This window comes from Schistocerca serialis, chromosome 1 (assembly GCF_023864345.2).
Source record: "Schistocerca serialis cubense isolate TAMUIC-IGC-003099 chromosome 1, iqSchSeri2.2, whole genome shotgun sequence".
Lineage (NCBI taxonomy): Eukaryota > Metazoa > Arthropoda > Insecta > Orthoptera > Acrididae > Schistocerca > Schistocerca serialis.
In genome coordinates this window covers 216641593-216713681 of record NC_064638.1, presented here as the reverse complement: position 1 = coordinate 216713681, position 72089 = coordinate 216641593, and positions in this window count along the sequence as shown.

Below are 72089 nucleotides of genomic sequence, written 5' to 3'. Positions count from 1 at the left end.
TATAGCAATAGCATTTTCTTAAAAATTTGACCATATGCTTCTTTATTCGGATTAAAATACCTTGTTGTCCCGCCAGGCGACGAAATCCTCTCCTGGTGCACCTGATGCAGTTAATTCCCAGTTAGAGAATCACTTCTATGACAAGAAATTAATTATGTAGTGGTACTGTCCGTAGTGACCTTAAAGCTGTATTGACAAGTAATAACTACACTTGATATTTCAGTTTATTATGTGAAATTGTAAGTACCACTACCTTATCTGTCTGATAGTGATTCAATTTTAATCACGATTAGCACGTATTATTTTGGCTGGGGTTGAAAGGGAAAGGAGATTGTCATTTCTGGCAATAGATCGCCATTTTCACATCTAGTTGGAGCTGTGTATTGGAACCGATAGCCTTATCCCTGAAATGTCACGATGACTACTACACAGTTATTGTAATTTGCACAAACAGTTTGTGAGGGCGTTAGAGGCCGTGTGAAACACGCTGAACTCTCCACCAGTTTCAATGTGTAATTTAATGGAAACCATCTACTCCCTGTCATTATACACTACTGACCATTAAATTGCTACACCAAGAAGAAATGCAGGTGATAAACTGGTATTCATTGTACAAATATATTATACTAGAACTTACATGTGATTATATTTTCGCGCCATGTGTGTGCATAGATCCTGAGAAATCAGTACCCAGAACAACTAACTCTGGCCGTAATAACGGCCTTGATACGCCTGGGCATCGAGTCAAACAGAGCTTGGACGGCGTGTACAGGTACAGCTGCCCATGCAGCTTCAACACGATACCACAGTTCATTAAGAGTAGTGACTGGCGTATTTTGACGAGCCAGTTACTCGGCCCCCATTGACCAGACGTTTTCAATTGGTGAGAGATCTGGAGAATGTGCTGGCCAGGGCAGCAGTCGAACATTTTCTGTATCCAGAAAGGTCCGTACAGGACCTGGAACATGCGGTCGTGCATTATCCTGCTGAAATGTAGGGTTTCACAGGGATCAAATGAAGGGTAGAGCCACGGGTCGCAACACATCTGAAATGTAACGTCCATTGTTCAAAGTGCCGTCAATGCAAACAAGACGTGACTGAGACGTGTAACTAATGGCACCTCATACCACCACGCCGGGTGATACGCCAGTATGGCGATGATGAATACACCCTTCCAATGCGCGTTTACCGAGATGTCGCGAAACATGGATGCGACTATCATGAGGCTGTAAACAGAACCTGGAATCATCCGAAAAAATGACGTTTTGCCATTTGTGCACCCAGGTTCGTCGTTGAGTACACCATCGCCGGCGCTCCTGTCTGTGTTGCAGCGTCAAGAGTAACCGCAGCCATGGTCTCCGAGCTGATAGTCCACGCTGCTGCAAACTTCGTCGAACTGTTCGTGAAGATGTTTGTTGTCTTGCAAACGTCCCCATCTGTTGACTCAGGGATCGAGACGTGGCTGCACAATCTGTTACAGCTATGCGGATAAGATGCCTGTCATCTCGACTGCTAGCGATACGAGGTGTTGGGATCCAGCACCCTCCTGAACCGACCGCTTCCATATTCTGCTAACAGTCATTGGATCTCGACCAACGCGAGCAGCTATGTCGCGATAGGACAATCGCAATCGCGTTGGGCTTCAATCCGACCTTTATCAAAGTCGGAAACTTTATGGTATTCATTTCTCCTCCTTACACGAGGCATCACAACAACGTTTCACCAGACAACGCCGGTCAACTGCTGTTTGCGTATGAGAAATCGGTTGGAAACTTTCCTCATGTCAGCTAATCAACTGCATATCACAGCATCTTTTTCCTGTCGGTTAAATTTCGCGTCTGCAGCGCGTCATCTTTGTGATGTAGCGATTTTAATGGCCAGTAGTGCAGTTCCGTCCACTTCTCAAGTGATTCCAAGTGCTCTTTTATTGTTTAAATAAATCTGTATGATAACAACACGCTCATAACCGTCAAATTTTTACCTAGGATCTATACGTACCAAGAGTTTTGTGTTTGGTTCCTTTAAGGCGACAGCGCTAGTCTCGGATTAGGTGACACTGGCCCGAACTTCGCAGACGAACATTGAAATGCAGATTAGATTCTAGAGCAGAAGGTGAAGTTCGTCCCGCAGGTACAGCCAGCCCTGAGGGCCGGAGTCACGGGACGGAGGGGGAGTTGCGTAAAAGCGGAAGTGGCGGTCTCGTGTGCAGCTAGCAATGTGCGCAGGCCGCTCCCGCATATCTGAATAAATATGCCCGGAGTTTATGTCCCTTCTGTTCTTGCTCAGCTCCGTCGCGAAATGACTTCACGTGTGCTTGTGAAATATTCAGAGTTTGGCCGTATAGCGTATGCGAAACACAGATCTCGCTGTCGGATCTCCAATTCAGATAATAGTTACATCACGTGATTTGAATGTTATGTCCATCAGAGGATCTGTCGCTTCTGCGTCTAGATAAAGTATCTACACTGGCGGCAGAGAATTTAGTACACCCTTTTAGAGGTTCCTAATTCACTCAAGATTTATTGTTGCAGCAGTGCCTATGAAATATATGAAAATGTTACATTTAAAGATCAGCAGCACACGAGGTCCTGAGGCACGGGGCGTAGACCCATGCTGAAACACCCTCAAACACCATACGTGGCGTAGCCCCCATGGGCGACGATGCAGGCACTGAACCTGAGATCCAGTCGATTCTACGGATGGCGGAAACTGTCCTGGGTTACGTTATGCCACACCCGCTCGACCTGCTCACATAAGTGCTGTTGGTTGAGGAGTTGCTCGAGTCACATCTCGTCCACACACGTGATGGAAGACGAGTCCGGGGATTGTCCTGCCGAGGGAGGCTGCTGCGCGTCTTGCAGAACACATTGAGCTTCACGGGCAGTGTGTGGGTGAGCACTATCCTGTTGATATAACACGTCACCTTCCTCTCGCAAGAACTGCAAAAGAACGGGTCTAACAACAGTCTGCGCTCACCGAGCGCTGGTAAGCGTGCCGTCCAGAAACACTAAAGGGGAGTGACAGTTGTAGGTTATCGCGCTCAAGACCGTGAGGTCTCGGATAGAGCCATTGTGTCCCAGATGTATACGCACTCTGCGAGACGGCACTTACTAGATCTACCTCGTGTGTGTCCATCACTTGCGTGCAGACAGAATCAGCTTGCATCGTTGAAGACAATGGTGTGCCATTCCATCTTGAAAGTGATCATCTGATGGCGCCAATCGAGCCGGGCACGTCGATGCTGTGACGTCACTGGAAGACAGACTAGATGTGTGTGTGTCCACAGGCCCACTGCTGCTAGTAGCCGGTTCGCTCAAGTTCGTGCTGACACGTGTGAGCTCACAAAACGCTCTTATCTGTGCTGTTGTAGCTGTACAGCACGACGCAGCATCAAGTTCCCTGCCTGTACTATAGGCTGAGCTTGTGCCAAATGATCTGAAAATGGTTTCAGTGAACTCTGTATGTTCCAGAAACTGCGTTCTAGCGTTCTGTGTGGCGACTAAACTTGTTTGCTGCGTGACACTGGCGCATTTCTGCCAGTTAGTAGGAATTAGTTACGAACACTGTTGGTGAAATTTCGAACTTACCTGAAGGTGTTCGTTTCGGCCGAAACTTTTTGAGGCGTAATAATTTTAACCGAAATATATCTGTCGTGGTTTTGTTAACGTTTACATAATTGTGGAGGCACAGAATGATCAAGCTCAGTATCATGTCTCATCCACGATGATTGGATAAGAGGTGAGGTATGTCTTCAGCTGAACAAGGATGTAGAGGGGACTAGGGTATCGTGTTGCCGAAACATATTCAAGAAAGATGACTGATGACCACAGATGTTAAGTCCCATAGTGCTCAGAGCCATATTCAAGAAAGATGACACATGGAAAACTCTTGAAAATCGAAATCTTGGTAGCTAAACGAAAATTTGAATCCAGAACATCTGAGTTCGAAGGCATCACCGGTACTACTACGCCACATCTTCAAGAAATGGCAAACATTTATTTTATAGGGGATTATTACCGAGAAATATGTTGATTACTGATTCACAGATTGCTTCTCTCAGTGGTTAAATGTCTGATTACTAAATGAAGCACTTGGCGTTACACCTTCAGTCTGTGTTACGACTATTCCTGTCACTTATCGACTGCTTCACCATTGGCAGTGATTTGCCGAATTGTACCCTGGCACAGATTCCTCCTACAGCTGACTGAATATATCGGTTTAATAGCTTTGTTTCTGTCTTCTATGGGTTCATATAACTGACAGTTACACTAGTGCACAATTTCTACCTAAGTCCGTTTCGAGATAAAAAGATCCAGTAGGAAATCAGAGCATCAAAAATCAGTTACAGATGAAACGCATTTGTGAACCAGATCTCGAAATAGCGTAACTTTAATAACGACTTACTGGCGATTTCAGGATACCGCATGTGTCAAGAAACAGTTTGCACATTACTCCAGTCTAGGCTCTTCCGAATGCTTTAATTTCAGAGTGCCCCAGCCAGTATACATGAGCGGAAAAATGTCATATCTGTAAGCTGTACCACTATCGGTACAAATATGAGTGCTGACAGAAATTTTAAATTACTTGTTTTACCAGTCAGCACCAAACTCGACTTACACGTTGTGATATGACAATTGGTTAATGAGAGTTCGGAATTGCTAAAAATACTGTTGCAAAGAGGTCATGCTAAGGTTACAAACTGTGGCTACACAGCCGGATTACTGAAATCATGGAACCTATGTACAGATATGTCGTACACTGGTCTAATATGTAATCTGCGTCTATCAAGTCCTCTCATACAGGGTTAGAAGTGATGTGATACGTTTAATAAAATAGCCATGGTTTATACTCTAACAGTCAAAATAATAATACAGTAGGTGCCTATCTTGTTTCTTCAGAATGATGGTGAACAAAATATGCCACACTGGCCGTTAAAAAACTTTTATAAAAATTTACTAGCGATTTCGCTTCAGCAGAGATAGATGTTCAGGTGATAGTTTCTTTCAAACGGTCGTGATGAGATAAAATGATTTCTTAGAGCCAAGTCCCATCGCTCGTTGTCAGATAGCATGCCATCTGTCTCCGTCACAAGAGGATGAGTCTTTATTAGTATGAAACAGATAGCGAATTTTTAATAAAAGTATTTAAACAGACAGTGTGGAAGATTTTATTCGTCATGTGAAAGTCTGAGCTGCAGTCAATTGATTTCTATAATAGTATGTTCTACATAACAAAGCCACAACAAATAACGATATATGAGTAAACTCCCCTCGTACTGTATCTGCGTATGTGGCGTCTCATTGACTTTAAGTTTGACTGATTTATGGGGCACTGAATCCGTACTGGTTATTTTTATGACACCTGAAAGTGGCTTCTAGCTAATACGGTGTAATATTACAAAGAAGAAAATGAGCAAGACAAACAGCTGGAGGCGGGATGTAATCATTTCAACAATATTCCGATCTGTGGAGAAGCTGCTTTAACAGTTGCGCTATGCCGAAATAAACGTCTGCGTGGAAACAAAAATTTATGTTTTTTGTGCTCAATATTGATGAGAGCTTGAGATTCCTCTAAGCAACAATTTTCCTCTTAGTTCACAATTGGAACTATTTCCAACAGTGTAACACGAAATTTAGTGGTTAACACAATGTTTGCGCTTTGAAAATTCGCTAACCCTTGACAAGAAGTTTTGGCATATGCCCTAAGCAAGAAAAACCAGATAACGGAGGAACGAAATTATTTTACGTGACATAAAATTTAAAAGCCAAAATAACTGGACAGTTATTTCACCATATGGGCTTCCTAAAGAGCGTCTGTGAGGTAAGCCTTACATACAAACTGTCAATCTGAAGATCCAGCTCATGACTGCTGCAAAGTCTGAACAGTGTAATCAACTATACCTAACAACTACAAACGAGTGACGAAATCAGAAGTAAACATAGAGGAAAAGACGCATAATAATGCTCTACCTTTGGAAGGAGGGGATGTATGAGAGGATCACACACCTTAATACATCTTTGTATATCTATTTCATCAAGAAACATAATTTCTCGCTTATTCTCTGGTGAAATGATGTACTCATTGGTATTTGAACTCGGTTTTATACATAGTGGAGAATTTAATCGCTGTGATGATGGTTATATAATTTTCTAAAATAACGCGCTGATTTTCCATCGATAAGCTAGAAGGTTCTCTGTCAAGAAAGTTATTAAATGGATCTTCCGTGTGTCGTAGTAGTATATATCGTATGCATTTGGAATTGACTTCTTCCATTCTCGACTTCTATGTAAATTATTGTACATATATATCGTTTTGTACCAACAGCTGTGTATTAAAAATATTGCGGCTGTTCATCTTGGAATATGAATGGAATATACAGAATCTTCTTCTCTACTGTATATCTAAATTGTGTACTGTGACGCTGTTCTCGTTTGAGGAATCAATCCTGACATAAAGGTGATAAAACAAAATGCTTCTATCATGGTAACAGATAACTGGCTATCATTCTGATACTGCTTTGTTGCGACCGGAATTATAAATCAAATATGAATTGATTTTAGCGGTGTACAGGATCAACGAGTAACAACAACATGCTACCTTACTTTTGCGTATGATGTCCAGCTTATTATGTCGGAGAGGAATACTCGTATACCACGAGAACGGAAGCAGTGTTCCCACTTGTTTGTCGTATCTGCAGAGGACCAGTTCTAGAAGATACATCTTGTTGCCACTACGCAGTCTTCAAGAAATAAGCGATCACCCAAAGTGTCGTGTGGGGGAAATTATTTTCCGGTTTACTGCCGGTGAGGGTCGTCGGGCTTCCTCTTGCTATTCGGAGGTCATAACTCAGAATATCAGCAACACAAGTCAGCAGGCGGCGCCATAAAGCGAGGCCCCTAACTGCCAAAGTTTTCGTCCTGGACGGAACTTTTCCTCGTCAAGGAAGAACTTGAGTGTACTTAGGGGCCAAAGCCAACGTAAAGGAAGACGACGGTCCTCTCTCAAGAGGAAACCACAAGAAATTTTTCTGCAACCAGCATCTCTTGGCTGCACTAAATGTGCATTGTTTACAAGCAGTCAAATGTCTAATATTTCGCGTGTTTCAAATTAGAAATATTTCAGGATGACGCGAATGAATTTTGCTACCTGCATCTGAGTTTTTCAATAACAGAAATACTCACAAAGTCTTAAAAGAAAAATGATCTGCATTTACACTCTAAAGAATGTAACTTCAGCAAATGTACGGATTCGACGAGCGGACATAACAGTCTATTCACAGAAACAAAGGCCTAATTGATGTTTCGTATTAGGTTTAAAACTGTTCCTCCTAATGAACCCCTCATCTGCTGTATGTACATTATGGAACAGAAACGAGCAGTCAACTACAAATTTCTCAGTGGCTCTAGCCATGTTGCCAACATACAGTTCCTTAATGGAAGTCTACAATTTTTGTCCAGCTGAAATTTCCAACATCATCTTACTTACTGTGGTCTGTGATTGCTGCACTAACGATATCGGAGATGGAACTACATGATACATTAAAGCGTCTCTTCTGGTGCCACCACATCTCCTGGGAGATAGGCACCTCCATGATGCACTCACTTGTCAAACAGATCCTTAACGAAATAGGTTTATTTCGCTGAGTCGTGATGTGTGAAGTAGCTAATTGGTAAAACACTGGTATCTTATTGTGGACTTGAATTTTTCAAATCTCATCCAAATTTATAAAAAAGAAAAGAGCCGCCACAGCCGTATATTCAAAGAAATTTATTTCAAAACAATAATTTCGGCGCTACACTTAAGCCATCTTCAGGTTATGTTTACCGAAGTACAATTCATGTTTCTACAGTGCCTGATAGTGAATTAATATAAAAATGCACCACAAAAAGACTACAGTCATAAATGGAATAACAAGAATTACACTTTGAGCGTGTATGTCAAATAGACATATTTTTTAAATGTAACCGACACTAGAATCACAAAATGGGTGAAGGTATACGAAAGCAAAAGCATACAATGAAAACTATATCATAGTCACCGTACATGTAGCTATTGCCACATGCGAAAGAAAGGTGGAACTTACAAAAGATAACATTTGGTTCACTTACAAATTGTACCAGTATAATACAACTAAGTCTAAAGCAACGTTAGATTTAACGAAGGGACAAAATATCAGATAGGATCCAGTTGGAAAAATGTGCGTTAATGTATAGAAAACTTATGAAGAAGGAAATAAAAGTGGTGTAAGGAATGAAAGGTAACAGTAAAGAACCGAAATGGTACAGGCTAATCGCAAGATAAATATAAATACACAACAGCATATCTGAATACTGTGTTTGGGACAGAGGACCTCAAAGGAAAAAAAATTAACAACCTAGTCAGAAACTCTTGGGAAATATAAAATCTCATAGATAATGGTGAATGCTGGAATCACGAGTCTCATATGCACTGTTTTGTCAATAGATAATAAACACAAACTCGTAATGGTAAGGAAACTAACGATAAATTTGCAAAGATCACCTTCATGTACGTCATCCACATATAATACCACATCTTAGACAAAATTAATCAAGACAGTGTTACGGGCAACACACCTACAACAGCACGTAGACAGTGTGGTACAAATATAAGTAGCTGTCCGTGACTACATCGTACCAGTGTTGTGAGACCAGAGCACAGAGCACTCAGCTCTTAACATACACGGCATATAAATGATCGGCCATATGTACAACAACTACAACAACACGCTCTCGAAAAATGGTGCATATAACATTAAAATGTAAAACAGTTTGGGAAGTTCCAGTCAAAATTACACATTAGGTACAATTTGAAAACGGTACAACGAGAATACAACTCTAAAATACGCCACTTACATCATATATGATGGCATAATGTATAGGGAACCGTAACGGAAAAGAGACGCAATTTGGACCTGGAATTCAATGATATCAATATTGAAAGTATCATGGCGTGTTTGAAGAAAAAAAAAAGTGTAACAAAAGAGTGGTCGGAAGTAAATAGACGAGAATTCTTGTCTCTCATTCTAGCAAATGGACAAACCTGTCCCGAAACGCAGGAGAAGCTAATGTTGAGGGAATTCTCATGCAGACCATAGAATGTAGAGTGTGGTAAAATTTCACAGTCTGTGATAAACATATGTGTTTGACATTTACACTCACAGCGTAATTGTTGTTATTCCATTTATAGTTTCAGTTAATTTTCGATGCTTTTTTGAGTTTATTCAGCTATCACACTTAGGCGCTGTAACTGTACCAATAGTTCTTTGGTAAATGAGACCTTAATGACAGCTTTAGTGTTGCAACGAAAGTAGCCATGTGAAATAAATTTGTTTGCCAATACGGTTGTGGTGATTCGATTTTTTATTTACCTGTGTACGTCCGTGAGAACGATGGACTTCTGCAACTACCCATATTTACATTTTCCGAGTTTACCCTATATCGCTTAACGGCAATTACGAAATCGTTCCCTTGAAAGGGCGATGTTGTGCTCCGTCTGTAGCACCACTGTCGTCGACGAAACAATAAACTCAAATCTTCCTTAGTTCTTTGAATCTCCTCTAGGTCCTAGATAAATCCACCTGATAAGGTCTACGAATGAGGAACGATACTCAAGAATCAGTTGAACAATGGTTACCACCGACATGAATGAGTTACAGTTTTTTAGTATCCTTTCAATGAATCTCTTTTCGAGCAACTGTTTTTCTACACTTATATTTATATCATCATTCTACTTTACGCTGTACATAACGCTAGAAATTTTCAGGTGAGACTACAATGACAGTCTGCTAATAACGCAGTCGAACCGCAATTGGTCTTTCGGCCAATTTGTGCGCAATACGTTACAGTTATTTATGTTGACCGTAAACTGACATTTCTTGCAATTAGCGTCAATTCTCTGCAACTGTTGGAGCATTTAACTACAATTTTCTATTCTTGCGACATCTGCATGTATAAAAACATCCCATGGAAACGGACTTGATAGGAGGTTTCATGTTTTCAGTGTGTTAAAACTAAAAAAAAAAAAAGTAATCGATTTCTAACGAATAGGTCTAGGAAGTTCCAAAATAGTACCTATGTGCTCGACCAAGAATCAGACATCAAACAAAGGAACTGAAGATTGATAACTTCAGTCAAAAAGACGGATAAATATAAAATGTTCCGAAGTGTTAGAAAACAAACGGTAAATTGCTACAAAATAAAATCAATGGCATTCATGTCACTTTGAAGACGAAAGCGTCACATTTACGAAAAGATCAACAGAAAATGTAGTCCACTGAAATCAGATGTTACGGGATGTTTCGGAACATTTCACATAATAAAAGATAATGAATATAAAAATACAGAAAGATTTAACAATGTGTAGGGCAGTCGATATTATTTAGAGCACAAAAAACGCTGGTGTGTTAACTAACACATTTGGCGCTATTCCGGTTAACGGGTAACACGGGAGATGTCAACCACCCTGGACGAAAGATCCAGAGTGAAAAGTTACAATAATGTGATCAGGATATTCGACTTATTGCAGTAACGGAAATCATAATCAAAATTGTGTCTTAGATTCCCAGTACCATGAGTCATAAATAAATGTCGCAAGAACAGAATCTGCAGCTGAGTACAGGACATTATGTTTCGTATATCACCGTAGGCAGCAGCACTCACCATAAGCAGAAGTGGGCAACTGGGGGTGGAACAATTGAATTTTACTAGTCTACGTCGTATTAAAACGGATAAAGTTCTACGTTTACAGTTTTACATTTTACAATGTGGGAGTTTTTAGGTCAGTGGAACTACTTAGCAGTCCCACATAACGAATTACAATATACATTAGAAGAATAACTGTGACGATAATCGAAGTGGAATTTCGTGGATGGGATGTGTTGTGGTTCTACAGTAAGCTAACGTATCACTGTTGCAGTGAATTAAAGATTCAAAATAATAACACAGTGTACTCATACTTCTTTAGCCATGGCTCCTAATGCTCGATAAATCCAGTTGTCCTAATGCAGCAGTTATAGTTGAGACGGCGTAAGTAGATCCTTGGCAGATCACAACGCTGAGGGAAGCTTTCAGCTATCGCGGAGCTCTAACGGATGCGAGCGGAAACAGTAACCGTGTACAGAGCTGTGTCAACACTGAGGCATTATCATGCAGACGTTTACAAAATCGCCTAACGTTGTTGGTTGAGGTATGTCCGTGCAGCTACCACGCCCAGGCCACTGCAACTATCAGGGACCAGCTTACGCCGATTCGACTATAGAGGGCGACTAATCAATCATGTTGTTGTTGTGGTAAGTTCCTATGGGACCAAACTGCGGAGATCATCGGTCCCTAGGCTTACACACTACTTAATCTAACTCACACTAATTTACGCTAAGGACAACGTACACACCCATACCTGAGGGAGAACTCGAACCACTGACGGCGGGAAGCTGCACGAACCGTGGAATGGCGCCGTAGAACGCGCGGCAACCCCGCGCGGCTGTAAATCATATGATTTCATTTACTTTATGCTGCTCCATTTGGTTTATGGGAATAAAGTGACCTTCAAAATAAAGAACCTGGTTTGTAGAATCCCTCAAATATTTAGGACATTTGGTGACTACTTTCTTCTTTTTTACTTTGTATTGAATGTTACACTGTTTTTATTTATTTCATTTCAAATGACTTCAGGCACTGGCCTATAGAACCAACTGTATCATTCAGAAAGACGAGGAAAAATAAAACTGCGACTACTTCATACATATATTAGTACAGCAAAATTATTAATTAATTAACGTTTTCTTATTTATAATACATGTGTTTTGTTTCTGCGAATATAAAGAAACTGCACATTGTGACATGAATAATAAAGAATCGTGAACGTGATTCGATGACCCCTCTGCCAAGCACTTAAATGTGATTTACAGAGTATTCATGTAGATATAGATGTAGATGTAGAAAAGTGGTGTTCTTCATGAACTAAGAAATGAAGGAATCAGTCACGTGGTAAGCGCTAATTTAAATGTCATAAGATTTTCGTTTTACTGTGTGTAATGAATTTATAAATACGTTTACTTCTTTTCAAGTTCAAAGCACTTAGAGCTAATTTGAGTGAGAAATGATTTTGAGTGTTTTATAAGAGTATTCCCTTTTGGTTTATATACATTACCCACTCCAGTCAATAGTTGAGGGTATCATATTTACTGTATTTTATTGGAAATATCATATTTATGATATTTTATTGGACGTTATTGTCAAATACAATGCACAAAACTATTTTCATTATATTGTTTTTGATGCAAATGGGGAGATCAGGCCTCGTGAAGATAAGTACTCCATCAAATGGCGTGATGATATGTGAAACTGAGTCGCCTGTTATGCCTTTCAAGCATTTGCTTGACAGCAGCATATATGTTTCTAACAACCTCTAAATTCGAATAAAACTGAATGGTAGCAAAACTAGAGAGCAACCATTATACTATTTCGAGAGATCTCCAGTACCACGCTTGTCAATGTGGAAATACTATGACATGAAATGATGAAAAACCAGAAAAACCTATTAGCCTACTCGTCAGAATGTGTTATAATTAACGAGTTGTTGTTTACAAAACTTTCTTAATTAGCAGAAGTGAGAGATTTCTCTCTTTTAATCCCTGAAAAAAAGGATAATTCCCATGCGATGCCAAATTCCACTAAATATTCTCAAATTACCATCCTAATTTAAGTTAGCAGAGATTTCAAAGGCTCGAAGTAGTGCTGCATGAGCAATACGCGTTGCTATACGATGCTACCCGCAGGTAGGGATATTGGCAATTATAAATGATTACATTCGCAAGGTGTACATAAATAATTCTTTTTCTTATATCTTTAGTGGAAGGAAAATTGTGCAGTAAAAAGAAATTTGATATTTCTATTAAACGAGACATGTAGCCATTTGTCTCCAACGCTTTATAGCCACCATACCGATTACTCCAAGAAGGCAATAGAAACAGTAGATGTCCAGTGAAGGCACGATGCAGAGTATGTGACTGTTTGTAGGTAACATCTCTGATGGTTTATCAACAATACCAAAGAAAATTCAGTGTGGAGATAACTGCGGATTAACTGCTGAGTCTTTCACTGAAAAAAATTCCAGGACACTGTCAGCTGAAAAATGAAAGAGATGTACCGCTTCTATGATCTGCAACAGTAGCCTCTACTCACAGATTTGTACGAGTACATACGCTCAAAATCAAACGTTAAAAAATAGTGACATTGCAGATCTTGACCTTCTTTTTTATTCTCTCATAGCTTGGCTGCATTTATCTGGTATACGAACTCCCAGAGAAACTGTCGCTGGATTTCAGGGAACTCTCATCAGTTACGACAAGAGCTCTTGCGTGCTATGAAAACAGTAGTATGATGTGCAATTAGAGAAACACGAGTAACAGACCTCTCTCTTTCACTAAGCCATAACTTTTGATACGTGTGTGAACCATGTGCTGCTACCGACTAACGAAAAGCCCTACGGGTACTTCATGTAGTACACCAAAACGTTACACTTCACCGATGCATCAAATGCAGAATTTTGTGGCGACTTTGGTGGTAGGATGTTCTACTTGCAGTAGTTATTTAGAGCAAGTGTAGCCGGCCGCGATGGCCGAGCGGTTCTAGGCGCTACGGTCTGGAACCACGAGACCGCTACGGTCGCAGGTTCGATTCCTGCCTCGGGCATGGATATGTGTGATGTCTTTAGGTTAGTTAGGTTTAAGTAGTTCTAAGTTCTAGGGGACTGATAACCTCAGATGTTAAGTTCCATAGTGCTCAGAGCAATTTGAACCATTCTCAAATGGCCCTGAGCACTATGGGACTTAACAGCTGAGGCCATTGATGGTAGGTGTCAACCATGGCAGCGGGAGTATGTATGGGCAAACAGACGTGCCACTGTTGAGCAGCGAACCGCCCCAATGAAGCAAGGGACTATGAACAGTATCTCGTCAGCGACGGTTGCTACTTATGGGCTTCCACAACAGATGCTTGGTTCGTGGACCCACACTGACTGCTGCTCATAGGCAACGAAGTTTGGAGTTTGCACGCCAGCACCGCAACAGGACGTCTATTTAATGGCGATAGGTGCTCTTTTTATATGAATGACTTTTATACCCCACTGGACATATGGTAGTTGCCGAGGGTGGCCCTGCAACAACCGTCGGCCAGGTCGAGGCCGGAGGAGGTAGCGTTATAGTCTGAGGAACGTTTTCGCGAATTCTCTGGTTGATCTCGTCATTCTGAAAGGCACAACAGGTAAGCAAAATCATGCATCTAGCGATGGTGACCATATCCACACCTAAATGCAGTTTCTTTTGCCTAGACATGATTGCATCTACCAGCAGGACAGTGCTGTGTGTCACACACGTTGCAGCGTACATGCATGGCTCGAAGAGCACCAGGATCAGATTTTTGTACTCCGCTGGCCACCAAACTCCCCGGTTTTAAGCCCAAGCCGGCGCGGTGGCCGTGCGGTTCTAGGCGCTTAAGTCCGGAACCGCGGGACTGCTATGGTCGCAGGTTCGAATCCTGCCTCGGGCATGGATGTGTGTGATGTCCTTAGGTTAGTTAGGTTTAAGTAGTTCTAAGTTCTAGGGGACTGATGACCTAAGATGTTAAGTCCCATAGTGCTCAGAGCCATTTGAACCATTTTTTTAACCCCGTCCGAGAATCTGAGGGACGACCTCGATCGGGGCGTTAGCGCTATGGATACTCAACTGCGAAACCTAGAGCACCTGGCCACTCACTGCATTCGGCATGGCTCCATATCCGTGTCGACACCTCCTACAAGCTTATTCACTTTCTTGCTGCACGTTTCACAGGGATCCGCGCTGCGAAAGGTGGTTATTCAGGCATTTGAGAGGTCGTCATGTTAATGTGAGAGGACAGTGTGTTTCCACTATTCATTACATCGGGTACGGCGAAGTTAAGATACTGGCAACGGCCTCATCTTATTTCGATTCAGTGGCCAAGGATGCTGTTTAAATACAATTAGCAGGCAACCTTCTGAACAGAGACCATGGTTTCCAGCTCTACAAATCATGTAATCAACTTATTTCATATCAGTGCTAACATATACCAAATATTGTCCTAGGTCTTTACTGCTTGACATTATAACATATGACATCAGTAACAATCAACCAAATATTTCCTAAGCACTGTGGATCCGCTGACTTTGCGTTTGGTTTGCTTTACTCTCAGAGGGATAAAGTTTTATCTTTGACTAACTCTCCTGTTACGAACAGTATTATCTTAGACATATGAGCGTTTACTTCACACTGTAATGTGAGTTAAGAATTTTGCAAACAACTTGTCTTCAGAATGGATGAAAGGTTGTCTTAGAAAATATAGGTGTAACATATACATGGGGCACTGCCGAAAAATGATCCGATCGGAAGAAATTCAAGAAGCACAACACTAAGGTTGTGAATGAACGTTCGTTTTTCAGTCATCCTTAGAACCATTTTGGGGAACGAAAATCTCTTCTGTAAAACTAACGCGTTTTCCTTGAAAAGAGATTCTGGACATTGCGGCTCGCTCTATTCGTTCATAAAATATTAGAAAGTATGTATTTCCATACCAACGTCCACTGGAAACGTTTTTATTGATTCTTCTTTGGTCTTGGCACGCAAAGTACCGATTGTGCCAAAAAGGAAGCCACACCTGAACCAATAGTGTCTCTGTACACAGCAGACAGCATACCCTAACACTTGTTACCACCAACACCGCCGTTGAAGTTGAAGTTCAAACGACCGCACAGAAACATAAAAAGGGCGACACAAGTGCAAAGCTGCCAAAACATACAACACTCGAGTTGTCTGATGAGTCCGAAGAGGACCCATCCACACACGTAACGGATTATGAAGTGTGTGGGAGAGTGCCAATGTGCGTTTCTGTGTACTTTCAACTACAAAAGGCCAACAATCTCGACACCAATTAATAAACGGCAGAGAGAGAAAAACCCTCACAGATAATATGGCTCGTGTGTTGCAGTGGAATATGAAAGGATGTATGTATAATGTGGAAGGCCAAAGACTCTTGCATCAAGGCACACACATGTGCCAATGTCTTCAACAGATCCGTTTTTAAAAGTATGGCCTGGTATTAGGGCGTTACAGCCACTACAGGAAGGATGACATATGTAACATTCAGGGTGATTCAAAATTCCTACAACAGACTTCTTGAGGTATCAGAGAGGCTTAGTAGATGGAGTCTGTATCAGGTACCCACGTCTAGAAATGTACTATTTGGGTGTAAAGCCAGTTTGGAAATCGGACCACTTTCAAAGTTCCCCCTTCACTGAACGCATTCACATTCAGAGTAGAGGGCATCGTCTTCATTCTCTGTTGTTAACTGAATCTTCCTTCGGTTCTTGGTAGAACAACATTATAATAAATGAAAAGCGCCTGTCTGCTTGTTTTCTATACTACTACTTTTATTTAGTTAACAGGTTTTCGGCTTACACGGCCGTCTTCAGATGTTTACTGACTATTGTCGTCAAAGAAGTTACAGTTGTTGTAAACAACGTTGGAAAAGATGCTACACATCTTGATTGAAGCAGAAACGTACAGCAAATAACCATCTTTGACAGTTTGGTGGTAAAGCAATTTAAAAAGTAAAAAGTCGAACAGTAAATATATATATATATATATAAATGGGGTAAACTGGAGAAAACTGGAACACCAAGACTGTATAAAAGATTATATTAATAAAGAAAACCATTAAATAAAATAAAATTGTACTTGACTACAGGAGGTATAAATCATGGAGAGTGATGCACAAACCAATTAAAAAAAAGAAAGATTTATCAATGTAACTACAGAACATATTAGCAACTTAACCAATACCAATAAGATAAACCTGAACGAATAAATCCAGGAAAATGGAAGAGTGTGAGGGACCATACAGTAATGCCGCCAACAGGTTTCAACCCGACGTAGGGGTCATCTTCTGGGCGTTCACACCATTGGTCGACTGCTGGTGGTGTCACTCCGGTCTACATAATGGCAGGAAACTATGTAGACAGGAGTGACACCACCAGCAGTCGACCAACAATGTAAACGCCCAGAAGATGACCCCTACGTCTGGTTGAAACCGGTTGGCGGCATTATAACAATAATAAATGCGATTAAGACTGTTCTTGAATTATTGATTAATCATACTAATTGCTGCTTCTCTACACAATCATGTTGTCCAGAAACCATACAGTAAATGTCGTGTTTGAGAGTGTGGTAGTACTGCATTTTAAAAGGAAAATGTTGAACAGTATACAAATATAATAGGAGCAAACAGGACGCACATAAACACTATGCCTATGTAACAGTTTAAATTAAATAAATGATGCAAGTAAAATTGAAACTATAGTTGATAACGCAACTACAAGAGGTGTTAGACATAGAAATTAATACAAGTACCAGTTAAAAGAAAGTCTTAACAACTGTAACTAAAGCCTACATGGTTTACATACACAATTTCCGTAAAATAAAAGAACTCAATGGATGCAGAAAACTGGGGGAATGTGTAGGAACAGACAGTATGGGAAGTAATGAAATAAAGAGAGTATTAAGTGAAACTTAGGAGAAGTGTTAAGCTGTGTCTTGTCACTTAAAATTAGATCTGGGCTATGGCCTACGCGTTTGTTAATTTACAGGGCTTCAACAGGTTGAGGTTTTGCGCTTTGTTTGCTAAGTGAAGGAAATGGGACTCTCGCTGGTAGCTGTGACCCTCATTCAGTTTATGTTCAGCTAATATGGAGCTAGAATTCTGCAACCTCCAGTTGCAATCATGTTCAGCCAGCCAGGTTGCTATGTCCCTGCATGACTCACCACTGTAAAACTTGGCACAATGAGAACAGGTATTTCTGTATACCCCTCTGTTGGCTAGTAACTGGATCTTATCTTTGCTATTGAAAATACACTGGGCTGTGTTGTTCTTAACATAGTAGGAAAGCCTATACTTGCAAGATTTCAGTATCTTTGCTACAATCTGTGATGCCTCCCATACATATGGTAATGTACACCTCTTGATGGAGACAGTATAAGAGGCAGAAGATGGGGCATAGAAGAGGAGTATAGTTTGCAGTTTTTGTTTCCTATGTAAGATGCGGTCTATCAGAAGCGGATTGTAGCCATTGGTTGAGGCAATAAATTTTATTGCGCCTGACTCTGCCTTAAAATCATTTGTGGGCATGGGGACAGACAGGAGATAGTGTACTTCTGAGTGGAAAGCTGCATATTTGTGAGCTCTGGAGTGTTGTGAGCGAGAAGGCATTAATGTGTCTGTAGTTAAAGTTTTTCTGTGAATTTGGAAACAACGAGTCCGTGTACTGATGTCAGTGGTGAGATCTAAGAAGTTTGTGCATTTGTTGCCAATCTCCATTGTGAACTGAGTATTTTTATGCTGACTGTCCAGGTTTTACAAAAATGTATTGAGCTGTCTTGTAGTGCCAGTGTATGTACACAACACATCTACATATCTAAACCACTATTTTATATCTGCACTCAAAGATTCTTTTTTCAGAAAATGTTTTTCAAAATTGAACATGAATATTTCAGTAAGCACTGGACTAAGAGGGGAACCCACAGCTAAGTCATCTAATTGTTTATACAGAGTCACTTAGAATTGGAAGTAGATTTTTGCTAAATGAGTCTGAGTGGTCAGGCTCCAGCCATTCGATTCCACAGGATTGACATTGGACCTGAACATTAATTCTGACAGAATATCGATGTATCCACTACTGGTATATTGGAAAACTAACTGCAACCATCAAAGGATATTAATTCACCACTATGTGAGACAGATATATCTTTTATCCTATTTACAAGGTCAACAGAGTTTGAAATACCATGCATTGGTTTGAATTTGGTCTTGCCCTTAATTAAGGTGGCCAGTTTACTAAGTAGTCTGCAAGATGGAGCAGTGAATGACGATCCAACTGGATGAACTGTAACACCTTGTTTATGTAGTTTAGAAAGCCCATACAATCTAGGAGGCACAGAGTTAGTTCATATTAGCTAACAGTTTTGGTTCAAAATCAGAGAATATGCTTTTGCATAAACTGAATGCCTATTTAACATACTCTTTGGACAATGTACTGGGGTCTTTAGGAAGGACTTGGAAGCAAGTATACTGAGGAAATAGTTAACTTTATACAGATAATCAAGTTTGTTCAAAAATACAATACTGTTGCCTTTATCAGATTTTGTGGCAAAGATATCTTTTTGATGTAATTTTTGTGTCAGGGTCTTGAGAGTGTGTAAATTAGTAGCCTGTGGGATGTCACACTCAAATATGGTTTGTTTTTTAGTGCACTGGCAACTAAATCTTTTGCAATTGTGTATTTCATTAGAGCATGTCTACTTTCATAACATTCAGTTGTTTTTCTATCGGAGAACGGGAAGGAACGCATTTAAAACATTTCTTATGCACTTTTTGTCCATTTGGCGACAGGACTAAGTTCGATAGGTTAATTACACGTTGGGAAAACTTTTGTTTTCAATTTGTGGTTAGAGGTTGAAATCTTCCTGTCGAATAAATAAAAGAAATAATTTAACTTACTTTCCGTCTAATGAAAGAAAGAAAGAGAATTGAACTTTTTGTGCCTTGCAGATTTCCTGTCTGGACTTGCTTTTGACAACGTGTCTGATCTGATAGTCTTCAGCGTAGATAATGTTGCACGCCTTGTGCCTTTATTGTTAACAATATTAATGTGACTGATCAAAAGAAGATTATTTCGACGTGAACAAATAAGCTTACGTCGAGGCCCTTAGTACTGGTTGTCTATGCAGTGAACCTGAAAACATGCAAGTATATTTTCGTTACCTTTTATTTTACTGGGTCGCCTCTGGATAACGTCATCTGACTCTATGTCTGAATATACTCACTCTGACCTATTGTTGATAATTATTTGGGTTGGCATTCATTTACTGGAATTGCAAATATGTGGGCTAAAACTGTACTTATTATTCATTTGCTTTTTTGATTGAAGTTACTGGTGAAAAATTCAATGTCATTATTCAATAAAAAATGAGAAAACTCAAATAAACTTAAATCTTGTGGTTACTGGGTTCAATGAAAAATAATATTGACTGAGATCTATTCTGAAAATGATTGAACGTAAATTTTTAACTCTTTATAATGATTCAATTTATAAAACTTTAGTTTGGAGATCGTTTACATAAAACAGATTAAAAATTTAACAATAAATTTACGATATTCAGTTAGCGGTTAAATACCTTTGATGTCTTCATGACGTCGATCTTTAATAATTCATGAATATTTACCCATTATATAATTATAGTATTCTTCAAGTAATACATAGCTGGTGACGAACAGGCACACCGCTCTGTCTCTACACACAACTTCACTGCACGAAGGTTGACTCAAGAGTGTTCTGTCGACAATGCTGCTCGCTTCTCGCCACGTTCCCTACGTATCAATGCGCGGGCTCTCCCGCCAACAAAGAGCTTGGTGCGGATACTTTACTGTAACCATCGATATGCAAAAACATAAATAAATTTTACAAAACATTTTCCTTAACATTTTTCTTAAACACCATAATTGTTATATACATATTTCTTAGCTTATAAATATTTGTCATGGCCTGTTTGGTTTTCTATTGACATATTTCAAGGCGCACTCACGTTACTAATCATAGATAATGTCTTGTTCTGTCGCAAAAATATGTCAAAAACAAAAGCGGTTACCCTTTGATGAACTTCACGTCCAAAAACATGAAACCCAGATGGGTGTACTTCGATGTGATAGACATATTCACTACTTTTAGATGAGTACACACGTTGTCACGAACATTTCCTCCTTTACCTACGTATATCTCGCGACATCTATGGCTTTATTTTCAGCGGCAGATGTTCCTCATGACTTTATGGAGACGTAATTTGGCGTAATTTTGCGTTACAAACACTGTTTGTTAAATCAAATGTGTTGTGTTGACTTTGCTTTTTGTCTCAGTAATCTTGTGACTTCTTAGGCGACAATAGTCAGTAGATGTCTGAAGATGGCCTTGTAAGCCGAAAGCAGATTAACGCAATAAAGGTAATACTGTAGAACTAGTGCTTTTCCTTTATTCCCTGCTGTGATTATGCCACATAACACCTGCACCCGAGTACAACAAAGGCTGCGAGAAATTAATACGTTCGAATCTAGGACGAATCGGTTGTGGTGCTGCACCGAGGCGCTACATTCCAGATTTAGAAGCAGACGCTCATAGTCGCGTAGAAGAGCACCCGGGAACACGTACTCGAAACATCGCTGATGTCGTTTGCTCCTTCTGCACACAGGTGAGAGCTGATTCGCTCCACTGTGTGTGTACCTTGAATTGGGGGAGATACAAACGTGATCCGAAACTCATTGTTTACATCCAAACAGTACGTTTCTGGACATGATTACGTTGTCAAAATTTCATCTGCTAATTGCCCTCTACAAGTCCTAGAAGCCTGTAATAGGAACTCTGAATCATGCTGTGTGCTGTTTACATTCCCTTGGGGTAGACCCTTAGGTATATTTACATCTACAGGGTGTTATAAAAAGGTACGGCCAAACTTTCAGGAAACATTCCTCACACACAAATAAAGAAAATACGTTATGTGGACATGTGTCCGGAAACGCTTAATTTCTATGTTAGAGCTCATTTTAGTTTGTTCTTCCACCTACGCTCAATGGAGCACGTTATCGTGATTTCATACGGGATACTCTACCTGTGCTGCTAGAACATGTGCCTCTACAAGTACGGCACAACATGTGGTTCATGCACGATGGAGCTCTTGCACATTTCAGTCGAAGTGTTCGTACGCTTAGCCGGCCGGAGTGGCCGTGCCGTTCTAGGCGCTACAGTCTGGAGCCGAGCGACCGCTACGGTTGCAGGTTCGAATCCTGCCTCGGGCATGGATGTGTGTGATGTCCTTAGGTCAGTTAGGTTTAATTAGTTCTAAGTTCTAGGCGACTGATGACCTCAGAAGTTAAGTCGCATAGTGCTCAGAGCCATTTGAGTCATTTGTTCGTACGCTTCTCAACAACAGATTGGGTGACCGATGAATTGGTAGAGGCAGACCAATTACATGGCCTTCATGCTCTCCTGACCTCAACCCTCTAGACTTTCATTTATGGGGGCATTTGAAAGCTCTTTTCTACGCAACCCCGGTACCAAATGTAGAGACTCTTCGTGCTCGTATTGTGGACGGCTGTGATACAATACGCCATTCTCCAGGGCTGCATCAGCGCATCAGGGATTCCATGCGACGAAGGGTGGATGCATGTATCCTCGCTAACGGAGGACATTTTGAACATTTCCTGTAGCAAAGTGTTTGAAATCACGCTGGTACGTTCTGATGCTGTGTATTTCCATTCCATGATCAATGTGATTAGAAGAGAAGTAATAAAATGAGCTCAACGTGGAAAGTAAGCGTTTCCGGACACATGTCCACATAACATATTTTCTTTCTTTGTGTGTGAGGAATGTTTCCTGAAAGTTTGGCCGTACCTTTTTGTAACACCCTGTACTGACTCCTCTCCGTCAAGAGTGACAAGATGCGTTTTCTTTCGTACAAACTCTTCAATCCAGTTACAATTCTGGCCTGATGTTACGAATGCCCTTATTTTGTTCACTAGGTGACCGTGCGGGACTGCATGAAACGCTTTCCTGAAGCCAAGAGCTGTTCCTCTTAGCTAATAGACTACCTGTCCAACTGTTAGCGACGTAAAGAAGTGCAGGGACCAGCGTCATTTCCCCGGCTTATAGTAAAACTAGCGACTACCCAAGGGGTGCGCCTATACATGCAGGTACTCGCCGTCTGGAGGAGCGCAGTAATTAAGCCACTGCAGGCGGCTCGAGGGCGCCACTTGCGCAACTGGGCCGGAACGGGCGTCTCATTAAACTGCGCGGCCTTTGTGCCGGCCCTGTTCTGCTTTGCTTTATAAGGCCGCGGCAGCTCCCTTTCTGGCGGAGCCGTCGGCTGGCTGTGACGTGATCGCGGCGCACAGAGCGCTCACCCAATTCACGAGTCACTTGCAGCCGTGCGTCTCTAACCAAATTTCCAATAACGAACCGCGTTTGGCCGTGACGGCACTTTTCTGAAATCGAGCAGCAGGCAGTCACTGCTCGGCATTGTACGCGGGTAGGATCCAAGACATCACGGGACGCAATACGGGGGATATGACGACCTCCGTCCGCCAACAGAGCACATGTCCGACGATATAAAAAAGTACTGGACTGGGGTACTGTATTTGTCAACAATATTCGTCCTCTGTAACAGCGAGAGAGCCACGTTTCCTGTTTTTCGACAAAGCAGTCCACATCTGCGTACCTCATAACTTGAACGGTCTACATTTGTGACGGGAGAGAAGCCCAAGTAAAGGGAAGAATTAAAATTAAAAAAAAAAACAATTCTTTCACATTAGCTGTCTTTCGACTCGTTTTATGCTGCCGTTCGTCTTTTCCTGTTTTTGTAGTGGTCTGCTGTTCGAAGCCAGTTCTTATCCAGTTTTCGATTATAGTCTATCCTACGCAGGCCTCTTCACCTCTGAGTAACTACTGTACAGGCCACATCCATTTGTACTACGTTAGTCTCCCTGTACAAGTCATACAGCCCGCACTTTCCTCCAGTACCAAATGATGGTTCCTTGTTGCCTCAGGAAGTGTCCTATCATCACCCTACTTTTGGTCAGATCTTTAAAAGAAATTTCATTTATTGTCAGTCCGATTGAGTATCTCCTCACTACTTACTCAATCAAACCAGTCATTATAGGCTGCACCTGTTGCCAGGAAGGCGAGTGAAGCCTGTCTTTCAAACGGAATTGCGAGGTGGGATGGGCCTTTTCCAGTGGGGATGGGCCTTTTCCAAAATAACCCACAAAAATATTATACAGCAAGATCAAGAATTACGTAACGATTCTTCCTGCGTGGGGGACCACAGCCATGTAAAATATTTTTAAAAGAAATTTCCACTATTTGACTGTAAAACGTTTATTTACTGTACACAGTCTTGATTTCAGTTTTGTAGCCTGCATGTTGAACTAGAAATCAATAAAAGCGTACGTATCACAAAGTGCTGTATCTGTTATCCCTTGCCTTCTTGCCTCCCCTGTAACGCCCATCCCTTCCATATGTTCATAGCCAATTAGTTTTTTAGTCACTGCTGTAGCTTAAGGTCCATACTACCTAAATAACAGCACCAGTGATTTTGTGACTGTGTGCTGAAATCTGGCAGGGCCATGTAGATAAGTTTAAGCTAATCTATGTCCATAACGTCGGTATGTTGAGCCATAGGACCTTCTAACAGTGTCATTAATTTTCATGAATTTAGAGTCTTAACCACTTCTGATAATTTTATTTACCTGTTGCGGGATGTATGTATTTGTATGGAATTTTTAAAATTTAAAACGTTAATATGACAGATTATGTGGGCTTCAGATAACATCAAGGCATATTATATTTCCATCACTATCATACTGTCATCTGTAAGACTCGCTCAGTTGGCTGTTTTTTTTTTTTTTTTTTTTTTTTTTTTTTTTGTCATCAGTCTACTGCCTGGTTTGATGCGGCCCGCCACGAATTCCTTTCCTGTGCTAATCTCTTCATCTCAGAGTAGCACTTGCAACCTACGTCCTCAATTATTTGCTTGACGTATTCCAATCTCTGTCTTCCTCTACAGTTTTTGCCCTCAACAGCTCCCTCTAGTACCATGGAAGTCATTCCCTCATGTCTTAGCAGATGTCCTATCATCCTGTCCCTTCTCCTTATCAGTGTTTTCCACATATTCCTTTCCTCTCCGATTCTGCGTAGAACCTCCTCATTCCTTACCTTATCAGACCACCTAATTTTCAACATTCGTCTATAGCACCACATCTCAAATGCTCCGATTCTCTTCTGTTCCGGTTTTCCCACAGTCCATGTCTCACTACCATACAATGCTGTACTCCAGACGTACATACTCAGAAATTTCTTCCTCAAATTAAGGCCGGTATTTGATATTAGTAGACTTCTCTTGGCCAGAAATGCCTTTTTTTTGCCATAGCGAGTCTGCTTTTGATGTCCTCCTTGTTCCGTCCGTCATTGGTTATTTTACTGCCTAGGTAGCAGAATTCCTTAACTTCATTGACTTCGTGACCATCAATCCTGATATTAAGTTTCTCGCTGTTCTCATTTCTACTACTTCTCATTACCTTCGCCTTTCCCCGATTTATTCTCAAACCATACTGTGTACCCATTAGACTGTTCATTCCGTTCAGCAGATCATTTAATTCTTCTTCACTTTCACTCAGGATAGCAATGTCATCAGCGAATCGTATCATTGATATCCTTTCACCTTGTATTTTAATTCCACTCTTGAACCTTTCTTTTATTTCCATTATTGCTTCCTCTATGTACAGATTGAAGAGTAGGGGCGAAAGGCTACAGCCTTGTCTTACACCCTTCTTAATACGAGCACTTCGTTCTTGATCGTCCACTCTAATTATTCCCTCTTGGTTGTTGTACATATTGTATATGACCCGTCTCTCCCAATAGTTTACCCCTACTTTTTTCAGAATCTCGAACAGCTTGCACCATTTTATATTATCGAACACGTTTTCCAGGTCGACAAATCCTATGAATGTGTCTTGATTTTTCTTTAGCCTTGCTTCCATTATTAGCCGTAACGTCATTGCCTCTCTCGTCCCTTTACTTTTCCTAAAGCCAAACAGATCGTCACCTAGCGCATTCTCAATTTTCTTTTCCATTCTTCTGTATATTATTCTTGTAAGCAGCTTCGATGCATGAGCTGTTAAGCTGATTGTGCGATAATTCTCGCACTTGTCAGCTCTTGCCGTCTTCGGAATGGTGTGGATGATGCTTTTCCGAAAGTTAGATGGTATGTCGCCAGACTCATATATTCTACACACCAAAGTGAATAGTCGTTTTGTTGCCACTTCCCCCAATGATTTTAGAAATTCTGATGGAATGTTATCTATCCCTTCTGCCTTATTTGACCGTAAGTCCTCCAAAGCTCTTTTAAATTCCGATTCTAATACTGGATCCCCTATCTCTTCTAAATCGACTCCTGTTTCTTCTTCTATCATATCAGACAGATCTTCATCCTCATAGAGGCTTTCAATGTATTCTTTCCACCTATCTGCTCTCTCCTCTGCATTTAACAGTGGAATTCCCGTTGCACTCTTAATGTTACCACCGTTGCTTTTAATGTCACCAAAGGTTGTTTTGACTTTCCTGTATGCTGAGTCTGTCCTTCCGACAATCATATCTTTTTCGATGTCTTCATATTTTTCTTGCAGCCATTTCGTCTTAGCTTCCCTGCACTTCCTATTTATTTCATTCCTCAGTTACTTGTATTTCTGTACTCCTGATTTTCCCGGAACATGTTTGTACTTCCTCCTTTCATCAATCAACTGAAGTATTTCTTCTGTTACCCATGGTTTCTTCGCAACTACCTTTTTTGTATCTATGTTTTCCTTCCCAACTTCTGTGATGGCCCTTTTTAGAGATGTCCATTCCTCTTCAACTGTACTGCCTACAGCGCTATTCCTTATTGCTGTATCTATAGCGTTAGAGAACTACATACGTATCTCGTCACTCCTTAGTACTTCCGTATCCCACTCCTTTGCGTATTGATTCTTCCTGACTAATGTCTTGAACTTCAGCCTACTCTTCATCACTACTATATAGTGATCTGAGTCTATATCTGCTCCTGGGTACGCCTTAGAATCCAGTATCTGATTTCGGAATCTCTGTCTGACCATGATGTAATCTAATTGAAATCTTCCCGTATCTCCCGGCCTTTTCCAAGTATACCTCCTCCTCTTGTGACTCTTGAACAGGGTATTCGCTATTACTAGCTGAAACTTGTTACAGAACTCAATTAGTCTTTCTCCTCTTTCATTCCTTGTCCCAAGCCCATTTTCTCCTGTAACCTTTTCTTCTACTCCTTCCCCTACAACTGCATTCCAGTCGCCCATGACTATTAGATTATCGTCCCCCTTTACATACTGCATTACCCTTTCAATATCCTCATACACTTTCTCTATCTGTTCATCTTCAGCTTGCGACGTCGGCATGTATACCTGAACTATCGTTGTCGGTGTTTGTCTGCTGTCGATTCTGATTAAAGCAACCCGGTCACTGAACTGTTCACAGTAACACACCCTCTGCCCTACCTTCCTATTCATAACGAATCCTACACCTGTTATACCATTTTCTGCTGCTGTTGATATTACCCGATACTCATCTGACCAGAAATCCTTGTCTTCCTTCCACTTCACTTCACTGACCCCTACTATATCTAGATTGAGCCTTTGCATTTCCCTTTTCAGATTTTCTAGTTTCCCTACCACGTTCAAGCTTCTGACATTCCACGCCCCCACCCGTAGAACGTTATCCTTTCGTTGATTATTCGATCTATTTCTCATGGTAACCTCCCCCTTAGCAGCGCCTCCCGGAGATCCGAATGGGGGATTATTCCGGAATCTTTTGCCAATGGAGAGATCATCATGACACTTCTTCAATTACAGGCCACATGTCCTGTGGATACACGTTACGTGTCTTTAATGCGGTGGTTTCCATTGCCTTCTGAATCCTCATGTCGTTGATCATTGCTGATTCTTCCGCCTTTAGGGGCAATTTCCCACCCCTAGGACAAGATAGTGCCCTGAACCTCTATCCGCTCCTCCGCCCTCTTTGACAAGGCCGTTGGCAGAATGAGGCTGACTTCTTATGCCGGAAGTCTTCGGCCGCCAATGCTGATTATTTATCAAAATTTAGGCAGTGGCGGGGATCGAACCCGGGACCGAAGACGTTTTGATAATGAATCAAAGACGATACCCCTTTTTTTTTAATCTCATTTTGTTCGCTTTCGTTCATTGCATCTGCTTGGGGCTGATGTCGTAAGACATCGGTTTAAGTTCGTTGTTGACCGATTAACTCAGTTTTTTTATTACAGAGGGCAACTAAGCCTCTCACCGAACACGCTGAGCTACCGTCCCGGCTTCCCTAGACCACGGGTGACACCCGTGTATGTTGTATGAGTGTGTAAAAACCCCTTTTTTCATAGTACGCCTCAGAGTGCTATTTTTTATCTATATTGCATCTACTTTAATATGTAGTTTACTGGATTTGTTTAAATATGGATGGCACTATATGTGATTAAGTACATTACATAGTTATGCATTTTCCTCCTCTTTATCCTGTCTCTCACTCTAAAGTTTGTACTGCTGTAGCATCTCCGTAATGCACACACACGTTCTAAAGGAGATGTTAATACTTTTATTAATATTTCATTTATCCTCTAATAATTTTAATAATTTTCCTGTTTACCAATTGTAAAATGAATGTATTCTCATTTAATTCTAGGGATTTAGAATGTTTGTGGACGAATTTGCATGCCTCAGATTTCCACATGTTAGCAATGTAAACATCATATCAATGCGAGATTGACAGTTATGGTGTATATGGGCATATACACTGATTAGCCAGAACATTATGACCTCTGATTTAATATCAGTATAAATCCGTCCAGGCGATGGCAGTGTCACATGGCGAGGCACGACTGCTAGTCAGACATACGCACAGTGGATGCAGTATCAGTGAGCGTCCTGTCTGCCTGCAGAATGGGAAATGCCTGCTATCTATCTGAGTTTAAGTGAGAGCCGATTGGGACAGCCTGGAAGCTCTGCACGAGCATTTCGGAAAATGTACGATTTGTCTTGTGTTCTAGGAGTGCTGTGGTAAATGTCTTAAAGCCTTCAACACGTGGCGAACCAAGGTGAAACTATGTACAGACGTCATGGGGTTGGGCGACCATTCCTCATTACAGATGTCAGACGTCACAGACTGTAAAAACGGGACAGGCGGCGAACTATGGTGGAACTAACATCAGACTTAAATGCTGGGCAGAGTGCAAATGTGTCTGAACCGAGGTGCACTGACCACTCCTAACGATGGGTCTCCGCAGCCGACGACCCATGATTTTTCCACCGTGAAGGCCACGACATCGGCAATTACGACCGAAACGAGCACGTGGATCATCGGCACTGGACGTAGGCAAAGTGGCAGAGCTTTGCTTGGTTTGATGGATCCTGATATCTTCTTCATCATGTCGATGGAAGGGCGTGAGTCTGTCATCTTCCTGGGGGGACAGCAGATCCTTGATAGCAGTACTCTGAGACGGAGGCAAGCTGGTGACGGCTCTTTTATGCTCTGGGGAAAATTCATGTGGGTACCCGTGGCTCCAGTGAAGCTCGTGCGAAGCACCATAACGTCCAGGGAATATCGCACACTCGTTGCAGACCACATACGCCCCTGCTTGACGTTCATGTTTTCAGACGGCAGTGAAACTTTTCAAGAAGAAAATGTGTCATGGCACAAGGCCAGGGATGTTATGCACTGGTCTGAGGAATATAGTGGCGAGTTAACAGATACACTGGCCCCCAACTCGCCAAATCTGAAATCTCCCAGAGTTTAAGAGTATTAGATGACCTGTGTGAGCAGAGGTACAAAGGCCTGATTGCTTCCATGCCACGACGCATCTTCGCTGTTGTGCATGTCAAAGGTGGACATACAGGCTATTAGGTAGGCGGTCATAATGTTCTGGCTGATCAGTGTTCATTATGTAATATACCAATTTATCATGTTGTTTATAGAAGGAATTGTGTGTGCTTCAGATCGCCTCTTGTTCATCAGTGTGAAAATGAATGGATATTTGTGTAATAGTGCAATGTATGGTCAAGTACTTGTACAAAGGGTTACGAAGGGTTAGTATGCCAATGCACTATCTTTCACATACCCCTCCCAATCTGCCCACCACAGCCCCTACCTCCAACTCCAATTATACCTCCCCTCTCTCCAAACCCAATGTTCTTTCTTAGCCTGCTGGATTAGCTGTATTGTTGTTACTTGTATTTTCAGTATCGTATTGCCTAATAGTGAAATCACTGAACTGTGATTGCTTTTTACCTCTGCTACATGGATTAAGTTGGTCTTAACGTACTACGTCCATCATGTATGTCTTATAGGACCTTTCAACAACCATAGTAAAATAAGAATTTTCATAGCTCCCAATGATATTTGACAGACAGCACACTTTATTATCTGTAAAAGAAATATATATGTACACTATTTGATCAAAAGTATCCGGACACCCGCCAAAAAACATACGTTTCTCCTATTAGATGCATTGTGCTGCCACCTACTGCCAGGTACTCCACATCAGTGACCTCAGTAGTCATTAGACATAGTGAGAGAGCAGAATGAGACGCTGTGCGGAACTCACGAACTTAGAACATGGTCACACTCGTAAACAACCCTACATCCACTATTTCCGATGTGATAGTTGTAAGACGTTGTGGTCTCCTGACCTACATTGCTTACATATTCCGCCTTCACAATCATACCCCGAATATCAAGGCGCTTCATTCGAACCCAAACTCGATAAGATAAGGTCAATGTTGTATGAATTCATGTAAACCATATGCAAATAACTAATAAATCGCAAGTGCGCACTGTGGTTGAAATACTCGAGGCTGGCATACACACATACATTCCAGATGCGACGGTCACAGGAGCTTTTAGTTCGAGAGAGGCAACCGCACACCGGGAGGCCAGTCCCAACCCATCTACGTCAGCCGGTGACTGCCCGTATAGCAGACAGCGTTTGCCCGAGTGAAAGGATGACCCCGTGTTAAGCTTAAAAGCAAATTCCGCTACATTGTGTGTCAGCGGCCAGCCTACGCATTCTTTAAACATAGTATTCAGTTTCAGAGATTTTCACAGGAGACAGCAAAGGCCAAACGCCGATACTACAGATTTCCAGATTGGTCGCCTTAATCGAAACCTCATTTTCCCGTTTTAGAAGAGCAATGCTGATTGGCAGACGATATTTCTGACGCCTTGAGCTGAAGGAGTAATGGAAGAGACCGAAAGATATACCCCTTCACGTCTGGCGTGGAGAGGGGCCTTTCCATTGTCGCTCTTGGAGCGAGAACACGTAACGAGAGCGTGCGCGCTCGTATGTGTACTCAAAGAGTGAGGAAAAAGTCTCTCCTCAGTACTTCACTGGGAGTGCACCTCTGTCGAGAGCGAATCGAAGTGCGACACTATATTGGCCGTCACAATTATTGTGCAGTGTGTACGGACAAAGTTATAGTTAAGCGCCTGCAGGCGAATTTTGAGTGGCATCACAGTGGACTGGTTATCTGACCAGTGTACCACGCCAATAGTTAGACTAGGGGCGAATAGGAGACCTTGACTTCATCAAGGTGTAGGGAGAGTTTGATTGGCGAAGGTCAATCTGGATAGAACGAGAGTTATCTTATTTGTCAGTAGCGAGCGGCGCAGACAGCTTACGGTATTGTGCACTACAGCTCTTGCGAGCCCAATATTTCCTGCACAACAGTACACTTCACTGCATTTCACATGCGGCAGCCTCGACCGTACCTAGCAACATTCTAACAGATAATTATTCAAGCTGAGTAGGCGCGGTTCTCAGCCATTCTGCCAAGTCAACAACAATCTTTAACTTTGTACAGAAATGTCATTAGCGAATCCTATCCTTGAGAGATAACTTCACATTCCGAAAAGAACCTGGAAATAACGTGTTAAGTTCATAACCAAAAGTGCCATTGTGATACCTCAGAATTTTTGCAAAAAAAAAAAAAAAAGAATAAAAAAGAAATTAATAATAACTTTCGCCAGTTTCATGTTTTTCTTACACTAACTAGCACTACTCCAGTACTCAAGTATCCCACTAGTTACGTAAGAAATTTTGTGAATTTTTGTGTCACTTCCTTATAGCGGACGACTCAAGAAGACAACTATTGCTGAGAGTTTTTCAGACATTTCTCTTTAGAACGTTAGGAGCGTGTGTCTGACTTCTGTAAGAGTGTGGGGGTGGAAATTGCATCTTGCAGGAGCCACAGGGTAAAGGGTACATCTCAGATAAATCCCACGCTCACAGAAAATGGCGACCCTGCCAGGGTAGGTAAAACAAGTAAGCTACCAGGATAGGAAATTGTCAGGATAGTTAGGTACAGCAGGTCGCAGCAGTAGCACTTTGAATAACTTTCTTTCATGTATTAAAGAGCTATCTTCGAAGACTGGGATCAGAATAGATACAGGTAGTGAAGAAAGCAGAATTGTAGGGAAAAGGGCGTGTGTTATTGTGTTGGAAAATTATGCATTCGTTTTCGATTTTTGTGTAGCTGTTAGTGCATAGGATTTTCGGGTGATAGGCACAGACGCAGAATGACGCAGAGACGCAGTGTGACGCAGCATCATATAAATTAGAATTAAGAAATAACATATTTCTCCCTTTACAAGCGCACAGGTGGGGAGACTGTAGCAGAGCAAACAGAACATTAGCCGAGAAGTCACGACGTTGTTGTTGTTGGTTCAACCAAACCGGTAAGTGGTCGTACAGTTTTGTAGGTAGGGTTGTGGTGTGTTAAAAGAATTTCCTTGTTAACGAGAGCACAAGCCAAAAGGTTACGTGAGAGACAGCAAGTAGACAAGACGGGGGAGAATCAACCAGATAGACAGCAAGTAAACAAGATTATTGAGAATAGGACAGAAGGTGAACCTGAGAATAGGACAGACGGTAAATCAGAGAATAGGACAGGCGGGGAGCTGCAGAATCAGCAGGCTCAGTTAGACTGGGATGAAACTGAGACAGATCAGAGAGATGGGAATCTAAGGGACGAGAACATCGAATTTCCAGAATATGAAATTCCAGGTAGGGAACATTCTGAGCGAGAAATAGACAGCCCACGTAGGAAATGGAAAAGATTTGAAGCGAAACGAGCACAGGAAACGCGTTTGTTTGCCGCATATTCAGGGACAGAATACGCGTCTATACAGTCAATGAACCGGCAGTTAGCTAACGTTCAAAGATAAGTAGACAGTGAGGAAGAGGGGGAACATTTATAATACGTCGAACCTATCGTACACATTCTAAATATGCCCTAACAACAGATACAGGATTTTACGGAGTTACGAGCGCCACGAAAAGGGTCCGTAACAGACGCAACTGTACCTACGTACACAAGACATACACAACAGAGAGGGCAGAATGCGGAGTTGTTTGCGCCACGTAATGGTTCAATGACAAACGTAACTAGTCCTCAACACGGACAGCACGGGTTATTGCAGTTATCAAACTTAGAAACGCCACAGCATAGCCCAGTAAATGACGTAACTGACCGAGTAGAAAACAATAGATAGAGAATACATAGTCCAGCAGAAGGTAGTGTTACAGAACAGGAGGCGATCATGGAGATATTACAAAAAATGAACGCTAGTATGACGAAACAGAATCAGGATATTAATAATATTAACATACAGATAACGAAACAGAATACACAGGTGACAAAACAGTATCAGGAATTGAAACAGGATAAGCAGGCTATTAAGACACAGATCCAACAGGTTAAAATCCAGATGGAAGAAGGGATCGCCAGAATTGGCAGTCAGATCACTCAGATAAACAAAGACGTGAAAGAATCTAGAGAAAGAATTCAGGTATTAACACGAGGTCAGCAGCAATTACGCACTGACGTGGACAAGGCCCAATTGGACATTGTAAACGTTGATAAAAAGGTGGAACGTTTTACGAAAAAAGCCACTCGAACAGCAATACAAATTTCGGAAGAACAAGCAATTCAATGCAAGGTCGCAAAGGTTGCACTGAAAAAATATGATCAGGGGATCAGCAAAATAGAACTTAAAAACAAAGATCAGTTTGAAAAGCTTCGAACAGAGTTGATACAAACTATCGAAGAAAAGTTCGAGACCGATTACACCTGTAGCGAAACAACAACGCGTCAAGCATTAATTCAGTACATGAACAAGCGCCGTCAAAGAAAGTTCAAGTAGAACCAAGGCTAGACGTAACACCCGCGCAGAAATCGAAACAGAAAACCCCGATTAAAGTAATACATGACATGCCACAGGACCAGCACAGTATCTAGAAAAACGGAACACATACCTTCAGCCGATACCAATAGAAAGACAGGTAACTGAACCAGTAAATCCAGTGACACAACATAATAGCAGCACAGGTATTATACCGCGAACGACGAGAGTAGAAACACACGAACAACACTTTTGTTCACCAATGATACGATATAACGCGGATATGAGTAAGGAAATTGAGAATAGGCAAACATTCAGTAGATTACCAGAGAATAAACACGACGGCACAAGCAGTGACAGATACATACCGGATTTATGAGTAGATATAATACAGACCACTTCCTTACAGTTAGAAAATTTCAACATTTCAAGGAAGAAGGCGGTAGCTTGCATGCACGCACATTCATCGATCAGTTTCAAGTAAGCTTACCAAACCACTGAAGCGTAGCTCACAAACTTAACTTCATTTGTGCACACATGTCAGGGACAGTAGCAGAGGTGATGCAAAAGATCGCGGCTACCTTTACGTCTTACCTACAGTTCAGAACAGCATTTCTCGAAAGATATTGGTCTAAGGAGGCGCAAAACAAAATTAAATACGAATTACTTCAGATAACACCATATGAAAACTCAGGAGAGAAAAGCGTGGTAAAATTCTTTGATAGAATGGACAAAAAGAATCAATGCCTAGACAAACCATACAGTAACGGAGAGCTGATACGTCTATGTAGAATGAAATTACCGGTAAAGTATCAGCAGCCGACAGTAGGAAAAATGAAAATACCGAAGAATTAAAAGAGGTTTTAAGGGAACTTGAATTTATGTTTAAAGAAGACGAGGTGAAAGAAAAAGAAAGGAAAGCGAACAGCAAAGGGAGAGGACTAGGAACGAATATTCTAATAAAAATAATCGTAATCCTAACACCAATAATTTCAGGCAATTTAACAGACAATGGAGACAACTGGCATAGAAACTATAACCAGAATAATTGGTACCGAAACAGGAACGGTAAAGGACACAATATAGTGGAGGACATGGGTTTAGGAATCAAAACGCCAACGATCAAGGGTACTTTGAAAGAGGTCACGATGTTAGAAACAGCAACTGGCGAGACCAGGGCGCGAATAACTACAGAGGAAATTTTGGTCCACAGAGACATGAACAACACACCAAAGAGAAACCAGATGTAGAAGTTAGGCCACCGAATACTGCAAAACGTTAAGATTGAATTGGAAAATGCGGAAGAGGTTAGGCAAACTAACGTCCCCTCTGTCTTATACTAACCACTAAATAAAAGTCAAATTAATAGATCAACAAAATAACACATTAATTAAAAGAAGGATAGACACAATACACACTAACAATCTCTTGTAGTATCAAGTACACTACAACACGCACACAAACAATGAATGGTACACAACAATTAAAAGAATCAAGAAGTGGTAGGACATAATTAGTATAAAGAAAAGAAATCATATATATATATATATATATATGTATATACATACAATAATTTTTGCCACTAACAGAAAATTTTTGCATTATATAAAATCGAAGTTTTTTTTTTATAAATAACAAATATATGTAAAACAAAAATTGTAAATATTTCTATGCGTCAGAGGGACAACGCCACCAACACCAATCACCAGCTCCCTTAACACCAGATGCTTCGAGATAGCGACGGAGAGGGTACACACATGTTGAGAAAGCACTTAGGGCAATAAAAACAACATGAAGACCAACGCCACACTGGAAATGCAGGTTGTACTTCGGGAGGACAACGCGCAGCACGGACATTTCATATGTCACGACGCTGCTACACAATGGAAGAGCGTGGGGAGAATCATAATACGACGAGACGACAATTAAGGTAGAAAAAATTACTAAGGTCTACAAACTCATCATGTAACATTTGGAAAGGCAGTCAGATCCTGCAAATCCTATATCACTCCTACACTAAAATTCACATATTCCTAGCCCAAGAAGAACAGAAGAATACAAGAAAGAAGAGAAGAGCAGAAGATGCAAGATGAAGAAGGGCAGAAGACAGCAAGATACCTTTCTCTCCTATCCTACAAACCAAATTGCTAAAAACGTCTTTCCATGAAATTTGAGGCATGGCAACTACTACAACCACCACTCCAAAAATAAACCTAGAATCGTCAAACAAACACAAGCGAACGGCAAACAGAATATTAACTAGTACCAACCAACATATCTAGAAATAAATTCAGCAAAATGAACAGTATTCTCCCTACCACATCATCAAACTGCCGTACCGAACCAGGTGTGAAGTACCAAGACGTCACAGCACAATATTGGGTGACGATCGTCGGTAGTCAACTACAATCATCGAACCGCCATATCGTCCCAGGTGTGACAGCAAAGGAGTACCAAGGCATCACTGTTTATGCAGTAAACCACAGTCATCATCATCGGTTAAAAGTGCCACTCCATGATGACAATGTCAACAAGTAAGACCCGGCATCGTATGTTAGAGTGCTTCTCTCATGATTTGTGACACCCATAAAAATGAGTCGACGCCTTCCAGTATTTCAGTGGGGATCGTCGAGCACAGAAACTGACGCAGCACAAAACAAAAAAATTGATAAAATACGAATTTAGAGTTAAGAAAATGATATATTTGTAAAAACATTTTTTTTCCTTTTTTTGTAAAAGTAATTATTTTTAATATGTATATAAAGTCCATAATTTATAGATACCTTACAACCTTTTATAAAGAAACTTAGTTAGTATAGTTATATAATCTCACAAACTCATGGAAAGTCTATTTATTTCTTTCATATGTAAAATTAGAAAAGGATTTATGCAGGATTTTTCTTCTTTAAGTAACATTCAGAAACACCATTTTAGGGTAATAATATTAATACCGAGGATAGAATTAATAGGAAAAACTTCTTCACTCTTAAAACAGTGATACAAATAATGCCTAAATAAATAAAACAAAGTCACACAACAGAGCTTTTGCGAACATTTACGCAAAGCCTAACTGAAGAAAAGAGATAACCACACCAAGAAATACACTGTACACTTACACTTACGAGTTTACAAAAATTAATATTGTATAAACAATTTATGGAAATGAAAATAAAAGCAGAGACACGTACTGGCAACAACAAAGAATAACAAACTTCGTAAAGTCTATACTTGCCTTTAACACACACAAAAAAATTGTAGAATTAAAAAATAGAAACAATACCTATAAAGAAATCATTAGAAAAAAATGGTTAAGAATGGCTGACATAAATTTAATGGAAAATCTAAAAGAAAATTTTTCCCTGCTTTTTGTCAATGTTTTCCTCGTCATTGACAAACCCCAGACAAAAATTTTGTCAGAAGGAGGGAGGTATGTAAGACGTCGTGGTCTCCTGACCTTCATTGATTACATATTCCGCCCTCACAATCATATTCCGCACATCAAGACGCTTCATTCGAACCCCAACTCGATAAGATAAAGTCAATGTTGTATGAATTCATTTAAACGATATGCAAATAACTAATAAATCGCAAGTGCGCACCGTGGTTGAAGTACTCGAGGCAGGCGTACACACATCCATTCTAGACGCGACGGTCACAGGAACTTTTAGTTCGAGAGCGAATCGAAGTGCGACTCTATATTGAGTCCTTGCGATTAAGCGTTGTTCACTGTGTTGGCCGCCACACTTATTGTGCGGTGTGAACGGGCAGAGTTATAGTTAAACGCCTGCGAGCGAATTTTGAGTGGCATCGCGGTGGACTGGTTATCTGACCGGTGTACCACGCCAATAGTTAGACTAGGGGCGAATAGGAATCCTTGACTTCATCAAGGCGTAGGGAGAGTATGATTGGCGAAGGTCAATCCGGATAGAACGAGAGTTATCTTACTTGTCAGCAGCGAGCGGCGCACACAGCTTACGGTATTGTGCGCTACAGCTCTTGCGAGCTCAATATTTCCTGCACAACAGTACACTTCACTGCATTTCACACGCGACAGCCTCGATCGTACTTAGCAACATTCTAACGGATAATTATTCAAGTTGAGTAGGCGCAGTTCTCAGCCATTCTGCCAAGTCAATAACAATCTTAAACTTTGTACAGAAATTTCATTTGCGAATCCTATCCTTGAGAGGTAACTTCACATTCCGAAAAGAACCTGGAAATAACGTGTTAAGTTCACAACCAAAAGTGCCATTGTGATACCTCAGAATTTTTGGAAAAAAATAATAATAATAACTTTCGCCAGTTTCATGTTTTTCTTACACTAACTATCACTACTCCATTACTCATTATCCCACTAGTTATGTAAGAAATTTTGTGAATTTTTGTGTCATTTCCTTACAGCGGACGATTTCAGAAGATATTTATTGCTGAAAGTTTTTCAGGCATTTCTCTTTAGAACGTTAGGAGCGTCTGTCTGACTTCTGTAGTAGTGTGGGGGTGGAAATTGCATCTTGCAGGAGCCACAGGGTAAAGGGTACATCTCAGATCAATCTCACTCTCACATAGTGATGTGGAAACATGAAGGGACTCGCAAGCACAAAAGCGTACAGGCCGACCTCGTCTGTTGGCTGACAGAGACCACCGACATTTGAAGAGGGTCGTAATGAGTAACAAGCAGACATCTATCCAGTTCATCACACAGGAATTCCTTACTGCATCAAGATCCACTGTAAGTACTATGATGGTTAGGCAGGAAGTGAGGAAACTTGGATTCCATGATCGAGCCACACATCACGCCGGTATATGCCAAACGACGGCACGCTTGGAGTAAGGAGCGTAAATATTGGACGAGTGAACAGAGGAAAAAAGTTGTGTGGAGCGACGAATCACCGTACACAGTGTGGCGATCCGATGGCAGGCTGTGGGTATGGCGAATGCCCGGTGAACGTTACATGCCAGCGTGTATAGTGACAACAGTAAAATTCGGAGGCGGTGGTGTTATGGTGCGTCGTGTTTCTCATGGAGGGAGCTTGAACCCCTTGTTGTTTTGTGTGGCACTATCACAGCACAGGCCTACATTGACGTTTTAAGCACCTTCTTACTTCCCACTGTTGAAGAGCAGATCCGGGGTGTCGATTGAATCATTCACCACGATCGAGCACCTGTAAATAATTCACGATTTGTGGTGGAATGGTTACACGACAGTAATATCCCTGTAATGGACTGGCATGACCTGAATCCTATAGAACATCGATACGTCTCCTCAGTGCAGCACTCCGTGAAGAATCGGCTGCTATTCCCCAAGAAACTTTCCAGCACCTGGTTGAACGTATGCCGGCGAGAGTGGAAGCTATCATCAAGGCTAATGGTGGGCCATCACCATTCTGAATTCCAGCGTTACCGATGGAGTGCGCGATGCACTTGTAAGTCATTTCCTGCCAGGTTTCCGGATACTTTTGATCACATAGTGTACGTCACTTTGAAAACGGAATATTATGATGGTTCAGAGCATCACATGGTTCATGAAGTTGGGCTACAGTAATTTGTAATTAATAATGTTCATGTAATAATGCAGCATTTGGTTCAGGTACATAATATAGAGTACTGTTAAACCACAAAACTTACTATGTATGTTTCAGATCTCCATACATTTTTAGTAGTGGGACTATATTAATACGAATTAAGTATACAATCATCTAATAATGAAGTATATGGTCGAGTACATAATATAACTCACTGATGTATCACCGTCTGTCCCTCCATCTACTCCGTCCGTGGCCACTTCCAAATGTCTTCCACCCCCATCCTCCCTGACACCTCCCACTCACCATCAATTGTCCTCTCCTCCCCCTCTCAATAACCACTGTAACCTGTCATCTGTATCCTCACTTTGCCATTCTATTCCCCTCTGCTGAAGAGTCTCGTTCTATTACACGGACTTTCGTATTTCAGGCAAATGAGGAGAATGTCGCTGAGCAAGTTCTTGCTCAGGATCCTTCAGTTTCCGAGTCGGTCGTGGAAGGTATGACATCTTTTATGTAAATCTTGATCAGTCAGTGAATGACGATCTTATAATGTAGCAGACACTAGATCCTTTAGGAAAGAAAATTTTATTGTGCATCTAAAATGAATATATTTATAATGCGAGTATGGAATATTACAATGTATCCACGTAAACGGCTGTTGTAAACATTAACTATAAGGACATGTTAAGTATTTAGCCAAGTAAATATCCACCTTCCCTAACTTAGTAATAGCTCTGTTAATCTAAAGGCCTTGTGGACCACTCAGTAGGACAGCTTTGCTACGATATCTGCCACTGTTTTGCATAAGTCAACGTCAGATGATGGCGAGAACTGACGAGGGCAGGTCACAGGAATATACTGCCCCTTAAATAAGCCATACTGTATGTTAATTGTTATTTACTGTACCCACCGTCAGCCATAATTATGTAACCTCGATATGTACTGATATTCTCTAATACAAGAACTTGTCTATAAGAGCAGAACTGTTTCTCAACGATGACATGTCATACATAGGTCAGACTCATTTTAACGTGTGATTAATGTTTCCAAAACTTGTAATGACTTCTTGTTCCTATACCCTGGACTGAATTAATTTTCAGTTCAAAATGCACTTGAGAAGGTCTATAGAGCCAAAATCATGATTGTACTGTATAAATGAACAATTTAAGGTTAAATCTTGAAAAGAAAGAAAGAGAATGAATACAATAAGAATCAATTTCCTCTGCTCAGTTGGTAACGCAACAACTGTAACGCAATTGTTCGTCTGCGTCTTTTCTATTACTTCTATCAATTACCTATTTCCGAATTTGGCATAGCATTAATGCTAATCCTCTCCCTTTCCACAAAGTGTATCCCACCCAATACTACGTCCGATAGTACAGGGTTTGACAATTTTTATTTTATTATTTAACTTTATGGACAGATGCCCCTCCTGACCCTACAGTGGTCAAGGTAAATTGAGCGAGGGAATTAATCAATCCTGTAGTTCAAATTTTTTTTTAATCGTATATTAGCTCTTTACATATCGTCTTTTCTGTGAGAGAACTGGGAAACCAGAGCTGTACTTGACTAAACGAGCGTGATAATCCGCGAAAAAACCACAAGCGTGATGATTGGTACACCAGACCACAGATGCGCGGATTTGATCCAGACGCGGATCATTTCCTTGTCCCGCTAGCTAGCACTCTGCACTTTACTCTATACCATCAAGTGATTTCTTGGGGCTAATAGTGCCTGCACACTGCATCTCTACTAGTGTAAAGGTCTCGCACTGCCGAACGAACGGCAGAACCTCGTGAAACAGCCCGTAGTGCCTTTGAGGATAAAGACAAAGGAAGAGCTTGGCGCATACGTCACAAGTTGACTGTCATGTGACGTAGATAGGTGTCGCTGGCTCAGATCAACTCAGTACGCGGAGTATCAGTTTTTATTTATTTATTTTTTTTTTTCTTTTTATCACCAGTCATCTGACTGGGTTGATGCGGCACGCAACGAAATCCTCTCCGGTGAGATTCTCTTCATCTCGAAATAGCACTTACAAACTACTTCCTCAAATATTTGCTGGACGTATTCCAATATCTGTCTTCCTCTACAGGTTTTGCCCTCTACAGCACCCTCTAGCACTATGGAAGTCATTCCCTGACGTCTCAACAGATCTCTTATCATCCTGTCCCTCCTCTTTGTCAGTGTTTTACTCATATTACTTTCCTCTCGTATTCTGCGCAGAACCTCCTCATTCCTTAACCCACCAGTCCACTCAATTTCCAGAATTCGTCCGTAGCAGCACATCTCAAATGATTCGATTCTCTTCTATTCCGGTTTTCCCACAGTCCATGTTTCACTACCATATTATGCTGTGCTCCAAACGTATATATCCTCAAATTAAGGCCTGTGTTTAATACTGGAAGACTTCTCCTGGCCAGGAATTCTTTTTAGGCTAGTGCTAGTCTGCTTTTGATGTCCTCGTTGCTCCGTTCTTCGTTGGTTATTTTGCTGCCTAGGTAGCAGAATTCCATAACTTCATCTACTTCGTGACCATCAACCTTGATGTTAAATTTCTCGCCGTTCTCATTTCTGCTACTTCTTATTAGTTTCTTCTTTCTTCGATTTATTCTCAGTCCATGTTCTGTGCTCATTTAAGTGTTCATTCAATTCATTAGATCATTTAATTTCTCTTCATTTTCACTAAGAAAAGCAATGATATCAGCGAATCGTAACACTGATGTTCCTTCACCTTGAACTTTAATTCCACTCCTGAATGTTTTATTTATTTGCATCGCGGCTTCTTCGATGTAGAGATTGAACAGTAGGGGCGAAAGACTACATCGTTGTCTTACACCCTTCTTAACCCGAGCACTCTGTCTTGGCTGTTCACTCTTACTATATCCTCTTAGATCTTGTACATGTGGTACCCTATTACATGTCTTTCCCCATAGCTTACGCTATTTTCCTCAGAATTTCCAACATCTTGCACCATTTCACGCTGTCGAACGCTTATTCAGGTCGACAAATCCTATGAAAGTGTCCTGATTTTTCATTAATCTTGCTTACTTTTGAAACGCCCTGCTATACCGGCAGGACAGGACAGGTAGTTGGAATTGTGGAAAGGGGCCAAAATAAGCGGCTGTTAGTTACACTCGAACACATATAACCTTATTTATTTGACCAAACATTACAGTAGAAATTCCTGAACTTAGTTATCGGCTGGATACGTCACACTATCTTATGCCGCAAGGGCACAACCACTTCAATTAAAACAAACTGCTAAAAGTCATTAACTCAAAATCCAGAAGCCAAAAAGAACATTTAGAAGGCAGGAGGCCTCACGTTAAGTAATTTCTATAATTTGGCAGAAGAACCAAAAATCTAACTCTTGAAAAGCAACAACGTTAATTTAAAAACGTCTGAAGGCCAATGATTAAAGGCTCAAGGTAAAATTAAATGAAAAAACACAAGACAAAAGGCCTTATCTTCAGTTAGGCTGAAGGCCCCAAACAGTCCGATGCTCGAAAGACAAAGATCCTTAATTTAAAAACGGTTGAAGGCCCCATGACTTAAAACTCAAGGTAAAATAAATTTAAACTACAAAGCCTTATCTTAAATTAGGGTGAAGGCCCCAAACAATCTAACACTTGACAAGCAAGGAACTTTAATTTTAAAACGACTGAAGACCCTTGACTTAAAGTGCAGCTAAAATAATTTTTATTAGGTGGAAGGCCAAAAGGCTTTATCTTTAAACGGTGTATTAATCCTGCTGAAGGCCCAAACGATCTAACACCTGAAAAGCAAGAAACGTTTCATCTTAAAACGGCCTAGGGCCCATGACTCAAAACGCAACTAAAATAATTTTTAGTGGGAAGAAGGCCCAAGGCTTTATCTTCAAACAATATTTTAATCAGACTGAAGGCTCAAACAATCTAACACTTGAAAAGCAAGGAACTTTAATTTTAAAGCGGTTGAAGGCCCATCATTTAAAACACGATAAAAACTATTCAACTTTAACCTAAACCATAGGCTATGAGCCATACAAGTACACACAACAGAATATAAGAAAAGTCAGTGCAGCTAACGGCACTCAGAAGTATCTGGGGTCGACCAGCACTAACGTTCACTTAGGTGAGACAGGCAGTGGGCCCAACCATTCTCGATCCGACGTCAACCAAACCAAGAGATAGTCAATGGACCCACCGGCAAGGTAATTTGCGCTCCACTCGACCAGCACACAACCGGGAGTTCAATGCAAACGTAAAAGGCATGGATACCCACAACCAAGCATATTTCGAGCTGTCGAACTACATAACATGCTGGACAGCGACAACACGGTGAGGAAAGGACACTACTTAAATTTACGTCAACGGCCAGGGCAGGTAGCCGGAACGTTAACGGCCACAAGGCGGAAAATTCCACTCGTGCACTTCAATTGCAAATAAACAAATACAGTTAGACCCCACCGAACGGTGGCTAAAACTTCGTCAACTCGAACACACACATTGTTGCTCGTGGGAATGTCAGAGCAGCCAACAACGAGAACCAAACGTCACAATGTGAACAGTCTTGACTTGCTGGTAGGTTAAATCAAAACTCAACTTTCGTATCCAGGGTCGGTGAGCCACGGACCTCGTAGCAATGGGACCAGCGCCACACTCTCCGACACCGCGGAGAGACCGCCAGCGGGCCCAGCCAGACTACGCACTGCAGAGATATCGTCGCTGCTCCACGCCAACCGACCGACTCCTCGCTCACAGCACAGTCAGAAACTATGAGCACCAGACCAAAGATAGTACAAGGTGCGAATATCAATACACACCGCTGCTGCCTCTCACGGAGAGACCGAACGACAGCATAATTGCAATAACCGCGGGAAACCAAACACAGAATAGGAACCAAGGTTTAAACCAATGCATACATGAACCCAACCTGGTTCACCATTATCAGCTGCAGCGTCATAATTGCTCTCTGCTAACTTTAGGTTTCCTAAAGCCAAAAAGATCGTCATCTAACACTTCCTCAGTTTTCTTTTCCATTCTTCTGGATGTTATCAGCAACTTGGATGCATGAGCCTTTAAGTTGATTGTGCGGTAAATATCGCACATGTAAACTGTTGCCGTCTTCGGAATTGTGTGGATGGTATTTTTCCGAAAGTCTGATGGTAGGTCACCACAGTCCTGCAGTCTACACACCAACGTGACTAGACGTTTTGTTACCACTTCCCCTAATGATTTTAGAAATTCTCATGGAATGTTATCTATCCTTTCTGCCTTATTTGATCGTAAGTCCTCCAATGCTCTCCTAAATTCTGATTCTAATACTGGATCCCCTGTCTATTCTAATGCGACTGCTGTTTCCTCTTCCATCAAACTACACAAATCTTCCGCCTCATGTAGTCTTTGAACCTATTTTCTATTTCCTCTGCCTTGAAAGTGGAATTCCAGCTGCACTTTTAATGTTCCCACCTTCGGTTTTCATTTTACGCAAGATTGATTTGACTTTCCTATATGCTGAACCAGTCCTTCCGACAATCATTTCCTTTTTGTTTTCTTCACATTTTTCATGCAGCCATTTCATCTTTGCTTCCCTACACTTCCTGTTTATTTCATTCCTCAGCGACTTGTATTCCAGCATTCTTCAATTTCCATGAATATTTGTGTACTTTTTTCATCGATCAACTGAAGTATTTCTTGTGTTACCCACGGTTTCTTCGGAGTTACCCTCTTCGTACCTATGTTTTTGTTTTCAATTTCTGTGATTTTCCTGTTTAGAGATGTCCACTTTTCTTCCACTGTACTGGCTACTGAGCTATTCCTTGCCGCGCGGGATTAGCCGAGCGGTCGTAGGCGCTGCAGTCATGGACTGTGCGGCTGGTCCCGGCGGAGGTTCGTGTCGTGCCTCGAGCATGGGTGTGTGTGCGTGTGTCCTTACGATAATTTAGGTTAAGTAGTGCGTAAGCTTAGGGACTGATGACCTTAGCAGTTAAGTCCCATAAGATTTCACACACATTTGAACATCTGAACAAGCTGTTCCTTTTTGATGTATCTTTAGCCTTAGAGCGTGTCTCGTCATTCCGAAGCACTTCCGTATCCCACTTCTCTTAAACTTCAGCCTACTCTTCATCACTACTACATTGTGATTTGAGTCTATATCTGCACGTGTGTACGCCTTACAACCCAGTAGCTGATTTCTAAATATCTGTCTAACTATGATGTAATATAACTGAAATCAGCCCGTATCACATGGCTTTTCCCAAGTATACCTTCTCCTGTTGTGTTTCTCGAACAGAGTACTCTCTATTAGTAGATGAAATTTAGTGAACAACTCTATTAGTCTTTTTCCTATCTCATTCCTTGTCCCAAGATCACATTCTCCTGTAACCCTTTCTTCTACTCCTTCCTCTACAACTGCGTTCAAGTCCACCATGACTATTAGATTTTCGTCTCCCTTTATGTACAGTATTACCCTACCAATAACCCCATATACTTTTTCTATCTCTTCATATTCAGTTTGAGACGTAGGCATGTATACCTGAGGTATTATTGTCGAAGTTGGTTTGCTGTCGATTCAGATAAGAACAACTCTATCACTGAACTTTTCACAGTAGCAATCTCTGTGCTCTGCCGTTCTGGTTGTTATGTCTAGGAATCCTACATTCTCGGTTCGCTAGACAAACAATCAAACAACAAATTTAATGTTTTATTACAATAAGGCAAGGTACAATTACTTTTATAGATGTGTCGCAACCATATTTCGACATACAAAATAATCACTCATCTTCAGAATAGACAAACAGAAGTCTCTGCTAATAGAGATAGCTAATGAAGTGACTAACGCTGAAGCTGCTATCAGAGTGAGCTGCACCGCTCGGGCGCAGCGCCTATGTTCTCTTCACTTAGGGGCTGCTGCTGTTGCGTTGTGTCCTAGATTTTACCCTGCAACACTATTCATAACGAATCGTACTTCGGTTATACCATTTTCTGCCGCTGTTGATATTACCCTATACTCATCTCACCAGAAATCCTTGTCTTCTTTCCATTTCACCTCACTGACCCCTGATACATCTAGATTTAGCCTCTGAATTATCCTTTTCAGATTTTCAAGCTTCCCTATCGCGTTCAAGCTTCTCACACTCCATCGCCCGATTCGTAAAATGTTATCCTTCCATTGGTTATTCAATCTTCTTATCATAGTCACCTCCCCCTTCACAGTACCCTCCCGGAGATCGAAATGGGGGACTATTTCGGAATCTTTTACCAATGGAGAATATCATGACATTTTTTCAATTATACGGCCACATGTGCTGTGGCTATATGATAGTGTCGTTAATGCAGTGGTCTCCATTGCCTTCTGCATCCTTATGCCGTTGATCATTGCTGATTCTTCCGCCTTTATGGGCAGTTTCCCACCCCAAGGACAAGAGAGTGTCATGAACCTCATTGAGCTCCTCCGTCCTCTTTGTCAAGGCTGCTGGCAGAAAGAGGGTGACTTCTTATGCCGGAAGTCTTCGGCCGCCAATGTATATTATTAATCAAAACTTAAACGGTGGCGGATTTCAAACCCAGGACAGAGGGCGTTTTGATTAGTAATCAAAGACGATATCACTGCACCATTATTCTGCTTTTTATACAATTTTTGATCATTTCTGAATGACAACTGTAGCCTTAAGCCCAGAAAATTGCAGTGATGTCAGCTGACAGACTGGTCTGCTCATACTTATCGTTCAGCCATTATTTTACTTTTATTAATTTATAATATCAGAGTAAAGTAGTGACTAAACAATGGCTATGAGAAGACCTGTCTGTCAGCTGACATCACATTCTTCTACAATTCCCTGAGTTTGAGGCTACAGTTATTATTCAGAACTGATTAAAATAACTGTCTTTCAGAGATATACAAGGTGGTTATAATTAAACTTTCTCTGATTGATCCAGTCTAGATAGAAAACAATTAACTGTATGTGTATCCAACTTTATGGGAATGATGTTCAGACTGCACGGTGCAAGATTTGCGCTGTTGCCGGCTGTTGTGTCCGAACGGTTCGAGGCCCTTCAGTCCGGGACCGCGTGACTACTACGTTGCACGTTCGAACCCTGCCTCGGCTATGGGTGTGTGTGATGATCTTAGGTTAGTTAGGCTTAAGTAGTTCTAAGTTCTAGGGGGCTGATGACCTCAGATATTAAGTCCCATAGTGCTCGGAACCATTTGAACCAATTGCGTTGTTAGTAGTGTAAGCGTCATGAATTACCCTTAGGCACTGATACTGATATGGCAACGTAGGGGAAGTGCCCTCCAAGTATCCAGGACATGTAGCGTCAACGGCACACGTTACTCTGATATGCTACAGCAAACGACTGATCCCTGCCCTGTGAGAAAGAGGTGCCTTAGACACAAACCTTTTAATGCACTTAAAGCTCCATGTCATATATCCCGTGAGTTTTTTTATTTTTTTGTTATGGTTTTACGGCGAAAAACTGCTACGGTCATAAGCGCCCATTCTGTGGCTTAGGGAAAGGTAAAAGATCGAATGTGAAATCAGCAGCAATTGAAGCTAAACTCAAGGTGGAGGGAAACTAAATACGGAAGGAAATCTTAGAAAACTACTATTGATTGGGGGAGGGGGATGGAGGAGGTTGTATTCCCCAAAAAGGAGCTTCAAATGACCAATGTCATTTCACTGTTACTAAAAAACTCAAGGACGTGATCCGCTGAGCTCGTGTCATCTGCTAAAAGGGAAGATATATCGGGCGACAACTGAAAACGGGTACGTAGTGCATTAAAATAGGGGTACTCAAGGAAAAGTGTCTCACTGACCACGGTTGAGAGCAGTGAGGGCAAAGCGCGGGAGGATCACTACTTAAAAGACAGTGCCCTATCCGGAGTCCAGTTAAAATTACCTCCTCTCGACGACGAGGCCGGGAGGAAGATGTCCGAGCACAGGAAAGAGGTTTTACGTCCCGCAATCTACTATCGGGAAGTGAAGACCAATGTGTGTGCCATAAAAGAGCAACACGACGACATAAAACGCTCTGTAGCCATTTGAACACTTGGAGAAAACCGAATCATTGGTCGATTGTTCTCCTAATTGCGTGGCCCTCAAGATCACCAGATTTCGACCTCTATGATGTCTGGCTGTGGGGTTAGCTGAAAGACACGGCTTACTGTCAGGACATCAACCCACGTTAAAGATGAGCACAGTGAAGGAGGCAGCCAACAACCCACCTGAGATATTTTGCGCAGCAATTGAGGAATCTCATGCGTGTTTCCAGGCCGTTGCGGATGTAGATAGTCGTCAACATTGAGCAACGCTTGTAAAATGGAACGTAAACGTACTACGCAATTAAGAAATGTGATCCTCTAGTACGAAAAATAAAAACATGTTTCTTTCATTTTTCTATTCCTTTCCTGCATTTCCTTACAAATATTTCCACAGAGCTCCTTTGTCCTACTATCACTCGGATTTTATGGGAGCACTCTAAAGTAGCGTAAGTTTAATTATGACCATCCTGCCTAGGTACCTGTGTATAATGCATCAGTACAAAAATACAGTCGTTTGGAAGGAGATAAAAACCAGCAATTGCAAACGAATTAAGCATTTATGATGTCGGTCATCTCCGGCAAAAGCGATATACTTTCTATATTCATCCTTTCTGACGAACACTGTCGTGTAAAATAAAGCAGTACTTCTACTATCAAAACATTTTTGGTTATTTACAATATATCCTAATAAGTACAACGCTCAGTAATTTGACGATGGCTGTGACAAAACGTTCCAGGCGCACATTCTGCCTATACGTCTCATAATGGTTCCCTTCTTCGATGACGCATACAAAAACCAAATTTCGTTACGTGTAATGGGTGTTCTGAAAGTCCTGTTGCCATTCACACACTTTCAAGTACTTATTACAGTCAGTATCTAAGGGGTGCTCAGGAAACCTGGAAAGGAAAACAAATTACGGTTCTTATTTGAGTGATAAGATGCCAGCTGTACCCTGTTAGTTTTTTCAAATCTTGCTATGCAGCGGTAGTCACTTGGTGCCGTTACACTGCTCCTGGCAATAAAACTGCGAAAGAATTTCATGGAATGTCTTACTATACGGAAAACGACGAAGGTAAGAGAACTCATTCTCAGTTAAGTTCGGGCGTATAAACGTAATAAAACGATTCTGTGAGGCGCACGCGCTAGGAAGGGTTTGCAACAAGCCGCAGTGCTCCTCATATCGTCACTTCGCTATTAATCTCTGCAACCCACGTCTTACTCCTCCCGTAGCAGGTGCGCCGGCTTTAATAAGGGGGCTCCACGACTCCCGCCGCAGCACAGCTCTGACGATGAAATCTGGCCTGCCAATGACTGTCGTCCTAAGATATTGCGTTTCATTCCGAAATCCTAATATGAAGCCTATGCAGACTGCGCATATTAAGTGTGGCTGGAGTTTCCAATAAGAGGTGGGAACACTCGTCTGGGTACGCTTTATACAGATTCATTTAAATAGTCTCTGGAACCGGAATCGCCAGCTCGGCGGCATTCGACCTAAAGCTGACCGCTTGGAATTATTGTGGTGGTTCACATTTTACTCGTAATTACAATAATACTGCATGAACAGGCAGTGTAGGTAGTTCAGTACAATTTGTGCTCATCAGATAATGCGTGAATGATATGGTTTAATTTCAAAATTTTCCGCCCACTTTTCTCTATGATGGTGTTTGGTTTGTGGGGCGCTCAACTGCGCGGTCATCAGCGCTCGCACAAAGTTCCATTTTTTTCACAGTACAACTTATTTCACAGTCCAATGCAGTCACTGTCACGAATGATGAGAATGATGATGAAATGATGAAGGCAACATAAACAGCCAGTCCCCGGCACTCTGTTCCCGAAAGTGGTTTCTTCATCTTTCACACACAAATTTTCGAGGTTTATCGGGATAACTTTTAAATAGCTGGCCGGCATACTCTTCGTGGATGATTTGCTGAATACAATAGCAATGCGGCACAACGACACTAAGATGACGTGTTCAACAGCGACGCAACCACATCACGATAATTTTTAATCATCTGAAGAATTGTGAGCCGGCCGGAGTGGCCGAGCGGTTCTAGGGGCTACACTCTGGAACCGCGCGGCAGCTACGGTCGCAGGTTCGAATCCTGCCTCGGGCATGGATGTGTATGAAGTCCTTAGGTTAGTAAGGTTTAGGTAGTTTTTAGTTGTAGGGGACTGATGTCCTCAGAAGTTAAGTCCCATAGTGCTCAGAACCAACCAAGAATTGTGAAATTAATCAATATATTGCAGTGTTTTTTCATTGTAAGTATTTTCACTGAAACGAACGTAATTGCGTTAACAAATGGATCAAATGTTTATTGCATTATTACTACGAATCTCCTAGGTATCTAAACAGATCCTGGTTCAGGTAACAGTTTGTACTAGGAACTTATTTTTTATGTGTAGTGCCATGTTTATTTAAAGTAGATTAATATTATTCTTATTATCAAAGTTACTGGTAGAGTAGTACTTCTTTTACAATGTCACTGTTTAAAGAGCGTCTTTTGACGTACAAACGTAGTTCCTTATTATATTTTGCCATCTAATAGTTCCATCTGTCCACTAACAATAACCACATGGTATTTAGTCGGGAAAAATTTGCAAATCTACTCGTAGGGGCCTAGGTGTTTACCCCATTAAGATTTAATTTCTTCCATATATCACGCATTACACAACAGATCAGACTGACTTCTAGAACTTTTTCTGTACAAAGCTCTCAATCGTCGCTCTGCGCCTATATGACTATACTGACTTGCTTAATTTATATTTGTCCTAATACGAAATTCGACTGAAAACGGTGTACTGCAGCTACCTGATACTGCTTCAGATATTATGGTACCGAAAGGCCTAGAAATTATGTCCGAGATCAGAGCAAGAAGCAAGGGAATTCTGTTGTGGCTCTGGCGCTGCCCCTTAAGTAGGTAAAAATGGGTACTATGTAAGCCTTCAGAAAAATGCGTATAGTTCCTATGTATTATATACTTCTTCGTTTCAAATTGTTTGGTGTGACAGGTTGTAACATGTAGAATCCGAGTGTGATGTGGCAAGACTCTGTCAATAAAATTGGTATAGTGAACATTCAAATCCCCTTAGAGTGCTGACTTCAGGCATCTTTCTTCACTAGTCGACACCTGTGAATGTTAAAAACCTAAAACCAATAGTGAATCGAAATAACGCTATAGTATCATGTATCAACCACAGTTCGTGGTTACGGGATAGCACACGGTCGAACAACCATAAAAGATATTCTTCATGATCTTTAATTATTCAGCTCCACATCATTCCGTAATCGTTCGTTCTAAACTATTTAATTTATGTATGCACGCAAAACGTCTCTTCACGTCCCTTGTTCGTAAGTGAGGGCTATCATAAGACGATACACGTAGAACATCTCTAACATATGACACGAGTTCGTTTTGTTAATATGAGATTATGATTAACAACATCAGGGGGGAAGGGGGTAGGAGCGCTACAAATGTGGCGTTGTGCGTTGTGGAGAACGCTACCAGCAAATATCCTCGCATAAACATCTCAAATGAAGCCGAGAAAAACTAATACTTGTAACAAACATCACGAGTCTGGACCACGACGTAAATATTAGAGAAATTCGAGTTCTTACAAACGGGTAGAGGCAATGTTTCATTCCGTAAATATAAAAGATAGAATTTGCAGTGGACGATAGCGGTTCATAATGTACCTCCCAACACACACATCGTTTGTTGAATTGCGGAGTAAAGATGTAGATGTAGTTGTGGACGTAGATGAAGTACAAATATTCGACAAACGAAGCAAATGCACAGATGCACTGGAAGTAAAGTAAAGACTTGCAACCTAGGACTGAGATCGCTAACAAACAACAACAACAACAACAAAAATTTATCCATCCTGATATTGTGGTTGCCACCAATTGTAAATTTTCCTTGTTGATTTCCGGCGCCCGGTTGACACTGTTATACGGTAAGAATATTGAGTTGTTTCTTTATAGTCCGTTAGTTTGGTAAGCTCCTTCAGTAATTACCTACTGGAGGTCGGTAACTATTTATAGGTTATAACAAAATATTCAGAAACGCAAAAGTAATCGGGCCAGGATATTCCATGTCAGCAAAATAATTCTCAGCAGGCTTTTCGGACGAACTCATAAAGTTAAAAACTGAGAAAACGGTGATCGTATAGGGGCTACTGTAACATATACGAATCAACTCTATTTTTCTGATGTAATGATCCTATTTGCATTTAGTTCAGATTAACTTCGACTCTTCCAGCCAATCGAGTTGGCAGGCCGCTTCTGGGTTTCGAAGAGACGAAGTGGCCGTTGGTCGAATACACGAGGAGGGTTAGAACGAGGACTGGTGTTCCAGCCATCCTGAATGTGGTTATCAGGTGTTTCCCGACATCCGTATTTTCTTTCGCTCATCTACAATCGGTGGGCCTGAACGTCGGCTGCAGGGAGCCATACGAAAGGTGCAGTCATGGGCCCTCACCGACTGGTTTCAGTTTTCAGCCGCCAAGACTTGCGTCATGCATTTCTGTCGTCGTACTGTCGACCCACGTCCGGAACTTTACCTTGATGACCGACTGCTTAACGTAGTGGAGACTTATCGCTTTCCAAGACTGGTTTTCCGTGCACGCTTATCTTGGCTTCTCCATCTTCTCTAAACATTCTTCAATGCCTGAGTCACACTGGCTGGGGTGCTGATCGCCCTACACAGTTATAGTTGTACAAAGCCCTGGTACAGTCCCTTGTTGACTATGGGAGCCTGGTGTATGGTTCAGCATCGTCCTCACCATTACGGATGCTGGACCCTATACATCACTGTGGATTTCGGCTTGAGACGGGAGCTTTCCGAACAACCCAGTGAACAGCCTACCCGTGGAAGCTGGGGTTCTCCCAATTGCGGATCAGGCGACAACAACTGTTTGAAAATTATTTCGTGCACATTCGCAGTTCGCCTCAATATCCGAATTACCGTCTCCTTTCTCCTAACAGGGTGATTCATTTTCCACAACAGTGATCCCAATTGGGGTTTACGATTGCCGTCCGCGTCCAGCCCCTTCTCACTGAACTGGAGCCTTTTCTCTACTGCCTTTCCTCCGTGTCCATTCACGTGCACCTCCATGATATACACGAAGGTGAATTAAATGAAAATCTTAGTTTTTTTATATTATTTATTGTGCAGAAGTGGTACAAAGCTGTATAAATTTTCAACATAATCTCCCCCACGCTATATGCAAGTCCTCCAGCGCTTACAAAGTACACAAATTCCTTTAGAAAAAATTATTTTGGTAGTCCGCGCAAACACTCATGCACCGCGTGGCGTACCGCTTCATAAGAACGGAACTTCTTTCCTCCCATTGCGTCTTTGAGTGGTCCAAACATAAGGAAATCACTTGGGGCAAGGTCTGGTGAGTGGAGTGGATGAGGAAGACACTCAAAATGCAGGTCTGCGATTGTTGCAACTGTTGCACGGCAGTGTGGGGCCTTGTATTTTCATGTTGCAAAAGGACACCTGCTGACAGCAAACCACGTCGCTTTGATTTGATTGCAGGCCGCTGATGATTTTTTAGGAGATCTGTGTATGATGCGCTGGTGACAGTGGTCCCTCTAGGCATGTAATGCTCCAAGACGACGCCTTTTTCGTCCCAGAAGAGAGTCAGTATAATCTTCCCTGCTGATGGTTCTGTTGGAAACTTCTTTGTTTCTGGGGATGAGCAATGGCGCCATTCCTTGCTCGCTCTCTTCGTTTCCGATTGGTGGAAGTGAACCCAGGTTTCGTCCCCAGTAAAGATTCTTGCAAGGAAGCCCTCACCTTCTCGTTCAAAGCGTCGAAGAAGTTCTTCACAAGCATCAACACGTTATTCTCTCATTTCAGGAGTCAGCTGTCGTGGCACCCATCTTGCAGACACTTTGTGAAACTGGAGCACATTATGCACAATGTGGTGTGCTGACACATGACTAATCTGTAAACATACTGTAATGTCATTCAGTGTCACTCGGCGGTTTTCCTTCACTATGGTTTCAACTGCTGCAATGTTCTGTGGAGTCACAATACGTTGTTCCTGACCTGGACGACGAGCATCTTCCACTGGAGTCACACCATTTGCGAACTTCCTTCTCCATTCGTAGACTTGCTGCTGTGACAAACATGCATCACCGTACTGAACCTTCATTCGTCGATGAATTCCAATAGGTTTCACACCTTCACTAAGCAAAAACCGAATAACAGAACGCCGTTCTTTCCTGGTGCAAGTCGCAAGTAGGGCGCCCATCTTTATACTGATACTGCGACGGTATGTGTACATCTGCACTATGCTGCTACCTACAGGCCATTCTGCACGCTGTTTGTTGCACGCTCACCAACTTACAGGATAACGGCGCGAAATTTCGATTTATTACTACAAATTTAAGGTTTTCATTTGACTCTCCCTCGTACCTCGACCAGAGCTTCGTCAGGATCTACACCATGGCCCGAAGGACTCTCCCCCTGAGGCCCTTCGCCGCCATTGTTTCTCTATTCTTGATGCGTCCCGGGGCTCTGAAGTAGTCTACATCGACGGATCGGTGGTTGATGGTCACGTTGGCTTCGCCTATGCTCACATAGGACATATTGAACAGCGCTCGTTGGCAGATGGCTTCAATGGTGTCACTGCAGAGTTGGTAGCCATCTCTCGTGGTCTTGAGCGCACCCGATCCTGTGCAGGGGAACCCTTCCTCATCTCTAGTGACTACTTAAGCAGCCTACAATATCTCCACCAGTGCTTCCATCCCCTGATAATGGCTATCCCGGAGTCTGTTTATGCCCTCGGAAACCATGGACGTTCAGTGGTATTCATCTGGACCCAAGAACATTTCGGAATCCCGCGAAATAAACTCGCTGACATGCTTGTCAAACAAGCTACGGGTAAACAGAGTCAGGCACACTGGAGACTGATCTCCGATCTGTCTTACAACTTGAAGTTTTTTGGATCTGGAATACCGAATGGCACACCCTCAGTACGCCAAATAAGTTACACGGTATAATGGAGACAAAGAACGTATGGAGGTCATGCATGTGGGTCCCTCGCAGGGACTCCTTTGTCCTTTGCTGGCTCCGCGTCTGCCATATTTTGGTGGCTCAAAGTCATCTCCTGCTTCGAGAGTACACATCCTGGTGTCGATGCCGCTCTCGATTAACAGTGGTTCACATGCTGTTGGACTGCCACAATCTAGCCGCTCTGAGGTGGTCTTTGAACCTTCCTTGATGCCCTACCTCTGGTGTCATGTGACAATGCCTCTACAGCTGATATAGTTTTACGTTTTGTTCTTGAGGTTTTTTTTACAACTCAGTATAAGAGTAGGTGTTTGGCCTTCTCTCCCAGCTCTCCATCCTTCCTCGATTTTAACTGTTCTTCGTTCCTTCAGCTACTGTCTTTTCGACTTCGTCCTGTTACCACCTGTGTTTCTTTTGTCTTGTGGTTTTAGGATGGAGATTTTAGTGTGTTTCAAAATGGTTCGCTCATCCATTTTTAATCCTTGTGATCAGCCAACCCAAGCCAACCACTGTATTGTTTTAACACTTTCCACCCTTCCTGTTGAAATTTTCGCTTTTGGCTTGCTTCTTTCGTTTTCTCCTCCTGTATTGTCACAGGGTTCGTTTTGCTCATTTTGTTCCTTTTTCAGATTTTAAGTGAGAGGATTCCTTTGGTGTATGATTTTCATCTGAGACTTGTGGGACCTAGGGAAAAGGGACTGATAACAAAGCAGTTTAGTCGTTTTCATTCACAAACCAAACAACTAACTTACACACATCCGGCTAGGTGAATAGAGGGCCTGTTCTCACGACCCACCATATTTAGACGACTTTTAGATAACATTTTCGCATGCATAAAAATAGACGCAGCCAGATGGGATTACGTCTCGGGGAACAGGGATGGCGACAGGATTGATATCTGGTCACCCTCTTCCATTGATATTGACAAATGCAGATTAACATGCCGGACCCGTGACGATGAGAAACAACGGCCAGGAAACAGGAGGAGGAGTAGCGAAGATAAAATTAAACAACGAAAGGAAGGACGGAGCAGAACCATTTAAAATGTAGGTCTGAAAATGTATTATATGGACACTAAACTGATCAGCAATTGATATATTTCAAAGAGAATAGTACAAATGAACGATAAAGTCATAAATGAGTGATGTTTCTACTTAGAACAACTGATGGAGAGCAAGGTGTTCAAAACTTTGCGTAATTCGTGTATGAAAATGAAATTTTAAATGACTATTATCAATTGAGAGTGTTTCAGGATACGTAGCCTGTTAATGTCAGCACGATTAAGAACTGCAGAGACGCATATTGGAAATTAGTAGGAGAGAAATACACTTCTGGAAATTGAAATAAGAACACCGTGAATTCATTGTCCCAGGAAGGGGAAACTTTATTGACACATTCCTGGGGTCAGATACATCACATGATCACACTGACAGAACCACAGGCACATAGACACAGGCAACAGGGCATGCACAATGTCGGCACTAGTACAGTGTATATCCACCTTTCGCAGCAATGCAGGCTGCTATTCTCCCAAGGAGACGATCGTAGAGATGCTGGATGTAGTCCTGTGGAACGGCTTGCCATGCCATTTCCACCTGGCGCCTCAGTTGGACCAGCGTTCGTGCTGGACGTGCAGACCGCGTGAGACGACGCTTCATCCAGTCCCAAACATGCCCAATGGGGGACAGATCCGGAGATTTTGCTGGCCAGGGTAGTTGACTTACACCTACTAGAGCACGTTGGGTGGCACGGGATACATGCGGACGTGCATTGTCCTGTTGGAACAGCAAGTTCCCTTGCCGGTCTAGGAATGGTAGAACGATGGGTTCGATGACGGTTTGTATGTACCGTGCACTATTCAGTGTCCCCTCGACGAACACCAGTGGTGTACGGCCAGTGTAGGAGATCGCTCCCCACACCATGATGCCGGGTGTTGGCCCTGTGTGCCTCGGTCGTATGCAGTCCTGATTGTGGCGCTCACCTGCACTGCGCCAAACACCCATACGACCATCATTGGCACCAAGGCAGAAGCGACTCTCATAGCTGAAGACGTCACGTCTCCATTCGTCCCTCCATTCACGCCTGTCGCGACACCACAGGAGGCGGGCTGCACGATGTTGGGGCGTGAGCGGAAGACGGCCTAACGGTGTGCGGGACCGTAGCCCAACTTCATGGAGGCGGTTGTGAATGGTCCTCGCCGATACCCCAGGAGCAACAGTGACCCTAATTTGCTGGGAAGTGGCGGTGCGGTCCCCTACGGCACTGCGTAGGATCCTACGGTCTTGGCGTGCATCCTTGCGTCGCTGCGGTCCGGTCCCAGGTCGACGGGCACGTGCACCTTCCGCCGACCACTGGCGACAACATCGATGTACTTTGGAGACCTCACGCCCCACGTGTTGAGCAATTCGGCGGTACGTCCACCCGGCCTCCCGCATGCCCACTATACGCCCTCGCTCAAAGTCCGTCAACTGCACATACGGTTCACGTCCACGCTGTCACGGCATGCTACCAGTGTTAAAGACTGCGATGGAGCTCCGTATGCCACGGCAAACTGGCTGACACTGACGGCGGTGGTGCACAAATGTTGCGCAGCTAGCGCCATTCGACGGCCAACACCGCGGTTCCTGGTGTGTCCGCTGTGCCGTGCGTGTGATCATTGCTTGTACAGCCCTCTCGCAGTGTCCGGAGCAAGTATGGTGGGTCTGACACACCGGTGTCAATGTGTTCTTTTTTCCATTTCCAGGAGTGTATAACAAACAAATGGATGTTGGGAAGATTTGAAGGTGTAATGTATTCAAGCTTATGATGACCCTCGCCCTCGTCACATGTTTGTAGGTAGGTGTGAACCGACAACCATTGCGTTGCCTGTCAATGGGAACGTGGTGATTCCGCGTCCAATCGGAGAGCGTGGCGTCAAGTTTCCGTAGTTTAAAAATGGTGCGTTGGCGACCTACACACAATTAGTAATTTTGGTACGTACTGCCATCAGCTCTAGAAGGTTAAAATTTCGTGACACAATTTTCCTCCACAAGACAAATTGTGTCTGGCGCAAGTGTTAGATCGCTTACTGCCACTAAAATGGGAGATTTTTCAAGATTTAAGTGAGTCTGAACGTGATGTTACGGTCGGCGCAGGAGCGATGGGACTCAGCATCTCCGAGGTATGGATAAAGTGCGGATTTTCCTGTACGGCATTTTCACGAGTGTACCATTAGTATCAGGAATCCGGTGAAACATCAAATCTCCGAGATCACTGCTACCGGAAAAAGATCCTGTAAGAACGGGACCAACAACGACTGAAGAGAATCGTTCGAAATGACATAAGTACACCCCTTCCGCAAACTGCTGCAGATTTCACTGCTGGACCGTCAACAAACCATGCGAACCATGCAACGAAACATCATCGGTATCGGCTTTCGGAGCCGAAGATTCACTCGTATAAATTGCTGACTGCACGACACAAAGCTTTAAGCCTCACCTGGGCCCGTCAAAACCGACATTGGACTGTTAATGACTAGAAACATGTTGCCTAGTCGAACGAGCGGATTGACGTGTACGGGTGTGGAGACAACTACATGAATCCAGCATGTCAGCAGGTGACTGTTAAAGCTGGTGGAGGCTCTTTAATGGTGTTGGGTGTGTGCAGTTAGATTGGTATGGGACCCTTGATATGTATAGATACGACTCTGACAGGCGACACGTACGTAAGCATCCTGTCCGATCACCTGCATCCATTAATGTCCATTCAATGAGCAAACCATCCTGGCTGGTCAAGAAGTAATGTCTTCCATAGCAGAAAACAAAAGAGAAAGATGGATTATACTTACGGAGGAAACAGTTCTTTCAATTAGTAGCCATAAGAATTGGAAACTGCTGAGGAAACTAAATAAGGATCAAACCAAACATGCCAATCACGCTAACATCACTCCAAATGAAATTGCTACACAGATTCTTGAGAATGCTAAACCAAGATGTCCTATCAAAAAATCGGACTTCAAGTCAGAGACTAATAACCTGACTATACCATTCAAACTAGGTGAATTAGAAGAAGCCATTCACAAATACAAAAATGGCAAGACAGCAGGATTATACGACATTTGTGTAGAGCTAATTAAACATTTTGGCACCGCAACCAAAGACTGGCTCTTAAACTTGTATAACCACTGTCTGGCTTTTTTCAAGATCCCGAAATTATGGCGCAAGGCACGCGTGATTGCGATAATAAAATTTGGAAAGTCACCAACGGATACGAAGAACTACGGGCCAATATATCTCCTTTGCCATCTCTATAAGATCCTTGAGCGAACGATTCTTCACCGCTTAACTGCGGTAGTTGATCCACTTCTTATCTCGCAGCAAGCTGGCCTTGGATCAGGCAAGAATTGCACCTCACAAATCCTTTATCTTTCTCAGTTCATAGAAGATGGCTTTGAGCAGAGAAAGATAACAGGTGTAGCTTTTGTTGACCTTTCGGCGGCCTTTGACACCGTAAACCACGGAGTGTTACAGCACAAAATCTACAACCTGACTAACGACTACGCGCTGACGAGGATAACTGCAACACTCCTGCAGAATCGACGTTTCCTCGTGGACTTCCAAGGAAAATACAGCCGATGGAGAACTCAAAACAACGGTCTCCTTCAAGGAAGTGTACTGTCACCTATTTTATTTAAACGATCAACGATTAACCACAGCCTCAAGGATGCAAAACTTTCATATATGCTGATGACCTTGTTCTTGCTGCCGAGGGCAATCGGTTTATTATGCAGAGATAATGCTTACACACGGTCTACAACAGCTTGGTACTTACTACGAAAAGAATCAGCTAGCACCCAAACCTAAGAAAACGCAAATGTGTTCATTCCATCTGAAACATAAACAAGCTGACAGGAAACTTGAAATATTCTTGATTGGAGTTGCACAAGAATACTGTTCCCACCACAGGTATTTGGGTGTCACTGTCGACCGTACACTAACCTCCAAGGAACATTGTCCGAAGCAGAAGCGGAAAGTATCCTCCAGAAACTGCCTTCTTCGGAAACTGGCGTGATCGAACTGGGGTACACATCCACAAACATTAAGAACAACAGCTCTTGCCTCATGCTATTCTGCAGGAGAGTACGCTAGCCCAGTGTGGTTCAATTCAGTACATGTAAAGCAGGTTGATGTAGCCTTAAATGACAGCTGTAAGATTGTTACATGCTGTCTAAGGCCAACCCCCATGGACAAAGTTCAATGTCTTGCTAGGATTGCTCCATGTGACATCAGAAGAGAGGTCGCCGCTAACTTCGAGAGGCATAAATCAAATACCGTGACCTTACAGCCACTCTTTGGAAATCACCTGCCAAGCCAAGACTGAAGTCCAGGAAGAGTTTCCTAACAACTTCGCAGCCCTTAGAAGGATCAGAAGGATCAGCTGCGGCTACCCGACTCACCAAGTGAAAAGAAAGATGCCAACACCTGTCAAACTGCATGACACCACAAGAATCCCTGCTGCCTGGACACATGGAGAAGTGGATCATCTGGAAGTCCTTGAACATACTACGGACCGAAGTCGCAAGATCGAGGGACAATCTCCTTTAAATGGAACTTCCAACTGCCAAATGTCAACACAACACTGTGCGAATGCGGTGAATTGCAGGCAACCCGGCATCTCTTCAAATATAACTTATGCCCAACCAGCTGTAGCATAAAGGACTTAACGTCTGCAGTACCCAATGCTATCAAAGTTGCCCAATTGTGGGTGAATACTGTATTGGTTTCTTTGTATGTATTGTTTATGTGTTCATATTAGTTTACTTCTGATACGAATAAAGAAGAAAGAATGTCCATTGTGCATTCGGACGGACTACGACAATTCCAGCAGTACAATGCGACACCTCAAACGTCCAGAATTCCTACAGAGTGATTTCAGGGACAGTCTTTCGAGTTTAAGCATTTCCGCTGGCCACCAATCTCCCGAGACGTGAGCATTATTGAACATATCTGTAAATCCTTTCAACGAGCTGTTCAGAAGAGATCTCCACCCCCTCGTACTCTTACGAATTTGTTGATAGTCCTGCCGGATTCATGGTGTCAGTTCCCTCCAGCACTACTTCAGACATTAGTCGAGTGCATGTCACGTCATGTTGCCACACTTCTGCGAGCTCGCGGGGGCCCTACACGATATTAGGCAGGTGTACCAGTTTCTTTAGCTCTTTAGTGTATATAATTGATTGTTGTAGTAGCGACGCTATACGTTTTACTGTTAGTGATATAGAAATGAAAACGAAATAGTGCGGAGGAGGGGAATTTCGAAAACAATGATTTTCGACAGATCTGGATGCACCGTTGTAACTTAAACCGTAAACATTTACTTGAAGTATTTTTTATATGTTAAAGTTTCAACAGTTTTCATTCAGCAACATTAAACTCAGGGTTTTCAAGTAGGTGGTGCTCCCTCTTAATGACCGTTGGACACGTATAAAAATATGCGTATCTTAGTTTGCTCTGCTCTGCAACATAATTCAAAGCCGCTCAGATTTTAAGTCTATCCCTTGGTTAGTTTTACTTGTAAGACCCACGTATACTTCATTGTTTAGCTTCAAGTAGTGAAAACCCACTAAGATATTCTTAGATACACAACTCCTGCGGATATACATACATTGCTTGTAGCCATTGTTTGTTCAAGGTTGAACGCCTGATGCTTCATTTTATGTTTCAGATTATTTTAAATTAATAAATAATGAATAAGAACTTTGAGTAATGTTTTTTTATTATTGTTCAATACAAAAAAACAAAGACATCGTGCTCCACGTCCGTCTGCCGTCGACAGCGTTGCTACCACAGCCCACTGCATGACGAAGAAAATTGAGCTCCCAGACTAGGAAGGCGAAACGAAATTAAAGGAAACGAGTTGAAAAGGTGTGTGGTGTTATTGACTCTGAATGAAATTTACAAATAACTTGGCAATATGTGGTCGTTTATCAGAAGGGCTTGATTAGGGTTTGGATTGGGGGGGGGGGGCTTAGGGTGGACTGTAGACCCTGCAGGCGAAAGGGAGGGGGATGCAGTATGATCAAAATCTCAATGTCAACTGGCTGCCTAAAAGGAATCATGAAAGACTCAAACAACGACCGTAATCTAAAATACGAACGAAAATATGGAACAAATTTCTTCGTTTGTTACAGCCACCGTCTTGATAAATTAGCATAGATTAGTTTCAAGAAAAAAGTTCCAATACGGTGCATGAGAATCGCGATTCATGTTTTCTCGTTGAATAGAAGCGTTTCGCAGCATCTCGTAATTATAGAACACACAGTGCCAAAAAAGCAGAGAAAGAGTCTTCGCAAAAATGCATAACACGTCATGATACTTTTACTTCAACAAGTTGCAGCTCATAAACTCAATGCGTGGATTCGGGTAGAAGATCATGACCACAGTAATAGGCTGTTTAACTCGATGTGCTGTGAGATACATACCCATCGCCCATTCCTTCATTTGTGAGCTGCTGTCATCGCTTGTCTATTTTTATAAAGTGTAACGGATAATTAATGCGACAGTATTATTTCGAGAGTTGTAATGTACAGTGAGTTTGCAGATTGGCTGTGGATAGTAAGTAGAAAGGCACCGCTTACTATAATCAGTTAGTGCACAACTCATGTTTGAGTTCCAGTCCTCGTAGTCAGGACACGAAACGGAATCGCATCACATGAGAAAGTTTGCCAGTGGGGCCGGCAAAAGAAAATCACAGAAATGAGCAGTTGAATTTTTGGAGAAACTGCCAAATGTTACTTTGTATTTTACGAAGAGAGATCACTCCATAGGTAACCTCAGTGTAGATTGTACTGAACCAGAACATCCTGCACCTGTCTTCTAAGAAACGGTCGATAAGTTCTACTAAAGTTGAAGTTGTTGTAAAGCAGTATTGTGTAAGTGAGATGGGTTGAATGCGAGTGTTAAACTAGCCGATCATAAAATCGAAACCGGTGGCAGGACCCACTGTAATTAGTGAAGCCGCCAGCGCTGCAGGAAGATCCATCGGAATGGGAAGAAGAGGAAAACGAACGCATGAAACTATGTCTAACGAAATGTTCAGACTCAGTCAAGATCAACTTAGATCATCTAAGTAGATTTAAGTGCGTCTATAAATGATAAAAATTGTGCTTTATAAACTGGTACATGGAGAGAAAAATGAAATAAAATGACTGTTAAATTTCGAATCTACAGGAAACGTGTTTTGTATTAGCCTTAAATTTACAGTGATTATGTTTTTAAGCAGTGGACTTTCTGACTGGAAGAAGGGGGAAGAAAAAGTGCCTTCTCCCTGAAACAACGCTCATCACCGCAAAAATCCACTGACGCAGCTTCTGCGGTCGAAGAACGATGGACGTATCGATGGTGAACTACAGTATATGATTGAAACAGAGAAATACTATTGATAAGAAATTTTTCGGTGAGTGGTAGAAATAGTTAATCATCTGACGACAGGAGGACTTGCTTTTGGACCACAAATAATGGTAACTATTTAGATTCTCTTGATCTAAATGCTCATTTCGCTCCATATTTGAAAAAAAAAAAACCATATTCAAGAACTTGGCTCTGAAGGTAGTGGCCATCCGTAGTATTTGTCCAAGACGATTTGCGAAAAATTCGTCAGCCTTATGGGAAACAAGATAGTGAGTAAAATAATTGGTGAAACTCAAATAGCAACATACTATGGACTAGCTGCCGATTCAACGGTAGACGCAGAACGCGACGATCAGCTGTCTGCTGTAGTATTTTTTTCAAGGGAGGAATTAGCGGAAGATGTTAGTTTAAAGGTCTAGTATCCTTTTACAACACTTCATTGCTTAGATCGCAAGTTTTGTTACATAAATAACCAATGGCAGCCAGTTCAATGGCCATCGGCAGATCCGTAATCAAAGATCTTACAGTATATTAGACTTTCTATAGAGATATGGGATTATTGATCTGAAGATGGCCATTGAAGTATCTGAAACTGGTCATCTATGCAACATAACGTGCAATATAGGCAGAAATGTCTTCCAGAGGGATGTCAGACGCTCAAACATAGAGAATTGCCTCCTGCTTCAACCGACGAAGCCAGGTAACCGTAAGAGATTTTTGTGTTTTTTTCCCATACTCGAAATACCGGTGGAAGTTCTAGGAAGGTTATCCTAGATCTCCACAAAAATACAACGTTAGAATAGAACCATGTCGATTGAAATCTTATGACAATGCTAGTAACATGAGTGGTACACAGTCAGATTTAAGTGCAAAGATAAAGGAAAGGAAGTCATTATCATTTTAAGAGCCCTGTCTTGCCCCCTCTTTACACGCCGTGCAACAAAACAGTGCAGCGGAGTCCTTAGAATCATTTCACTTTTTTCTAGTTTTTCCACGGCTGTACGACTTTTTTTGTAGCTTGTTCTCATCTTTGGTACATTCTTGTGAAGAGTAATGGGTAACTTACCACCTTGTCCGACAGAAGGTAGTGGTGCAGAGAGGAAGCAGTATAAGCTGTTTCACATAATTCCTATGCCGTTTATGTGTAATTTCAAGACACTGTCAAAAACAAAGAAAAAACGCAGACAAAGTTCATAAATATGTTTGCTATGGTTCCAGACACTGAAGATCCCATTGGTAGTCCTTCACTGTGTACATAGAATTCATTATTGAACTGAAAATAATTCTGTTCTGTTATTAGCTCTAGAAGTCTGCCCGTTTCTTTTATGTATTCATGTGGAAGTTTACAACGTGTCTTAAGATTCTGTTCTATAATGCTTATTGTTTCAGGTATTTGTATATTGGAATACATATTCTCTCCATCAAATGACACAGCCACTCTCCCGTCATTTGGTGTAGAGAATATGTATTCCAATACACCCATATATTTAAGAACTTTATAAAACAATTTGCCAAATTAGTGCCACATAGGTACAACATACCATACTGGATTAGGAAGCCTGATAGATGAACCAAACAATATAAATGATCAGATTCATACAGACATAAATTCTGATCATGATAAGATACAATTTTCAATAGAGAAAGAGTGAAATAGTTAAAGTTCTAGGAGATCACCATACAGATTCAAAACAACCAACACACATTTGCCAAACACTGAAAACTGACAACAAAAGACCCATTTATACGTGAGACATCACAACACCTCAATTCTCAAAAGCAGGCAGCACTTCGATACTTGCTCCACAGATTAAACACAGTACCATTAGATATGGACAGTTACAAAAAAGAAATGAATACTATAATACAAATAGTCAGAACCAATAGATACAAAGAGAGGTTAGTAACAAAGCTGAACAAGAAAATCAAGAAACAGAAAAGAACAAACACCCAATTGTCACCAACACAAGGAAAAAATCACACACAAACTAATATACAAAATACAAGAATAGAAACAAAACAAAGTGCGGAAGAAACAGAAAAGTAAAACGTAAAACCACAAATACAAACACAGAATATGCAATATTTTCCAAAAACAATGTGTAGAAACAGCACACCACCGATAACGTGTGCTAACAGATGTCATCAGCTGCTGCGCAAAATGGTCACGCAAACAAACGTATTATATTTTATTGCATCTGGCTTTTATACTGCCTCGCTTCCCACGTGTGTGAATGTTTTCAAACAATTAAAAGACCGACATAAAAGTTTTCTGGGTATGGTACCGCGTCATAATGTAAAAACTGCCGCTGCTGGAGAAAAACCAACGTTTCGGCCACGATTGCAGCGTCCTTCTTCTGGGTCTAGGTCCCAGAAGAAGGCCGCTGCAATCGTGGTCGAAACGTTGGTTTTTCTCCAGCAGCAGTAGTTTTTACATTATGACGCGGTACCATACTCAGAAAACTTTTATGTCGACTGACTCTGGCCGCGGAAGCCTACGCAGTAAAATTAAAAGACCTTTTCCTGGGTAAGAGATTCTTATTGAAGAACTCATTTTCACTTGTGGTCCTCCGTTCAGCAGCAGTAACGTAAAATTCCGGTTTGATAAAAAAAAAAAAAACCAAATCACATAAGTTTGATTGTCTTCATCTTATTGCTTAGTGTTTGCTTCGATAGCGTAAGTGTAACGTGACATGCACTTACACAATTTTCTGTAGGATTTACTTTAATTACTTTGCCTTAAATAGTATTAAGTTGTTCATGTTTCTTGGCGTGATGATGAAATCGTAAATGGGGGCGCTCGTTACTAAAGCCTCCAATACTTCGAGTTGATGAATGTGTGCCAATTGTCTTCGGGTCGTCTCCGTTTCGTAAAGAGAGCGGCCAATGAACATCCTGAGAATGAATTACATCTCTGCTCTACACATTGCAGATAAATATATCTTTAAAATAATACTTAAGGCCTTAAACCTACTACTCTGGAGGCACTAAATAATGCTGGGTTACCATAGACATCTCCACAGGTCCGGCAGCGGTATTCGACGTAGTGCACAACTGTGGTCCATCCCTGAGTACAGTGCGACTCCTTTCCGGTCACAGTACCTATTCACATACAGCCGTTTATGTTGTGGTGTTAAAGACAAACAGCGCATGGAACTATAATTCTCTAGTTGAGCTGCTGCCAGTCTCCGAGCAGTGATGCACAATGGCACAGGATGTGGCGGAAGGTATATTAATTGTTTTCGGATGGTAGTCACTTACGTAAACTGTTAAAATGTGGTTAGTGTGCAACACGGCGATTGTCGCTTGTGGTGGTTAGGCGTGATCGGCTAGGACCTTGAAGACGAGTATGGCTGCCCTCACGTTCCCATGGCGTCCCAATCTGGCCACTGTCCTATCCGAATACCCAATATCGATATTGTACGATTTGACCAGCCATCCAGAAGAGGACCCACGTGGGGTTCCGTTTCTTACTCTTGCAGTGCTGACAATGCTGCCTCACACGGATACACAGGATCTCCGTGTCCTTCGCATTGATGACATCTGCCTGGTAACAGTACTAAACATGAACAACACTAATGAAGTATGTTGACCATTTTACCTATTGCACAGAACTGTAACTATTCTAATCATTTACATAGCAGCCGATGCTGTGTACCTGTACTGATTTACACTGACACGAGACCATGTCTTGTAGGCGGCTCTATTTTTTGTCAGCCAAATTATTCAATACACTATAATTATCCGAATAATAGAATTAACTACTTCAACATACTCCAGACATGGTCACAAGTACCTACCTCTATCTGAGGTGTCGTTTGTCAGTGGCTTCTTACCTCATTCCTCTGGTGTCAAAGAACCCCTACATCATAATTAGCGTTTCTTATAAGCCATATTAATATATCTTCCGTTTCTAGTTACACTGAAAGAGTATCTTCTGCATGGTTCAACGAATGAAAACGGTGTTGAGAAACCCTTCATGTTCACTGGTTTTGTTTGCATATTAACCATAATTGTAACATACTGACTGAGCCACACTGCCAAGGGAATGGAAGGGATAAATACACTATAAGAAAAGAAAATACGACGCACCATCATGGAATTATACTAATGGGATGTAAATCAGTGGATATGGTTGACACGTACAAATAAACAAATGATTCCAGTTTCAGAAATAACTGGATCATTTATTCAACAGAAAGAGATTCACATATTAAGGAACTCAATAACATGCTGGTTCATCTTTGGCCCTTATACAGGCAGTTATTCGGCTTTTCAGTGATTTACAGAGTTATTGGATGTTCTCCTGAGTGTTATTATGCCACGTTCTGTACAAGTGGCGTTAGATACCGAAATGGTTTGAGGTCTCTGCTCATAATGCGCCAAACGTTCTCAACAGGGGAGAGATCAGGAGAACTTTCTGGCCGAGATGGTGTTTGGGAAGCCATAGACTATCTGTAGAAGCTCTCTCTCCGTGTGCAGACGAGAATTATGTTGCTGTAATGAGACCCATTATGGATTACCATGAAGAGCAATAAAATGGGGTGTAGAATATCGTCCAAATACCACTGTAGCGCAATGTTGCCGCGGATGACAACGAAAGGGGTCCTAGAGTGTACAAAGACTGTACAACCAAAAATTAAAATCACAACCCAGATCCATGCATCACATAAAAATATATATTCTATCAATATATGTGTGTTCCACATCTCCCCCTAAACAACTGGACCAGTTTCAACGAAACTTGGTATAAATATCGCCTGTGCCTAGAAAGAATATGCTTATCAGAGACGTGATTGACGCGGAGGGGGGTGGAGGATGAAGAAGAATATAGCCCACGGCGTGCGAATACCAAGATTTTATTTTATTCATCCACACATATTGACTTGCAACGAAATTTACACATAACTTCAAACGCTTACGAAACCTTCTCTCGCTGACGTAAACCGTCCCCCTCTTCCGCCATCAAAATGATGGATCGAAAAAATTTTATCGCTTAACTCACTACACCTTCACTGTTCACGGAGCAGAACTGATATATTAGGCACGAAGTTTAAATGTATTACTTCTTTGCTACTGTCGCTGTGCTCAACACGTTTCGCAGACAGTATTCATTTATATCTCTCAGTTGCATGCAAAATTAAGTTATTTTACGACACATATTTCAGATCTTACATCACAGACAACAATGAGCTGCTTGAAAACGAAAGTGCGGGGCGTAAGTCGCTAGAGATACAAGCGTACAAATGTGTCTTAAATATGTAAAATATATGTGAAATATATTTGCAATGTACATATGCCCGCAAAGCTGCGGATGAAAACACCTTCTAAAACTCAAGATGGGTTTCAACCAAACTTGGTACACATATTACTTATTGTCTATGAAGAAATAAAGCGAGGGTAAGGACTACGAGTCTCCTGTGGGGGTGGGAGTAATAACGCGGAGAGAGAAAGGGGGAAGGGAGACATGGGCCTAGAGGGTGGGGGGGAAGAGATGATGGTAACAGACAGAGGAGCAGGACAACAGACTGTCAGTAGGGGGGAAGGGGGGAGAAATGGATAGAGAAACTGGAGATGGACAGAGAGAAAGGAAAGGAGGAGATGGACTGAGAGATGGGAGCAGGAGATAGAGGAGATGAGGAATAGATACAGGGAGCCCGAGCAAATGGACTTCTATGCGAGGTGAGGTGATGGGGAGAGGGCAACTTGCAGATGGAGACAGTGGCAAGGAGCAGATGGACAGGGGCAGGAGGAGATGGACATATAGTGTTTTTGTGATGGAGGCGAACAGAGAGAGGAAGGAAATGGACAGAGAGAGAGTTTGAGAAAGCACGTAGAGTAATCCAATTGGAATGATCGAAATGGAAAGAGGCGGATAATTTTGAGGAATTTTATGTAGTGACCAAAAGTTTACGTTATTTTACAACAGAACAAACTTTTCTTACACAAATGTTTTGGGTATGAAGAACTAAGATCTCCCCTTCAGAAGACTGAGTGCTCGTAATTGATCAGTGTTGTAGAGTAAAAGCTAAGAATTCATTATAATTATATCCCAAAATTACAGCCAAGCCGGCAGTTCAGTCGCGCTTGTGGTGAGCATATCATTGCACTCCGATAACCGGCTCCCAACAACTTACCTGCAACCTCCACCATGTCGTTAGACATTTACTCGGAGGCCACCGCTTTCGGTGTTTCCTTGTCGATAGTGTCCTAACAATACAGTTAAATTTAACCTTATATTTCTTCTTGTTTGGAAAATTACATGTATTCCTAATGATTTTCACGTTATAAACTAAACAGAAACTCTCAGATAAATACTGTAAAATTGTTGTGAACAATGTGAGGTGTTTATATTTCACATATGACAATAATACTTCCAGAAAGGTATTCTTTTGTGAACCATTAATGACTGTCCGATTACAATCTAAGATAAGAACTGTTAGGCATATTATGAATTCGGATTATCTTCATAAGGAAATGCATACCTTTATCGATTTTTCTCTTGTGCATTTCTGTTTCATCAACTATCATCCAACTGTTACAGTTAAAATACAACTAACAAAACGAAATTTATTTGATATAAAATTGATTGAACAACATGAATTGAATTCCTACGTAAGTGACGTGTGTATTGGGCATTGGATGGAATATATTCTGTTCAAAGTTAATAATGAAAAAATGGACCCTAACGTGAATCCATTGCAGCAGATTTCGTTACACTAGTCCTTTCGCAACGAAACTGAGCTTCAGCGATTTATCTGTCCGTGTATAGTCACCAGTCGCCCTAAATGGACTATGAGCGAACGGAAGAGTTATTTTCTGTGATAAGGTGCTATTAGGATTGAATTGTTGTGTATTTCCGATTGTGGCATACAGTAACCATTAAATGATTTTGACGTTTTGTTTGCGTATAATAGGTTCTTTCTAAGTACAATTATGAAGGAAATCCCGCAGGAAAATTACGTGTCATGTTAGGAAATCCAGGGGAACATGGAGGAGTAAGAGTGCCTTAACAAGGGGTGGAAAGGTGGACAAATAACATTACACATCAACGAACCCAGAAAAAATTTACATTGCCTCTAACTATGAGATGACTTAGAATAATCAGTTCTTTATAACTAATTCATATGTTTCAGTTTCTTGTGAATATAACTATGCTGTTTCGAAATTCATTTTCTAATTTTAGGATTTGCTTAATATCTGTTAATGTAAAACAGACCCTATAGCTTATAAGTTAACTGAAAATTACGTAGGATACATTGTAGTAATTAAACAATAATGTTCTACAATGCTCTCATTTTTTAATGTAAGTGAAACTCGTCGTTTAATTGTGTGAATGTCTAGCTTCGGAATAAAGCAAATGAGTCATCTTCATGTTGAAGTGAACCATTGCTGCTACATGAAGGTAAGTGAGAATTTAAGTTCATCACATTGTGCAATTTACTGTGATTTCACTAAATTTAATTTATGTATTTTATTCTTTAAAAATTATTTTCTGCTGTTAGATTACATTTCTATAATACTTAAATGAGTTTCTTCAGGACTATATAATTTATACTTCTAAATATCATTATGTATCTACTGGCTGAGATGATAGCAAAATATTTAAAGGGAGGCACTGAAACTGATTGGAGTACTTTTTTAGGCTAAGATCAGTGTCCAATCGTCCTACATTGATTGAAATTGAGCTTATGAGAAGTTCAGACAGGCAAGTACGCGATTGAAAATATCACAAGATTCTCATAACAGTACAGTGAAAAATAATGTTAGTATGTCACAAGATTCACATAAAAGCACAACAAAAAATAATGTTAATATATTGCATCAGAATATCAGGGAATTAAAAAACAAAGTAGATGAGCTTCTTGTTCGTTTAGAAGACTTAGAAATTGAGGGTGGAATAGATGTACTATGTGTGTCTGAACATAATGTAGTCATGGGTATGGAAATGCTAAATGTAGGTGGATATAAGCTTTCAGCACATGTAAGCAGAGACACTATGGAGAGAGTAGGAGTTGCTATATATGTTAAAATCTGTCATAGTGTGATAAATTTGGATACTAAAAATTTTTGTATAGAGCAACATATAGAAGCATGTGCAGGTGAATTTAAGCTAAATAATGGCACTTTTATAATTGAAGCCATGTATAGGACTCCATTGGGAAATTTCCAACTATTTTTGAAAAACTTGGATTCTTTGTTGTGTTATCTGTCAGATAGAGCAAAGCAAATTATTGCTTGTGGGGAT